Here is a 72,089-nt window from a genome sequence, read left to right as displayed (position 1 = left end):
ACAACCTCATTTCTCTATTCTGCGATTTCATTATTGGCTCATTGCTTAGCATGACTTGTTTGATCAAGTCTATGCCTTCATTTGCCTTGAAGTTGTGCTTAAAAGTTGTTTACCACTTACAGTTGATCTACTGTCAAAATGTGGAGTTCAGTAATTTTCCAAATTTTAGCTTGTTTCAGTTCTTGTTTTTCTTTCAAGTTTATTTCCTACCTCACTTATTATAATTGTCTAGACTTTAATTCTTTACATTAAGTTCATAATTCTCATATTAGTTAATGACATGATGCATTGAGTCCTTTCGGTTAGTTGTCGTTACTCCCTGAATTAAAGTAACGTTAATTTGAATAACTTTAACCCCTTCATTAGCATGATCCAAGTTCCCTGCATTACATATGGATTAGTTTATGTCTTTAAATTGATCACGAGTTGATAAAACAAGTAATAGTAAAAAGTGTTGCGGTTTTTTATTGTTCAAGATTCTTTGAGGCAACAACTAATTTGTTAAAAACTGGACTTGTTGGATTAAGTTGTAAAAAGGAATCAATAGATTTGTTCTTGTTGTTTTAAAAGCCATTGTCTTGTCATCTTGGTTTCTTCTTTGATATCCAATATATAACAGACTCCATGATTGTGTTATTGAACAAAAGAACCAATTTCCTTCTTGGTTAAAATTGATTGTGTAAATTTTTTTCGTATAATGCATGACTCAGATGTTTTGATAGGAATATTAGTTTATCTAGCCTTAATTCCTTGTTGTTTGACAACATGATGCCTATTCCATCTTTATATTAACTTTGTTTTTAGCTTAGCATCTCCACTGCCTAGTATGATATGTTACTGGCCCCCAGTTTGTCAAAATATGAAATCTATTTGGTGTTTATTTCTTCAGTCCTTAGTATGTATCGAAATTACTGCACAGCGTCGACTGAAACTTAAGTCACCCTTTCATTTTTGTAGTAGTTTTCTCGCAAATGTTTACTCTATATTTAAGTGAGGTTGTCTTTTATTTGTCGTGGTAGGAGGACTAAGTACTTAATCATGCTATTAGTACTCTAACTCGAGCACTGTATCAGGATTTAATATTATTTAATTTTGCTTAAATGCTGCTAGCTTTCATGTGACTTCATTGCCTTGATACATATCATTGAAATAATCGATCCAAGTGGTTTGCTCTCTTGCTCATTCATGTATATCACTACTTAAATATCTTGCCCTAAAAAGGTAAATGATTGTTGTCGGAGCATACTAATCAGCTGAATTAACCCTTAAGGGGTTAAAAATCTATTGTATGTGACTTGTGATTTGAAAATACTGATCATTAGCTAATGAAATGATAAGTGTTTCTTTAAGTCTTTTTTAGTAAGCATGATATTTTTTTATTATGTTTAGTTTCTGTTTTAGGTTATTTCATTAATTAGCTTTAGTGGTATGAAAATAAATTAATAGCCTTCAGACCTGATTTTCATTTCTTTATTTGGTATACTTTATATTTGTTTATCATTTTTGGTCATATGTTAATGTATTCTTTTCAATGCTTATCATCAATGTCACCCGAGTCCATTATGGACACCCTCACCTTGTGTCTTCTCATTTGGGCCAAAGGCCCATTATCATCAAGTCAACATCAGACTTTTCGAAAGGGGAGTATAAATACAGGTCTAAAAGCTGAAACACAGGTTCGAGGAGTTAATATACAACTGTATACGTGTGAGCCAATACCCCGAAATCGCAACAATAGTGAATTTAGACCCAGAGGGGCTCAAAATTCAACTTCTCTTTTAACTCTTAAGTTATTCATTTGTGATTATTTATTATTTATTTTTATTTAATTTTAATTTAGAATTATTAATTAACTTAGTTGAATTCCCCAAAAGATGAACCATTTTCTTTTTGTTGATTAATTTTAATGAATTTTATTGTATCGATTCTGTGTTCTTTATTTACTTGATCAAATACTTTTTTTTTCAAAATTTTCACTCGCCTTCAACTAATTAAGTTAGTTTCTTGCTTTAATTGGCCAAATTGGTTCAAATTATTATTTTAAAACGATTCAAACAAATGCTAATTAATGTAGTTTTGTTAACATTCTAATCACTTGTAATTAAGTCAAATGTTTCAATTAAGGTCCCCTTTTTCTTAAAAATTAAAAATGTTTCTCTGTTTGACTATTTTCTCAAAGTTAATCGAATTTTGTAAATTATTTTTATGTTAAATCATTTTCCTAAAAGATAGTCAAGTCGTTAGATAACCGTGTGTTAGCGAATACTTTTAGTGTTAATACCTTCTTAAAGTAGAAATGAGAACATTTTACCCATTTTCTCTAAAATTTAAAAGGTTTATCTGTTAAGACCTTTTTATATTAAGTTTTCTTAATTTCTTTAAAAAATTAAGTGACGACTCTTTTCTAAGTATTTTTCTTAAATTATTTTATACTTAGAACATTTCAAAAAGTGTTTTTCTAAGGATAGTAAAATCACGACATAACAATTATTATTATTATTAGTATTATTATTATTATTATTAATATTATTATTACTTAGAGGAATATGATTTTAAATTTAGAAGTAATTATAATTTTCTGATTGTATATTTGTACGTTAAAGTATTAGTATTGACCTTCTTTTTCTGTTAATGTTTTATGTAAACTTTCTTTTATGTTCGGTAGAGAATTTATTGCCTAAATATATATATAAAAAGATTTTTTAACAAGAAAAAAATAGAAATAATTAAAAGAGATCAATGAAATGCTTTTTGCTTTTCTTTGACAAATGACGTGATGTTAATGGGTTCTTTCCGCCTACATTTTATCATTTTTTTTCAGTCTTATTATATAAAAATAAAATAAATTACACTTTCGACACTAAAATTTACAAAGACTCGTATAGCTCTTTAAGCTATTTTCGTGAAGCTGAGTCACTTTCTGTAGAATTATATATAATTGTATGAACCAAAATATATATAATACTTGAGAAATAAATTGTATGAAGAGAAAAAAAAAAGAAAAAAAAAGAAAGAAGACAATCGCGTATAGAAGAATTGATTGAGACTTGAGATAAAGATTGACTAACCCAAACAAAAAAAAGACTGAAGAGATAGAAATAAAAGGAAAAAAGGTTAAAAGTAGAAAAAATAATGTACATAATAAAAGTCAATGAATAAACTAGGCAAACTTTGGCATTGCCACTTATTTCATTTTCTTTTGTGGTTTTGAGATATTTATTTTGATTCCATATTTTGTTATTCGAATAAAAAATATTGAAAATATAAATTAATTTACTTTTCTATCTTTTGAAAAAATTACAATAATTATTTATAAAATTTAATTAATATAGTTATGTATTAAATTTCATTAGATACATATAAAAAAGTGAAGATTTTGTTAAAGAAAATATTTATATTTTCCATTTCATTAATATATTTTGAAACTTTTTATTATAACTGAAAATTTTATAAAACAATTTTTATTGGTATTTTCCACCCCAATAATAAAAATAGAGGATTTGGGGAGAGAAGGGAAAACAATGGGGGCCTTCAGAGGAATTTGGAAGAAGTTTGAGGATGAGAGTATAAAAATGGGGAAAAGGCATCTCGTTTTCCCCTTTCAACATGAGACTCGAAGGAGAAATAAGTAGATAGATTCACAGAGCAACTTACTTACTGTAGAAGAAGAAAGAAGAAGAATCTGTAGCAGCAATACATCCAGCTTCCACAGCAGCAATACATTGCGTTGAGATCTTCATTACTTTCATCGGTAAACCTTTTCTTTTTCGTTCGTCTGCGTTATTATGCTAAGCCTGATTCAATAGTAGATAGATGTTTATCTCTGATTGTGTGCGTATGTGTAGGTTAGTTCTATTGCGTTTTTTTTTACTAGGTTAGGTGCCTATATAAATGTCTGATTTAGAGAATCCAGCTATTTGTGTGAGTTGAGTGGAACCTTAGGGCAGATTCTACAAGCAAGAGAAGATTGTTTAGGTGTTTACATCAACTGACTCAGTGGAGATGGTTAAGTAAATCAGCCTTCCTATGCTGATGTATCTTTCAACACTTCATCTCCTATGACTCCAACATCTTCCTCAAATTCTCTTGTGGTGAACTTCTATTGGACTAGCCGCTAGCTTAGTTCCAAATATGGAATCAACTCAACTTTTTACTTCCTTTGATATAGGATCCCTTTACTGGATCTCAACACCCCTATCTCCAACAAGATTTTGATGCAAACCACACTGTTTCATATGATCAATAGATCATCAACATATATCAAGATAGCTACAAAGTCTCCCTTTTTTTCTTTGACAACAATGAATAGTTATATAAACGCTGGGAGTATCCAGCATCAAGCACATATCATTAAGTTTGATATTCCATTGACTTGATACTTGTTTCAAACCATACAATGATTTCCCTAACTTGCCCACTTTGGTCTCCCTAGTCTTGTCTCATGAATCCCTAAGGTAATTCCATGTACACTTCATACAAGTCTGCTTGTAGGAAAGCATTGTACACATCCATTTGGTGCATGCCCACCCTTTTGATGTTGTAAGGTAATGCTAAATCTTATAGTTACCATTCTGGCACCTGGTGAGAATGTCTCATCATAGTCCAATCTTTCCTTTTGGTTGTATTCTTTCGCAACAAATCTAGCTTTAAACCTTTAACTTCCCCATTAGCCTTGAACTTTATTTTGTACATCCATTTTCAACCAATTGCATTTTATCCTTTGGGTAGATCCAAAACATCCCATGTCTTTTTATCTTCCAAAGCTTTGATCTCCAACTCCACTCCTTCAATCCACCTCTTATCTTTTAAAGCTGTTGTGAAGTTCTGTGAGTGTGAAGGTGTTGAGATTTTCCAGGAAATGCTTGTATTTTATGGAAAGTCTGTTGTATGGCAGTTAATCAGATAATGGATAGTGTTACTCCATGATTCTTCCTAGTGGTAACATAATCCTGCAACCATAAGTGTTCCTTAGCTCTTCTGTCAGATTTTTTCAATTGCTAGGACTGAGTGTCATGTCCAACAGGTTCATGCATTGGTTCAACTGGTTCTGCAAGTTTAGGTTTCATTGGTGCAACAACTTCAGGTTCAGTGGAAAGTGGTGCTCCTTCTGTTGTTATATTAGCCAACTCATCAACAGTGGAAACAGATCCAGGAACAGGGGCTACAACATCTTCTAGATCTTCTAGTAATGGTTCAACAACATCTTCTATTAATGGTTCAGGAGAATCTAGCATTCTCCCCCTATAATGAACCATATGAGGCTAGATCACTTGTGTATGAGAAGAAGCTTGAGCAAAGGGAACTAGATGCTCCTTTTTTTTTTTGGTGAAGTAATTAAATTGCATTGGAAAGGCATCAAGAAGATGCAAAGGTTACAACTAAAAATAAAGTTGCTTCAAACATGAAAACAACATGAAGCTAACTGTGCAAAAACCTGTAAAGCAGCCATAAAGATAAACCCCCTTACACCCTACTGTGCTAGAGTTAAGGAGCTAAAAAATCCAAAAAAATTTCCATACTGTTTTCAGGGGAGAGAAGGTGCCAATTATAAATACTAACTAAACACCTAGTCTTAATGGTGCTTATGGGAGTTGATATTCCATCAAAACATCTACAGTTTCTCTCTTTCCAAATGCGCCAAAAAATTACTGTTGGGATCATCCTCCAAGTACTTTTGATGGTGTTGTCAACTCTCCTACATATCCAGCTAGAATAAGCATCTTTGATGGAGAGGGGCATAACCCATTGGAGGCCAAACAATGAGAAGAAGAAATGTCATATGCCAACTGTTGTGGGGCAGTGCAAAAAAAGATGGTTGACACTTTCATTGTCTTGTTTACAGAAAAGACATCTGTTGATGACAGTGATGCCCTTTTTCCTAAGGTTGATGCTCCTTAAAGATGACATCTCCGTAAAAAGAAATGATTAGTGGATATATCAAGCAACTTATAACCTATGTTGCTTGGACTCTTCAAAAATGTCAAGGGGTGTGTGTCGGATTCGTCAAAAGTAGTGTATTATTGGAGAATCCGACACGGGTGCGGTATCGAGAGTGAAGAATCCACGCAACTTAGCTTATAACCTTTGTGAGTTTCTGAATATCCCATAAAAACTACTGGTGTTCCTATCCTGAAAACTTGTTCTCTCTCACCATCAGGGTGGCATAACACAAGCATCCAAAAGTCTTGCGTGAGCAACTACAGGTGGTCTTCTGTACAACATTTCATAGGGTGTCTTGCTATTTAAAATGATAGCAATTAGCCTATTGATTATATAAACAACAGTGGTAATACACTCTTTTATAACTTAGTTGCCATATGTGCTTGAAACTTCAGAGCTTTGTTTGTATCTATGCTTTCTCTCTATCACTCAATTTTTGCTGGGGAGATAACCACAACTACTTTTATTGTATGATTCAATAAGCATCAAACAGATGAGTGCATTGCTTATTAAGGACCTCCACTCCCATTGTCTGGTCTAATAATCTTCACTACTGTATCAAACTGTGTTCTCAACATAAAATGATAAAAATAAACTTCTGTAAGATTACAATAACATCACCTTCGTAACTGCAGCAAATGTATCCATGTATTTCTAGAACTGTCATCAACAAGTCTCAGAAACAATGCTTCCTATTATGAGTAGGAAATTGATATGGCTCCCAAACATCCATGTGCAAAAGATGTGATGGTTTATCACTTCTAGTAGTGCTCCTTGGAAATATCAGTGTGCTTTGCTTAGGTAAGAGGACAAATAGTTCAATCATTACTCATAGCCAAATCAACAGTTTTATGCTGAAAAAACTTTACATTTTTCATGGTACTAATAGAGGAATAGAATAATCTTCTATGCCCAAGACTTCCTTCCTCTGTAGCTTCCTGGACTGCTGTAGTCGACACATGCTTTAATATTCATTTTGTATGTGCACCTTCCATATTTACTTGATGGCTTGATGCATAGTATCATCCTCGTTTTGCATGTTCAGAACCTGCCTACACTAATCCTCAGTAGTGTTCTCTTGCAAAACTATCACTGTTGCTTTTTAATTCATGTATTTGTGCCAACTTTTCATTTTCAAAGGCACCAGCCACATTATGAGTTGCATATTGCTTTTTTGACTTGAAGTCTGCTTATCATCCCACAAGTTTGTAGCAGTTTTCTTTCAGGTGACCTGTTTCGTTACAGTAATCACAGTCGTGTATGGTTTCTTGCCATTATAAGTTGTCCTGTACCTGTTTCGACATCAACATTATCTCTTTTACTTCCTAATGCTGGGAAAGGACTGAATTTCTGACAATCATCCTCAATTATCATTGTATATGTTTGATTATGTGTCGGTTCAGCAGTTTTCATAAGAATCTGGCTCCTCGCTTGGTTGTAGGAGTTATTCAATCCACTGAGGAACTGAAGTAACCTCTGTCTGTGCAGATGCACCATATAATCCTTCGAGTTTGCATATCCACATCCTGGTGATGGCACTAATGCATCATATTTTGCTCAAAGTTCCTTAAAGTTGGTAAAATATGTCGCCACAGAATCAGTACACTGTAAAATCGTTGCAATTTCCCTATATAACTGAGAAATATGCACTCGATTAATCTTATCAATCATCTCCTTAATATCTTCCCACACTAGATTAGCATTTGATGCATAAACGATTCTACTAAGAAGGTACTTCGACACCGTACTGATGATCTAGGAGAGTTCAATCGCATTGCATGTCTCTCGGTCCCATGAAATTCTATTCTGAAAGAACTTTTCTTGCGAGTATTGGTTACAAACCCCAATTTTCTCTTAGCTTGAAGAGTAATTTGCATCGATTGTTGCCACATCCATAGTTTTCTTAACCTGTGAGTTGTGTCGGAATTAAAATCAAATCAGGAGTATCAGAAGGATGCGAGCTATTGCATAGGAGCAAGGGGTTTTACCCTGTGTGTACCCAAAAGGTAGCGGTTGCGGGTTTCCCTTGTCATAAAAAAAAAGGAGTATCAGAAGGATGCAAAAACACTGGGTGTGTGTGGTCAATTTTCTCATTCGCCATTGATAAATAAAACCAAACTTTTCACAACTACACAGCTAGCGCATGACTAGTTACTTCTGTTCTGCTACCATGTGACTTGAGTTCGAGCTCAAGTTCTGACTATGGAACCTTAGGTCAAACCCAAATGTGTGAGAGAAGACAAGCGAGAGAGAAGAAGATATTTTGGAAAAGTAAATTGTGATTATATCATCAATGAAGTGATTACAGTCTCTATATATACACAGCTCCTAAGCATGGCTTAATTAACTAATTCCTTTAAGTAATTGTAACTAGCTCTAGCAATCAATGACAGCTGGCTAACCAGAGTTCTAACCTCTTAACTACACCTAACTATGGTTTATGTACAGTTAACTATTTTAACAGGGTTGAGGCCAAGTAGTTGTTGTTGGTTTCACATGGGGTTTCCACGATATAGGCACTTAGTGAAGAGAGATTGATCAAAATGCCTAGAGAGGTAGCAAAGTGCCTGTTTGTCCTTTTTTTTTTTTTTTATAAAGGTAACATTTGCATAACTTAAAGCTGGTATCCAAAAATTTACATCATATCCTCCCTCCACACTTGTTTGTCTGGCATAAACAAAAGATAAAGAAAAGAAAAGAAGAAAAAAGAAAAGATAAAGAAAAGAAAAGAAGAAAAAAGAAAACTATCCCTAGATCCTCCTTCATCTTTATAAGGACCCTAGAATGTCTACAATAGCCACAGGGTCATCTATACACTCTGAACTACACCAATAGCAAAAAGCGATGATACTGTTCATTTTAATCTTGTGCAGAAGGCTGCTCTTGTTATCAAAACTCCTAGAATTCCTTTCTTTCCATATGGTCCTCCAAATAATTGCTGGGACAATTTTCCATCTACTCTTGTCTGTGCTGCCACTGCCCTCCATATTCCAGCTTTCTAGAGCCTGTCCTTTTGAGTATATTTTTTTTTTTTTGAAATGGGTAACTTGTTGAGTGTCTTTTTCTCCTAGAAGGAAAGTTTGACCTTTTGAGTGTCTTAAAATGCAGTTTGAGTTATCTTGGCTAGAATATTTGTTCGCTGATTTAATAGTGTTTCCGAATGCATACCTAAAGAGATGATATTGCTGAAAGCCTTATTGTCCTGCTATGTGTGGTTTTCAATTTTTAAATGACAACTCCTTTCACAATCTCTTCAATTGAGGTAGGGATTTGATTTTAAGGCTGTGATTGGTCCAAAGGGCGGGTCACAGGCAGATTTCTCGGTTACACAAAAAAGGCAGGGATTTGATTTATATCCTTGAACTTGGATGACTGGAGCTACTTGTTTGTAGGGATCTAGAGATGCCTTGACTGATACGTAATGTGCTCTTTCAAACAGTAGCAATGTTTTGCTTTGCCTACTGCTAAAGCCAGAGAAGATGCGCTTTCATTCTTACTCTCTAAATGAAATCGACGCTATTTGCTCCTAAGTTGAACAAATAGTGTAATACGATTCCTTAGAGATTGATCCAATATTTGTACCTGTCCACCAACATGTTTTGACCACTGCTAACATGAATTGAATAAAATACAGAAGCTAGAACTTCAAAACAACGTCCAATTCCAAAGCTGTTGAAATTTCTTCTGAATTACAGGCCCAAAGTCAGGCCTATACTTCTTTGTTCTCTACAAAACATCATAACTAAAGAAAATCATAGCTTCCTGTTACAAAGTTATCAAATGGTGTTTGTTCTCTATTTGAAGAAGGTGGGATATTATTATGTATTCTACTTTCTTCTTTCCCTTGTTATTGATTTTTTATAGTGAACTCTTTCCTTAAAACTATAGCATATTTATTATTAATTCTTGGTACATGTAGCTGCAACCAGATAGTCAGACTTCGATTTGTGGCAAACATAAATATTCGGATGAATTTTTGGATTCCCACATGTTGTACACATTTAATCCTCTTTCCCTGGATAATGAAGAGAAAAAGAAAAGAATTGCCCAAAGAAGATGGTAGTTCTTCCTTTTTTGAGTAAAGGTAACTGTGTATTCACAAAGTACTCATCATCTAGGATAATGAGGGAAGTCACTTACACCCAGAGGGCACCATTCCAGCTAAAAACAAAACTAGACCAAGTGGTTGTACAATTTCCCTATGAAATCAACAAAAAGTTCTATGTCCCCCACTCTACCTGTTTACACCAAAAATAAAGAAGACAAAGACTAATCATCTTGATATTCGTCTTCAAAACCTCTTGCATTTCTTTCCTTCAATAAGGTCCACCAGATTCATGCAAGTATCATTTCCCACCAGTCCTCCTTTGATTCTCTTCTTCCAATCCCTTTCCAACTGTTAAGCATTCCTCTGGTAGTTTTTGGAATTACCCGGTGCACTCTAAGCAAAAAGAAGAAGTGTTCCACAGATTTGCAGTTGTTTTGCAGTGAAGAAACAAATGACTATTTACTTCTGCATCCAATGTACACATAAAACACCTTGAGCAAATTTGTCTATCTCTTTTATGTAGCACTTCATGAGTTAGGAAAGCTTTCCTACATACTAACCATACAAAACAAGAGATATTTTTGGGGAATTTTGGTTTTCCACATAAGCTTCCAAGGCCATGTTGTGGACTGTGTAAGTGTGTATGGGTAGCATTTCTGTTCCAGTAGTATGACTTCACAGTGAACTTGCCCTTGTTGTGAAGCTTCCATATTGTTCTGTCAGCTACAACAGATAGTCCAGTGAAGTTGTTTAGTGTCAACAGAAGACTTGAAACTCTATCAATTTCCCAGTCATATAATGCTCTTCTGAATATTGAATTCCTGCCTTGTGGGCTCCATACCTGGGCTACTGTGGCTCTATTCTGTTGACTAAGGATGAACAAATCAGGATATAGAGTTTGTAAACATTCCTCTCCTATCCATAGCTCCCCCCAAAAATCTATCTTCAAACCATTACCCACCTTTAGTGCTGTGTTGCTATGAAACTGAGGCCAAAGTCTTCTGATGGTTTTCCAAACACTACAACCATAATTTCCCAGAACTTATTCAATATTCCAGTGGTTTTGGAGGCCATATTTCTTTGTGATGACACTTTTCCATAAAGGTGAATCCTCACAACAGAACCTCCATAGCCACTTTTGAAATAGACATGAATTTCTTCTAAGCTGATTGAAATAGGCATGAATTTCCTTTTTGCCATTCCATAGAAAAGTTCTTCTAAGCTGATTGATTTTCTTCACAACACTTTTGGGGATGGGAAATAAACTCATCATGTAGGAGTGAATGGAATCCAACACTGACTTACAAGTGTTAGTCTGCCTCCTAAAGACAAATATTGGCTTTTCCATCTTGCCAATCTTTTGTCACACCTCTCCAGAACTTCACTCCATGCCTCTTGTTCTTTGTTCTTAGCCTCCCGAAGAAGACCAAGCTCTTTTGCCAATTAACATGTAGACCAGATATGCCTTCAAAATGGTGAGAATTGCCCTGATGTGTCGGATTTGAGAAATGTCAACTTCACAAAAGAGGAGGCAGTCATCTACATATAGCATGTGGGTAGTCCCATTACATTCTCTCTAATGCCTTGAGTCTGAGCCTGGAAACCCCTCAGCCAACCATTTGTCTTTGACCTCCTGGTCATGTGGTTCAGCCCCTCCATGGTTAAGATGAGCAAAAAGGGTGAGAAGGGGTCCCTTTGCCTCAATCCTCTTTGGGACTGGAAAAATCCTTCAGTGTTGCCATTAATGATTAGAGAAAACTTCACACTAGATATACAAAACCTTATCCAGTTGATCCATTTCCTCCCAAATCTCTTATCTTGCAGTACTTTCAATAAAATATTCCAATTGCCATGATCGTAGGCTTTCTCACTGTCAAGCTTGCAAAGAATCCCTGGAACCTTTTGTTTCACCCTAGATCCACCTATTCATTTTCTAAGAGTGAGGCATCCATTATTTGTCTACCCTTCAGGAATGCCATCTGATGTTCATCTATCAGCTTCCCACAACAGACTTCAACCTTTCAGTGATGAGTTTGGAGATTATCTTGTAGACACCTCCAATCAAACTAATTGGTCTAAAATCTTTTAGCTCTTCTGCACCATCCTTCTTTGGTATTAATACTATGAATGTAGCATTAAAGGATTTTTTTCAAACATCTCCTTGTGATGGAAATTTTGAATAGTGCCCATCAGGTCATCCTTTATAATTCCCCAACAGACTTTAAAGAAACTCATTGTGAAACCATTAGGGCCAGGAGCTTTATGTGTCTATCTGTTTGTAATACGTGTGATGGCAGTTTTTCCTTGGAATATATGTCTATCTGTTTCGTGTTCTTTTGCAAATTTAATGTGAGCATTCGTTCTTTGCAATACATTCTCCATTTGTTCCATATCCTGATATCCTATTTAATCACCTGCTGCAGAAGCACACGTGTTTTTCCTAGTACTGTGTAACTTTTATTCCATGATTGGGGTGTGCTATTTTCAGTTAGTGACATGAAGGTGCAGTATTAATTGGCAATGGGCCTTATCCATTGGGTATTATGTTAGAAAACTGGCTGCTGTTGATTGGTTTATAACATAGAACTTTTCAGATTTCTGGTTAAACTTTGCCTCGTGATATAATGGGATTTGTTTCCAGATTGATTTTCTATCATAAAGTTAGCTTCTTTTTCCATCTGACAGATTATATGTTTACCTTCTTTTTTCTGGTGGGTTAGAATAGGTTGCTTGTAAATTATCTGCATTGATTTAAATTGGTAATTTTGGGTTCTTATGTATGACAAGCGTTCCCTTTCTTTCTTCATTCTTTAGCAGGATCTATTGTGCTTTGCTATGGCAAATTCCAAGGGACCGTCTAGCATGAGAAATATGATGTACAATGGAAAGAGCTCTTTACTGCCTCCTAAAAGTCCATTTCCTAGCATATCTCCTTCGTATGTAGATTATGTCCCTAGTTCTGCTTTCACCCAAAAGGACAATTCAAAACCCAGAGATGGTTCACACCATCAGCGTACGTCTTCTGAAAGCTGTCTTATAGAGGAGCAACCATCTTGGTTAGATGATCTTCTTAACGAGCCGGAAACTCCTGTACGCAGAGGTGGCCATCGACGTTCATCTAGTGACTCCTTTACATATTTTGATGCTGCTAACATTGCAAACTTAGATTACATAGCTCAAGATGATAACAAATTCAGAAATTTAACTCATGTCCCTTCCTGGGGATCCCAAGACTTTGATTATTACCAAAATGCTCGGCATGCCACATTTCATGTTGATCAAAATTCCTCAAACCGACAAAAAAGTAGGGCAAGGGATGCATCTCCAAATGCAATACCACATCCCCGTGGCCTTTCCCCTTTTAGAGAAAATGTCAAGACTCACAGCTTGGGACCATCATGTCCTCCACAAGAAGGAGAGAGGCCCAAATCTGCAGGAAGTGACCAGCAGGATTTAGTTGAATCTGTCCCTCCTGATCCAAAGGGATCTGGTGAAAGAAAGGATTCTTCTCACAGCAAGAGTTCTGCATCTGAAACTGACACGAAACGTGCAAAGCAGTAAGTGTAACTAGCTCAGCAATTCTAAAGGAAATAGTTGTGTATGTATATTTTCAGTATGTTGAAATTTGCAAGAAATCAGAGTTCCTATAGCAGCAGTAATTAAGAGAATTCTTAGTTTCTGTTTATAGTATGGTTCTTTGTTTCTGTTTTTATGGGTTGTCTATCATTCTGCTTTGTTTTCATTGCATGCCATACTATCAGTTTACTGGATGTTTCGGTTAGTTGGAGGCTTATAACCAGGATAGCTGAGATCCATAAATAGGATTCTAACTTTCATTAAGAACTAATTTTAGCATTTTTTTTTTTTTTTTTTGGAAATTGATTTAGCATGTTGTTTTCTTCTGAATCTCTTAATAAGCGCAGTGATAATAAGTCTTGTGATTCTGAGTCTGTACCTTCTAAAACTTTGAAGATATTATACACTGAACAGGATTTGGCCTACAGCCAAAGTAGTAGGGTAGTCTATGCTCTTTGAATTTTTATTCAAGGGATGCCTGTGGTATTCCAGTCTTATCAATCCATAGATGTTGACAAAAATAGGTGGATTTAATATTTAACAACAAATCTGTTTATTTTTATGCTACAATTTATATATATATATATATATATTTCAGGAACATTTCTTCATCCCTCCACCTAAACTTACTTGACTGTGTTCTTTTTCTTTCCTCCTGAAGTTCCTGGATCCTTTTCCTAAAAGTAATATTTCCTATCTTCATCAATTCAATTTAATGCAAAGATATTGTTGAGAATATAATTAAATAATAAAAGTGTGCACTCTCTAACAGCTTAAGCTTTTAGATGAGATGGTCACACACTTCAGTTAGGCCTAATTTAAATTAGGTGTGAGTTATGCCTAAGACATAATTTAACATATATTAATTCATTATTTTTGACAAAAGATAAGTATATTAAATGTGCAGCACTAAGGAAAAGGAAGTGCTGGAATATGTTCAAGTGAGCAAAAAAACAAAAGAAAATCCTTTTCTAATCTTGTAGGGATTCTAAGAGATATAGTATTGACTCCGCCTCATTGACAAGTTCCTCTTTACACCAAAAAGAAATCAAAAGTGTACAATTAAACTTGACCTGTTGGATTGGATTTTATTTGCCTTCACAGCATCTAGTACTGCTTTCCTTACATGTGGTCTGCAGATATACTAGCTGGAATATAATCCACCAAAATGACTTCTTTTTCCTGTTGCCCCTGTTCCCGCACTGAAGTAATCGAACAGAAGTTCTCGGCATCAGCCATTTAAGGTTTTTGATGTTCAGATAGATTTGTCGTAGTTTGCAGTTACTTTACAATGTAAAAGAAGATGATGCATCTAGTACAGAAAATGTTACCCCTTCTTTGGAGATTGTCTTGTGTCTAACATGCCTCCTTTGCCACCAACCAAGAGAAACAATTCACTTTGAGTGGGGCTTTTGTTTTGCAAAGCTGTGCAATGCAAAGACACTAATTTATACTCCCTCTGTTTCAAATTGTTTATCCTATTTTGACTTGATGAGTTTAAGAAAGTAAAGGAGGCTTTTGAATTTAAAGATATGTCAGATGTACAACAAATGCCCTGTAATCTTGTAGTCTTAAACAAGCCATGTGGATAGTTGGAATTAAAGAGTTGCTTGAAAAGGAAAGAGACATTCTTTTTGAAGTGGACTAAAAAGGAAAGTAGGACAAAAATTGAAATGAGGGAGAATCATTTTTGCCGTTATGTGCATTATACTTAAGAAATTACCCCGCTATTGATGCACGTTAATTATTATTTAGTATACCTCTCTTGGTAGCTTTAATGTATCAAATTACACAAGACATTTTCTTAATCTTCACACCAATCAAATGACCATTCATCATCTAATTAGATTGGTTGGGGGAGGGGGAGCATTTTGATATTTAGGTGTGGAAGAATATGATTGATCTACAATTTATATGGGATTTGCCAACTGATTCACTTATCTGCTATTTGTGTTATTTAGTTGCACATTGTTCAGATGTTATTTAACATATTATGAAGTTTTCTAAAGAGAAGGTGCCATGTAATGCAGACAGTTTGCCCAACGGTCACGAGTTCGGAAGCTTCAATACATATCTGAACTGGAAAGAAATGTTCAAGTTCTGCAGGCATGTGAAGCTTTAAGTAATATACTCTGATAAATCGATGGATGATAGATGTTGTATTTTGTTAGAAATGCTGATCTGATAATTTATTCCAGGCTGAAGGTTGTGAAGTGTCTGCGGAGCTTGAATTCCTTAACCAGCAGAATCTTATTCTCAGCATGGAGAATAAAGCCCTAAAGCAGCGGTTAGAAAATTTAGCTCAAGAACAGCTGATAAAGTATTGTAAGTTTCTTCGCTACCTGTTATACTTTATTGTTGTATCTGTTATTTCCTGTGCTTGGACTGGTGTTATAAAGTAGAATGACATATATAATGAGTCGTAGCGTAAATAATCGAAAATCAGGGTTGACTTGGATTCATATGAGCTGGGAAAGTGGGTTTTGTTTTCCTAAAACTGGATGCACATTGTAGGAATGGGGATACCTCGTGGTAATTCCAGAAACCACCATTTTCTTGTGGAAAACTGATGTCCTGGAAATCTACAACTCCAATGAATTTATGATTTTGTTTTAGCTTATTTAGAGCTGTATATGCAGTAGCATGCTTTATTCTTACTGTCTATCACTTCTTCTTTTTTCTGAAAACACAAACATCTGCTTATTATGAAGGTTGTTTTAACTGTGGAAAATAATGTTGGAAATAATAACTAATAAAAAAATAGAAGAGTTATTGGAGTTCATTCAACCCAAACTATTGTGCTTCTGGGAGAGGACCAAAGTTGTTATCTGCTTTTCCAATTGATAACGGAACTAGGTCAAAGTTGAGAAAAAAAATAAAAATATAAAATCCACTGCAAAATTATCATTGGTTTTTAGATGCTGTTCTGAGGTTAGAGGGGGGGGGGGGGTCCCTTTTATGTGCTTTAGGCCTCCAACATTAGAACATTTACCTTTGGAAAGGAAGTAAGCAACAAAAAGAAAAGTGGCTAATAACTAATAAATAATGGGGTTATATATAATTTAATAGATTACTGTTGGATCTCTGCTTAAAGGACATCGCAAAATCTACCTTTACTAAAGGCATTTGAGTAATTAAACTTGAACTTTTTGAGAGACTAATTTTTTCCTTGATCATGGCTGAAGAACTTTCGTAGTTTAAGTATGTACTTCAAATAGGAAAAAACTTGTGTTTTTGGGATAGTGGTGAGTAAAAAGCTACCAATGTTTTTTTATTTTGGTGAAAGCTACTACTGATAATGTCGTAGGAAGTTCATTTTATTATCTTCTTGGGAAACTGAAGTGTGTGAATATTGTGCATAGTGGAGCATGAAGTCCTAGAAAAAGAAAGAGGAAGACTACGAGCATTATATCAGCAACAGAAATTGCCACAGTCGCAGCAATCATCTTCGAGCCATCGGCGCACCAGTAGTAGGGATCTTGATCAACAATTTGCAGACCTGTGTTTGAAACAGAAAGAGGGCATGTGACTGTAGGTAGGAGCTGATTTTATTGTGCATGACATGATCAGAAAAAACTCTTGTCAACTGCTTAGCCTCTTACAGTAAGTAGCTTGTGCCGGCTTTGTTAGTGATGTTTTTATGTGTGCCTGGTGGTCAATGCTTGGGAATAACATTTGGTGGCAGTTGACTCACCTGAGGTGATAAATCCGTCTGTTGTAAAATTTCCCAGCCATTTGTTCCATCATCTTTACCTTGTTGGGGTAGATTTTCATGAACATTGAATTGTAAGCATCATATGGAGCTTATTATTTCCTTTCTTCTTTTATGCTATGAAAGCATTCTGTTTTCCCACTTGTTAATGGTACACGCCAAAATCAAAATAAACAAGAAATTCAAGTTTGAAGTAATTATTAGAGCCATGCATACATTTATTACCTGGGAAAAGGGACTGAGAGAGTAATATCTTTGAACTCATTAGATCTTCTGGATGGGGAATTCTCTGATAGGTTATATCAACAATTACATAAGTAGACACTTTTGTATAAATAATTACATATATATGGCCCCGTATTAAGTCAATATCAATTATGGCATATTTTTTTATTTTTTTTTTATGACAAGGGAAACCCGCAGCCGCTACTCTTTGGGTGCACACAGGGTAAAACCCACGCTCCTATGCAATAGCTCGCAAATCACATAGGAGAGATAACCCGCACTAGGCAAGCCTGGTGCGACGAGCTCGACCTAGAAGGCAAACCCCTTGCTTTCGCTGGCAAGGGGTTTCGAACTTGAGACCTCCAACATGGAAGTCCCAAGCTCAAACCACTGGGCCACCCCGAAGGGTAAATTATGGCATATTTAATAATTACTTTCATAGACATTTGGCATTTTTTGAATGAATAGACTGTATATAATATGCTAGTGATTAAGGTACTACAAACTAGGGGTGTACATGTCTGGGTTGGTTCGGGTTTTTCAAATATCAAACCAAACCATTTGTGTCGGATTTTTAAAACTATAAATCAAACCAAACCAATAAAACTCGGGTTTTTCAACCTTGGGTTTTTTCGGGTTTTTTGGGATTTTTGGGTTTTTTCGGATTTTTCCGGTAAAGTATTCGTACAAGCATATAATTTACTTGTACTTCATATATTTTTTTAGTCCTACCAAAATACAACTATCTAAGGTGTTTCTTAAGAAAATAACACAAAATATGATATGAGTAATGATACTAAAATAGCCAACAACAATAATAATAATAATAATAATAATAATAATGTAATCGCATAAAACAAATATTGCAAAATGCAAATTAACAAGTCATAATGAAAATGATTATAATTTAAAAGTATTAAATCATGCTAATATAAGTTTAATAAGTATTAGTTACATGACTAGATATTAAAGGAAATTAAAATTAGATTATGTATTTGAATTGTCTTATCTAATGTAAAACCAAAGAACGATATTCAATATTATTGTCATTCTTAGTGTTGAATTGATTTTCTTTTTGCATTAGTATTAATTTGATTTTGATTTAAGCTTTATTATAATTACCAACATCTGTGAACTATAATCTTTATTGAACCATTCAAAATTCTAAGTTTCAAACTTGAAATAATATATTAAAAGATAGAAACTATGAAAAAGTATAAGAAATATTTTAAAATTATATCAAAGTAAATATTTTTATGTATAAAATAAAATTTTAAAATTATATATATAATGTCAGGTTGATTTGGTTTCGGGTTGGTTGTTTTTAGTTAAAACCAAACCAACCCAAATATAGTCGGGTTTTTTTCTTTAATACCAAACCAAGTCAAACCAACCACTACTCGGGTTTTTTTTCTCGGTTTAACTCGGTTTGCGGTTTAGTTTGGTTTGGTTTTCGGTTCGGTTTTGTACACCCCTACAGTACAAACTCTTTTTTCATAAGAATTTCGAAACATCAAGAATATCAATATTAACCATTCTACAAATTCAATAGAGTGGTTGTTAAATGGGAGATTATGTTTTTTTCCCTTAGACTGAAGATTCCCCATATAAACCACATCTAAATTTCTAACATAAAAGAAGAAATTGCAATTTTGGTTCAATATATATTTTATACAATCAAGTAAATTATACCCAACATATACTTTATAAATTCAAATAGTTATACTGAATCATATTGTTATGTTGCAATTAGAGGATTATATAATATATAGACTTGGTATTGAGAACTGCTCCATTTTCTTTTTGTCAAAAGTGTGGTGTCATATGCTCCATGTTAAGAATTTGCTTCTATATTCTGATGTCAGCCGTCTTTTCTGCTTCACCAATCACCAGTGGAAACTTTGGATCCAAACACAGCTTGTAAGTAACAACTTTTGGTGTATATATATCATGTCTAAATGGAACCATGTCATACCATTTGAATTAGCTTTAAGAAATTCAATAAGTTTGATTCTGAATTCCGGAGTTGATCTAGTAATCCAACCAATGACAATTAGTATCACTTGCTCGACCTCGAAATTCAGTCTCCAAAAACTCTAACTCCAAGCTTGGTTGATGGTTCAAGTCCAAAGAATCTTCGTCTTTGTAACGATTTTTTGTAGGTGACTAATATTCTTGTAAATAGGAAGATTTCATGGTAAAACCTCCAAAGAACAATCTCAAGTACTTAGTAGATATGAAGTATTTTATACAACTATTAAATTTCAGTATTCTGGATGTTATTGATCCGTGGTATATTATTCTATAATATGTTGTAATTACTATATGCTGTCATTCAATTTTGTAGGTATCATCTTGTATGCGTAGATGATCAATGATCATGGAATTTTAAGCCTTCCCGCCTTAATAATTCAAATATATTAAAGGTGAGAATTTTATTATGTTCACACATGTGGAAATGAATCAACATTTTATATACAACGACATGCTAATTCAAAGTTTGTTGGAGGCTTGATGACGAGTAATATTAACGATTCTAAAATAATTTATACTCCAGGTGATACACAATGCGACATTAGAAACAAATATGGTGTTGAGTTGAACGGCATGAAGGAATGGAGGGCAAAAGAAAAAACACTAAAGATATTGTAATGACCTGGTCGGTCATTTTTTATTTTTCTGTGGAAATTACCGTTTTTCCCCATCCGATGTTGACCCCGAGTTGTTTTTTATTGAGTTTGAAAAGTTGATTTTAAACTTTGAGTTAAAAGTTGGAAATTTAGCAAGTTTTGAGTTTGAAAGGCTAAGTTATTGAGAAAGTGGTTTTCAATGTCTTTTGGAGTTTCCAGTGTCGGAATGAGATTCCGTCGATTCCATCAGTCCCAAAATGTGAAATCTAATACGTGGGAGTTGTTGGTTTCTGATTTCGAGTCTTTTTGAAGATTTGAGGTCCTAAGTTGTGAAATTGTGGAAATTTAGCCTTTGGGTTGACTTTGGTCAACATTCGGGGTAGAGATTCTCGGATCGGAATTCCGAGAGTTATGTTGGATTCGGGGGATGATTTTAGGCCTAGTCGAGGCCTTGGTTAATTTTTTGAGAGGTCCTGAGTATGTTTTAGCCTTTCTAGGTGTGAGTTAATTTCTTGTGGTTTTCATGGATGTCAGGTCAAGGAGACCTCATATTCATATTTCGACAGTTCCATTGAGTCCGGAACGTTGAGTACAATTGAATTGCATATGTGGTTTGTGTGTACGAGATTCCGAACGAATCTTGAGGGTCCTTTTGATGTTTTGAGAGTTGACTGTATTTTGCTGGTGTCTGTAGGTCTCGCTTTTGCAAAGACTGGTCGCTTAAGCGAGCTTCACAAAAGCGAGAGCCTCTTCGCTTAAGCGAGGTTCGCAAAAGTGAAGGAGGCTTCGCTTAAGCGAGACCCGCGTTTTTAGCAAGGTTCGCTTATGCGAACCTCGGGTCGCTTTTGCGACATCAGAGTGGAGTTTTGCTGCCATTTTCGGGGTTTAAGCCCCATTTTCACCATTTTTGAAGTTGGAAACCCTTAGTGGTGGATTTTGAAAGGATTTTCAGTTTTAGATCAGTTAGGTAAGTACTCTTGATCCTAAAGCTTCATTTTCTTTTGATTAATTATGAGTTTCAACATCAAAATATGAGGTTTTGATTGGTAAATGATGAGGTTTTTCAAGAACCCAAGTTCTTAGGTAAAATGGATTTTGTGAACTAATTCCAAGTCCTATTTCGAAATGATTTCCCCTTATGAATTTCTAAAGCCTTGAGAAATGTTTTCAAGTATTATTTTTTGGATTCAAACCTTAATTTTTGGAATTGGGTATTGTGTTGATTGACCCACCTTTCAAGGGAATGGTTGTGGGTGTTGTTGTGTCCGGAAAGTGATTGTATATACTTGCTTTGTATAGATTGTGTAGTTTCGAAAGTGGAAGACTCGACTCGACTATTGGAGTGATTGTTGATTGATTTAAGACAAGTGGCTTCCTAAACCTTGTATTCTAGTTTGAATTCACATGCTTCCTTTGTTGATTGCGTATTGGGAGTAATGGGAACGAGGTGAAGTGTTTCAATTGTCCACTTGCTATATCTAAATGAATAAAAAGGGGTTGAAATGAAAAAGACTATGTGTTGAACATGATGATATGAATTGGCTTACTGTAACCCTTATTGATTGATTGATGTCTTGAAAGCATGAACGTGGACTTGTATTGTGCAAATTGTTGCCTCTTCTATGTGGTGTGTTATTGTTTGTGTGCTTTGATCATTGAACATAGTGATGAGACTTGTGACGAGTGTTATTATGCCCAGGTATTTACCAGCGAGTGTTATTATACATAGGTCTTTTTACTGGCGAGTGTATCATGCCGAGGTCTTTACTGGAGAGTGTTATTATGCCGAGAGACATACCGGCAAGTGTATTATGTCGAGATCTTTACCGACAAGTGTTATTATGTCGAGGTCTTTACCGACAAGTGTATTATGCTGAGATCTTTACTAGTGAGTGTTATTATGTCAAGATCTTTATCGTTGAATGTTGTTATGCCGAGGTCTTTACCGACGAGTGTTATTATGCCAAGGTCTTTGTCGGCGAGTGTTAAAAGCCGATGGGAAGTGATCCCGGCAAGTGATAAACTTTTTGACTTGATACACTTGATGCTTATGCGTACCTTACTTGTGAATTGTAATTTATGTGCTTGTTATGTGTGACTGAGCTACTTGTCATATGAAGAAGAAATCTTGCATCATGCATGGCAAATGGCTATGACACAAAAATTTGAAGCTCTATATGCAAATAATACTTGGGAATTGGTACCCCTGCCCAAGGGTAAGAATGTCATTGGTTGTAAGTGGATACATAAAATCAAGCATAAGGTAGATGGTAGTGTGGAAAGGTTTAAGGCAAGGCTGGTAGTTAAAGGGTACACTCAACAGGTTGGTATAGACTACAATGAAACCTTCTCTCCTGTAGTAAAGATGACTACTGTTAAGAGTTCAACTACATTGGCTGTTAAAAAGGGTTGGGTCTGTATCATTTAGATGTCAACAATGCCTTCCTTCATGGTGATTTGAATGAGGAAGTGTATATGACATTACCATCGGGCCTTGCAGTGGATTACCAGAACATAGTGTGAAAATTGAAGAAGTAATTATATGGTTTAAAGCAAGCTAGTAGGCAATGGTATGAAAATTTGGCATGCAGTCTTTGTTCTAGAGGGAACATGCATTCAGATAGTGACCATTCATTTTCATTTAAAAAAAAAAAAAGGGAAGCTCTTTGGTCTTTGTTGCCATATATGTTGATGATGCGATTCTGACTGGGACTGATCTGGATGAGATCAACTCTCTAAAGTCCTTTTTGAATGATCAGTTCAACATAAAGGATTTAGGTAGACTTCATTCCTTCCCCGGATTAGAGATATTATACAAGCGTGATGGGGTTCTCATCTCACAATGAAAGTTCACCACTGATCTCTTAAAGGAATTTGATTCTTTGAACTGCGAAGTTGTTGCATCACCACTTGACTACACTGAAAAATTAAAGGCCTCTAATGGAAAGTTACTATATGATCCTGATCCTACTCATTACAGAAAGTTAATAGGCAAACTTAACTTTCTAACAAACACTAGGATGGATATAGCCTACGGTGTGCAACACCTAAGTCAGTTCATGCAAACACCTAGAGAACCACACTTGAAGGCAACTTATCATGTTCTTAGATACCTGAAACAAGATCCTACAATGGGCATATTCATTTCAAATAAACATGATCTTACTGTCAAGGCATATTGTGACTCAGATTGTGGTGCTTGTTCTGATTCAAGGAAGTCAGTCAGTGGCTATCTAGTCTGCATGGGTAATAGCCCTATCAGCTGGAAGTCCAAGAAATAGGCTACAATATATTTATCCTCTGCAGAAGCAGAACATAGAGATGTGAGACAGGTAGTGGTGGAACTGGTTTGGTTTGAAAGATTGATAAATGAGTTGCCTGTGCAATGTTTCTTGCCTATACAAGTTTTCTGTGACAGCCAAGCTACAGTACATTGCCAAAAACCCAGTATTTCATGAAAGAACCAAACACATAGAAATAGACTGCCATTTTGTTAGAGATAAACCCCAACAAGGCTTGATCACTCTCCACCACATCTCTCCTGATTCACAATTGGCAGACATCTTCACAAAGGTCCTTATTGGAGTTAAACATGCTACATTATTGAACAAGTTGTTTGAAAATTCACTTACCTCCAACTTGAGGAGGGGTGTTGAGAATGTAAGTCATTTATAGCACATTTTAGTTAACACAGTCTGTTAAAAGTTAGTTAGTCAGAGTTAGTTAGAAAGTTTGTTAGTTTGTTAGCTAGCTTAATGTGTGTATATAATGATCAATTGTAATGTTCAGTTCTGTAACACTCCATAAATTTTTTGAGCTAAGACTCGAATCATCCTTCATTGTGAGTAGGATTTTACCAAGGAATTTAAAATTTTCTTAAGTGTTAAAGGTCGCTAGATGTAGCAACTTGAGTACCAAAAAGAACTACACAGAATTCATTAAAGTTATTTGTAAGTTCTTTAAGGTTTGGGTCAACTTCAAATGATCACAACTTTCAATACAGGATGAGTTAGGTGGCCCATAAGATATCAAATGAAAGGGCTTTGGATAATATTTCCAACGTCATCGAGTTTGCTAAGTTTCGAGTTGGGATGAGTGAGATATGCCATTTTGAAGTCAGCATGTCCAGCTAAAGAAAGTTACCCGAATTTGTGAGGGGTATTTTGGTCTTTTCCTCACCCCTTCAACTTAAAACGTTTTTAGTAATAATTCAGGGGTCTAAACTGATTAGAATCAGTTTTATTCATACCCAATACACTTAGGGTTTTAGAAGAGAGTCCAAGAAGAGAAAAGAGGAAAGGTTCTAGGCGTTCGTCGAGATTCTTGAGTTTTTTGCGGATTTTTGCCAAAGGTTTGATCCGTAAAAGGTATGTAAGTTTTCATATTGTTGGATTCGCTCACCCACACGCCAATCATGTTTTACATTATCGAATTCATCCCTGGAGATTGAGAAATTAAGTTCTTGATGAGTTTCTTGAAGAGTTGTTATTGGTTCTTGAATCTTGATGTTTGGTTGAGTTCTTGAGGTGAAGATTTTGTTAAGAGGTTGAGTAAATTGATAGTTCTTGAGTGAGTTTCGTTAAAATTGTTCTGGGTTATAGGAATTCGAGAGTTTATACCTTAGCATTTCAGTGGGTATGAGTTGAATCGGATTTGAGAGAAGAAGAAAAGATCGGGTAGATTTGGCACCCAAGTCCGCATCGCAGACTTGCTCCCCCAAAGTGAAATTTCTCTCTCAGTGTCGCGCAGAGAACGCGTACTCCACTGTTTCAAAAATTATTTTTCGACCAAATATTATAATTCATCTCCGCTACACGGACTTGCTCCCAGACGATGTTTTTCGACCATTTCTCATAATTAACTATCTAAAACTCATTTAATCATCACGATATCCTTCGTATCACAAATCATAAATATTGAATTCATAATTAAAATTCAATTTAGAGTTAAAAATCAAGTCTTGAGAGTTCTTTCGAGTATTTTGAGAAAGTCCCTTTCGAGTTCTTTTAAGAAGTTTTCTGCAATTTCTAATAACTTGTATCAAGACTCGAGTAAGTGGGTATGAGAATGAGGAGAATGTGTTCATGATTCTACATTATCATCGAGATCCTTCATATCAAGAATCATAACTCTTGAATTCAAAATTCAAATCCAAGAAGGAGTTAAGAGTTGAGTTCAAGAAAGTCTTTAAGTTAAATTGTGAATCCTCTATCGATTTGAGCTATGTTTTGAGGAAATAAGTATGAGAATGAGAAGAATAGTACACATGAGTTCTATATTTTTATCTAGACCCTTGAGTCGAGTCATTCATGCCCATAAACTCCGCATGAAATCCATAAGTTGCGTATCTTTGAGAGGAGTAGTATTTCCAAGTTCTAAGTTCTTGAGCATTAAGTTTGTAATCCTTTTGAGATTATATTTTTACATATGGGACTACTACATGTTAACCATGAAGTCCTTGAGTTGAGTTTTTCATGACCATAATTTCGCATAAACCCTATGAGTTGAGCATTTTTGAGATGAGTAGTATCATGAAGCCCTTGAGTTGAGTTGTTCATGCCCACAATTCCACATGAGCCTTCTGGCTCAAGCATTCTTGAAATGAGTAGTATCATTGAAGTTCTTGAGTTTTGGAGGTGTTGAGTTTCGAGTACTGAGTTCTACATATGGTTACTGAAAACCTTGAATTGAGTCGTTCACGTCCATAATTCGGTATGAACCCTACCCTATATTGAGAAGTCTTTTACAAATTTTTCTAAACTTATTTTAAGACTTGAGTATGAGGATGAGTAAAGCTGAGTTCATTTTTAAAAATGAATATATAGGAACTAAGTATTCCCAAGAGTAAATGTTTTCACATTTTAAAAGAAGAGGAACTGAGATTTACAAATGAGTTAAAGAGGAGTTTTGAGCACTATCTCTTTTTAGAGAAATCTTTTGAGTAATAATCTCAGAGTTGAGGAAGAGGAAATGTTTTCTTTAAAACATAATGAGCTAAGTTATATTTTGGGAGTAGTATTGAGCACCAATATGGGGGCGAGTTCTACCAACTCACAGCCCCCATAAACCATGTAGCCAACGTGGGTAGAAAGGGTCATAATTTTTAGATGATTCCTTATTGCTTTTAAGCATAGACTAGTGGATCCACTTAGTTGAGGAGTTTTATACCCCCGACAAAGTATATGAAAGTTCTGGCAGCGTGGATGGGACAATTTATCGTCACATAGCTCATAGTGATGGCTGTTGGTTAGAGAATCTCCCAAACAAAGTTTATTTTGTATTTTTACATACAAACTGAGTTACTATTGTATTTTAAATACATTGAGTTGTTATCTACTGTTTTAAAATGCTTTATATAAATTATACTTTTATCGTCGTTTTATATTGCATTAAGTTGAGTATCCAAAGTTGAGTATTTTGAGTTTAGTAACTTATTATTGAGTTGAGCCCTATTTTCTCTGAGTTGAGTTGAACTATGTTTCTTTAAGTTGAGTTGAGTGAGTTGAGAAGAGGTAGGTATGTTTATTTTCCATCAGTTGAAGCTTATGTTTATGCTTTAGAATTTCCCTTACATACTCGTACATTCCATGTACTACGCCATTTGGCCTGCATCTTTTATGATGCAGATACGTGTATTAAGGGTCATCAACAGAAGTTTCGTTGATACCACTTGCAGTTTGTATTAACTATGGTGAGCCTCCTTGCTTTCGGATGATTCCATTTACTTTCAGTTTTGTCAGGATGTCGTGGGTCTTGTCCTGACTTCTATCTTTGTCATTTAGAGGCTTCATAAATAGACAATAGAGTTTGAGAAGTCTATTTCATTTATTTTTTTAAATGTTTTAAAGACTTGAGTTGCCTATTTTTTGCTAGTTAAATATTTTATTATATTTAGAGTTAATCACTTGAGTTAAAGCTTTGTATTTGAGTTTCAATGAATTTTATTCAGTTTTACGCTTTTGTATGCTTGAGTTAGTCTTCCGCTTGTAGTCAGCTAGGATGAGGGTTTGATTGGGAACTAGCAACGGTTCTCGAGTGTCGGCCATGTCTAAGGTGTAGACTCGGGTCGTGACGTACATGGTATCAGAGCACAAAGTTCAAGTGTCTTGGGGTGTCATCAAGCCGTGTCAAGTAGGATCTTATTTATGGTTGTGAGGGCCCACTTCTGTAAATGAGAGACTACAGACATTTAAGAAAAGTTTCCCTTCTTTCATACTCTTAATCGTGCACTAGAGCTATGTCATACAGATTTATTCGTACTTGTGCATTTCTTAGATTCATTCGACTACCCCTTATACTAGAGGTGGTTGAAAAGAAAAGTCATTTCTTTATCGATGAGTTGTTCTTATAAAGAGTTTTGAGAAAGTCAAGAGACCTCAGAGGTGCTTGAGAGAAGCCCGTGAGTGAGCTTTAGAGTTCAGTTTCAAAGGAATGCACTCATATTCATATGAATTGTGCATTTGAGCTAAAAACGAGTTGTACTCTCTTTTCTAAGCCTTGTTTCAGCTGAGATCCTTATGAGGAAGTGTGTTGTATAGCTTGGGTAATATTTTCACCCTAAAAGGTAGTATGCGTTACGAGATCATGAGCAGTAGTAGTGAAAGTGCCCAGAGTTAAAGGAAAGTATGTAGAGGTTCAGTAATCTAAGGAAATGAGATAGTGATGGGGCAGATTATGTTATTGAAATCATGCACCTAGTCAGTTATAAGTGATGAGTACCTTTATGAGTAGAATAAGGAATAATAAGGTTGTAGAGAGTTCTTGATAGAATGAAGATGAATAGTTACTAGTCAAGATGAGTTAGAGTCTATTGTTAACCAATATAGAGTTGATGTCTATGTGTCATCGTGATTAGAGGAGACTAAATATATTTGTGGAATCATATAGCAGAGTGTTCATGAGGTGATAGACCCAAGCTAGGCTTATGAACTTTCAAGGGGGGGACCCCATGTTATTCAGAGGATGATAGAGCTATTTAAGAGATAATGCGCAGTAAGTGAGTAAGTAGTACTTAAGTTTTGAAGTGGAATGTGACGGTAATTTGTGAGTATCAAGATTGAGAGGTAAGGATTGACTACTTGTTATAAGGTCCTAGTGGACGAGTGTTTCTAAATTTGTGCATATTAGTGGTGAGTTAGTATAGTAGGTGAGCAATCATATTAATATTCGGGTTTCGTAATAAACATTAAGCTTAAATTTGAGATGAGTGTCGTGATCAAAAGAATGGCAACATAAGGGTGATGATGTTAGTCATGAGATTTGATCAAGAAGACTTAACATAGAGCAGGTGAGAAATTGAGATGTTGGCTGCAATAAATATGAGTGGTACAAGTGAGAGACCCTAACCTTTAGATAAGGGCAGTGAAGTGTGGCTAAGTCATAACAGTAACAAGAGAATTAAGAGGTGTACCGAGATGGTATGTAATCATAAGAGGTTAAGAGAAACACCTTAGAAAGAGATCTTAGTACCTTCTTATGAAGAGTTCGGTAGTCATGAGATAAACTTCTCCCGAATGTTAGAGTAAAAGAGGATGTAGACCAGTTTAGAGATGATGGAATAGGTCCATAGCTTCCAACAGTCATCTTTAGACCTAAGGGGGGAAATAACAAGATGATAAATCAAGTCAAGTGTTTGAGATTAATATAGTAATGAGTTCCAAAGAGTATGAGTGATATCTTTTCAGAGGTCCTTTTAGTAATAGAGTGATTTGAGAAAGAGAAGGTTAGTGATCTTATCGTGATAATGATGATGTGATAATTCTGTCTAAGGATATAAATGAGGTTGAAGAGAAGGATGAGGTTTTACTATGAGAAATAGCTAAATGAGAGCCCTTAGTTGGTTCCGAGTAGTAATGCGGGAAATTCTAGTTGGCATGGTAGAGATGATGAGAGTAACCCCGTTCCATACCCAGTCCAGCCGTCATTCGAGGAAGAATGATCCCAATGGGGAGATATTGTAACACCCCATAAATTTTTTGAGCTAAGACTCGAACCATCCTTCGTTGTGAGTAGGATTTTGCCGAGGAATTTAAAATTTTCTTAAGTATTAAAGGTCACTAGATGTAGCACCTTGAGTTCCAAAAAGAACTAATGAGAATTCATTCAAGTTATTCGTAAGTTCTTTAAGTTTTGGGTCAACTTCAAATGACCATAACTTTCAGTACAGGATGAGTTAGGTGGCCCATAAGATATCAAGTAAAGGTATTTGGATTATATTTCTAATGCCACCGAGTTTGCTAACTTTCGAGTTCGGATAAGTGAGATATGCCCTTTTGAAGTCAGCCTAACCAGTTAAGGAAAGTTACCCGAATTTGTGAGGGGTATTTTGGTTTTTTCCTTACCCCTTCAACTTAAAAATGTTTCTAGTAGTAATTCAGGGGTCTAAACTGATTACAATCAGTTTCATTCATCCCCAATACACTTAGGATTTTAGAAGAGAGTCCAAGAAGAGAAAAGAGGAGAAAATAGGAAAAGTTCAAGGCGTTCATTGAGATTCTTGAGTTTTTTTGCTGATTTTCACCAAGGGTTTGATCCCTAAGAGGTATTTAAGTTTTCATGATGTTGGATTGGTTCACCCACAAGCCAATAATGTTTTACATTATCGAATTCATCCCTAGAGATTGAGAAATTAATTTATTGATGAGTCTCTTGAAGAGTTGTTATTGGTTCTTGAATCTTGATGTTTGGTTGAGTTCTTGAGGCGAAGATTTTGTTAAAAGGTTGAGTAAATTGATAGTTCTTGAGTGAGTTTCACTAAAATTGTTCTGGGTTATAGGAATTCGAGAGTTTTTCCTTAGCATTTCAGTGGGTATGAGTTGAATCGGATTTGGGAGAAGAAGAAGAGATCGGGCAGGTTGGCGCCCAAGTCCGCATCGCGGACTTTCTCCCCAGAGTGAAATTTCTCTCTCCACGACGCGAAGAGAATGCGGACTCCATTATTTCAAAAATTATTTCGCGACCAAATATTATAATTCATCTCCACATCGCGAACTTGCTCCCCAAGCAGTATTTTTCGACCGTTTTTCACGATTAACTATCTAAAACTCATTTAATCATCACGATATCCTTCATATCACAAATCATAACTCTTGAATTCATAATTCAAATTCAAGGTAGAGTTAAGAGTCGAGTCTTGAGAGTTCTTTCGAGTATTTTGAGAAAGTCCCTTTTGAGTTCTTTTGAGGAGACTTCTACAATTTCTAATAATTTGTATCAAGACTCGAGTAAGTGAGCATGAGAATGAGGAGAATGTGTTCATGAGTCTACATTATCATCGAGATCCTTCATATCATGAATCATAATTCTTGAATTCATAATTCAAATTCCAGAAAGAGTTAAGAGATGAGTTCAAGAAAGTATTTAAGTTAAATTGTGAATCCTTTGTGATCAACTATCGATTTAAGCTAAGTTTTGAGAAAGTAAGTATGAGAATGAGAAGAGTCGTACACATGAGTTCTATATTGTTAACTATACTCTTAGTCGAGTCGTTCATGCCCATAAATTTTGCATGAACTCTATAAGTTGAGTATCTCTGAGAGGAGTAGTATCTCCAGGTTCTAAGTTCTTGAGAGTTGAGTTTGTAATCCTTTTGAAGTTATATTTCTACTTATGGGACTACTACATGTTAACCATGAAGCCCTTGAGTTGAGTTGTTCATGCCCATAATTCCGCATGAACCGTATGAGTTGAGCATTCTTGAGATGAGTAGTATCATAAAGCCCTTGAGTTGAGTTGTTCATGCCCATAATTCCGCATGAAACCTCTGAGTCTAGCATTCTTGAAATGAGTAGTATCATTGAAGTTCTTGAGTTCTGGAGTTTTTTAGTTCCGAGTATTGAGTTCTACGTATGGTTACTAAAAACCTTGAATTGAGTCGTTCACGTCCATAATTAGGCATGAACCCTATATTGAGAAGTCTTTTATAATTTTTTCTAAACTTGTTTTAAGACTTGAGTATGAGGATGGTTAAAGTTGAGTTCATTTTTAAAAATGAATATATGGGAACTATGTATTTCCAAGAGTAAATATTTTCACATTTTAAAAGAGGAGGAAACTAAGATTTCCAAATGAGTTATGAGGAATTTTGAGCACTATCTCTTTCTAGAGAAATATTTTGATTAATAATCTCAAAGTTGAGGAAGAGGAAATGTTTTCTTTAAAACATAATGAGCTAAGTTATATTTTGGAAGTAGTTTTGAGCATTGATATGGGGGAGATTTCTAACAACTCACCGCCCTCTTAAACCATGTAGCCAACGTGGGTAGAAAGGGTCATATTTTTTAGATGATTACGTATTGCTTTTAAGCATAGACTAGTGGATCCACTTCGTTAAGGAGTTCTATACCCCGACAAGGTATATGACAGTTCTGGCAGCGTGGACGAGACGTTGTATCATCACATAATTCATAGGGATGATTCTCGGTTTGAGAATCTCCCAAACAGAGTTTATTTTGTATTTTTACATACAAACTGAGTTACTATTGTATTTTAAATACATTGAGTTGTTATCTACTGTTTTAAAATGCTTTATATAAATTGTACTTTTATCGTCGTTTTATATTGCATTGAGTTGAGTATTCTAAGTTGAGTATCATATTATTGAGTTGAGCCCTATTTTCTCTGAGTTGAGAAGCGGTAAGTATGTTTCTTTTCCATCAGTACAAGCTTATGTTTATGCTTTAGAATCCCCCCTACATGCTCATACATTCCATGTACTGACGCCATTTGTTCTGCATCTTTTATGATACAGATACAGGTATTCAGGGTCATCAACAGAAGCTTCGTTGATACCACTTGCAGTTCGAGTTAGCTATGGTGAGCCTCCTTGCTGCCGGAGGATTCCATTTAGTTTCAGTTTTGTCAGGATGTCATGGGACTTGTCCCAACTTCCATATTTGTCATTTAGAGGCTTCATAGATAGACAATAGAGTTTAAGAAGTTTATTTCATTTATTTTGTTAATTATTTTAAAGACTTGAGTTGCCTATTTTTGGCTAGTTGAAAATTCTATTATATTCAGAGTTTATCATTTGAGTTAAAACTTTGTATTTGAGTTTTAATTAACTTTATTTAGTTTTAAGTTTTTATATGCTTGCGTTAGTCTTCCGCTTGTAGTCAGCCAGGATGAGAGTTCGCTTGGGGACTAGCAATGGTTCTCGAGTGCCGGCCACGTCTAGAATGTAGACTCAGATCGTGACATTTTGAATTTTCACATTCAATGAAATACATTTTTCATGCAACTCTTCTAGAATCTTATTCTCTCATGTGAGCTCAAGGTCCACCAGTGGAGGAACTCGACTGCTCAACAGCATAGTGTGCTGCTTTCATCAAACGCACGAGTAGGGCTAGAAAGTTCTTCGTTTTTCAACAGAAAATCCCCTATAAACGGACTATACCATACATGTCAAACCACCCAGAAACATGCCAACTGCCCTGCTAGGCCACTACAACTAAATAACAACGCATCGGGTCTCACACGTTTGTCGATTACACAAGCTCATAATAGAAATCGAAGCTTAAATGGCAAAAAATTGTCAAGAATTCCAAAAGGGCATCAATTTTTTTTTTAACCAAAAGGGCAAAAATCACTCTTGATGAAGCAATTTTCTTCTGAAAAATATTGACGTCGTTACTCCGTTAAAGAAATAAAAATCGCTGACCTACCAGTGATTTTGTCAAAAAAAAATTTCTTTTTTTAAAGAACATCGCTGCTCCTGCAGTGTTTTTCACGAATTTATTTTTAAAGCAATTTTATTTTATAAATTTAAAAAAATGATTTTTTTAAAGCGCTGCCTAAGTAGTGATTTTCTCAATTTTTTAAAAAATGGGACAAGGCAAAAGTACCCCTAGACTATGACTGAAATCTCAGAGACACGCCTAAACTTAACTAGGGTCTTATTACCCCCCTTAAACTAATTTAAAATGAAATAAATACACCACAAACGCTGACATGGCATAGAGAGTGTGCACACTCTCTTGAAGGCAAGTGATGAGTGCACAAATTGGACACATGTCATTTTTTGATTGATAACTTTATAATTAGTTAGTACACATATTTATTGATAATAAAACTTAGGGATAAGGGTCTGAAAAGCACCCAACTTTGGCCGAAATTGTTGTTACGATACCAAACTTTAATGAAGACCTATTACCCCCTAGACTATTTAATACCGTATTTTAAACATATATATTTGCCCACGTGGACATAAAAAATAATGCATAATTATAAATAGTAATGTGTCCACGTGGGCACATATATACCTTTAAAATACACTATTAAATAATTTAGGGGGTAAAAAATACACTATTAAATAGTTCTGGGGGGGTAAAAGGTCCTCCATAAAGTTTGGTATCGTAACAACAATTTCGACCAAAGTTGGGATATTTTTCAGACCCTTATCCCTAAAACTTATATATATTTAATTATTTTTATTTCTTTCTTTGTAAAATATTTATTTTAATTTCTTTTCACTTTTAACTTTTTTTATTTAATTTATTATCTTTTCACTTTAAATTATTTTTAAAAAATTATGTTTATTTTTTTAAAAAAATAATTTAAAAGTGTCCTTTAATTTTAATATTTTATTTGATTTTCTTCACTTATTTTGATATCCGTTCAAAATTCACTTATTTTAAATACAAGACATTTGAAATCAAATCAAAATGAAAGACAAAGAAAATAAAATCAATAGAAAAATAAAAGAGAAAAACAATGAATGTAGGTAAAAAAAAGTTTTGATACAACGTAATAAATGTGTATTAACTTAATTTAAAGACAAGATAAAAAAATAAGAATACTTTTTACAAAAAAAATTAAGATTATTTTTAATTAAAAATAATATTTACACACATGGTAGGAGAGTGTGTACAAACACAACCAACTTGGGTGATTGAAGGTGCCACATCAGCACAAAAGGTGCACAAAAATACGAAAAAAATGAGTTTAGGGAGGTAATAGGATCTAGGTAGCGAAATTCCCCCTCTAATTTTTTTTGAAAATATCGCTTCTGACACAACAATTTCATAAGCAAAAATTATCTTATATGTTCATGATTATTATTTGGATTGGAGAGCATCGGATTATAATATGGGAGAGCCTAGCAATGCTTCCATGCACTTGAATAATTTGAATCCGAGTGATTATTTTTTTCTACTGGAGTCAACTGATAGGTAAATAAAGTGATATTTTCTTATTTATTAAATTAAAAAAATATTTCAATATACAATATATTTCTTTTACTATATTTTATAGGTGTGACCAACTTCACGATGCAGTGAATTATTGTACACAAATTGTGAACAACAATGTTATGGGTGATGAACGAGTTGGTGAGTTGCATAGTGATGAACCTTTGGAGCATGAATTAACAGACAATGATGAAATGTCTGATGATGATGATGTGGATAGTACCTAATGCACCCGTTGAAGATCAAAGTGTTAATCATCATTCTACCGTGATTCCATACTTAGATCACACTGAAGAAAGTGCATAAGATTTTATCTATACAAGAGATGATAGTTCTATCTGAACTGCACTTTGGAATCCAAACAATCTTAAATATATTCAGTCATGTTCGATTGTTCCAAACTAAATTTTTTGTAGTATTTTATTTATTTATTTTATATTGATTAATCTAATTTGTATATGCAACTAGGTATGCTATTTATGAATAAGAAACAAATGAAATCTGTCGTAAGAGCATATAGTCTTGCAATAAAAAAAAAATTCTTTGTGATCAATCCAAGAATAAAAGTTGGAGAGTTATTTGCAAGTGTCATGAGTTGGGGTGTAATTGGATGATTCGCTTTAGAGTGGGAGGATTGTAATCAGGAGCAAAGCTCAATCATGTTCCTTAGGAGGCCGCATTCATTGACTCCATTGAAATACGAGTGACTTTCTCTGCATATTGTCTCATTTCATTAGATTGATTTTCATCATTTTCTTTCATTCGAGCTCGATGATACTGCATTTCATGACTCCTAGCCTAAAATAAATAAATAAATTTATTAATAACAAAAAAATTGTTAAAGATCGATATAATAATTTAAAATTTTCATAATATAAATACTAATGCCTCATGTCTTTCTGCCATGTGTTGATACCCTCTTTGTACAACATGTTGATTTTCAATGAACATGCGGGAGTGCCTCATGTACCAATGAAAGTAATCTGCTTGATCACTTACAAATGGAGGTCAAAATATACAATTTTGACGTTGTTCCCATAAATATTGTGTGTAGTTAAATGCATCTATATCCTCTTGTTTTATTTTGGATCATTTATCACGCTTAAAATGATGTTGGAAAATTGGATACACGGTCCAAAAATATGTTGTAAATAACCAATTGTCTCACAACACGATCAACCATGTGCCATTCACGATAAATTCCACAAATGAGTGGCACATGTGCCATCCAGACAGATTGTCCTAACCGACACCACTCAGGCAATTCATTAATAACATCTTCTGAATAAGGTTGCCAAATAAACTATAAAAAAAATGTAAGTAAGATAATTATTAAATATTTTGACAAAAAACTAAAAACAAAAATATACATTAATTAAAACAATCTTACGAAATATCTTTTTTTTTACTATTATGTCATATAATTTTTATTTTGAGGACCTACCAAAAATTTATGTATTTGTTATTATATTCACATGATTTTCTTGGATAGTGGGATATAAATATGAATAGTTAAAAATTTAAATAAAATGGGATACTAATATGAATAGTTAAAACTACTAATAATATTTAAATACCTAATCATCAGTTAGGTATCTAGTACATCCCTAATCACATCGATTACTGTTTGTGCCTCATTTTGATGATTTCTATGTCGAGTCCATTTACGTGCAAGCGCAGTTGGAGCTTCAAGTTGATTGGTCCTTAGAGGGAACAATAATAGTTGTAGGGGAATAATACGTTCTCATGCCCAAATCTACAATAAATAAAATTTAACATTTTTTTTAGAATATAATTAAATTTAAAAGTGCATATTACTAACATATAAAAATGTATATCTGCATTAAAGAGAGAAATCCACAAACTTCATTTGATTGTTTCATTGATACACGACATAAGCAGTTATACAAATATGATAATGCAGCTGCTCCCCATGCTTGTGTTGACATTACGTTAAAATTTTTCATGTCAATCAAAAGGTCCAAATTAAACTTATTATTAGATTTATCTGGAAATATTGACCCACCATATTACCCATAATAAATATAATTTGAACCTTTGTTGCACCTCAGTTGAATCATCAGTAATATCATGTAAACCCTTAATATGCTCAATTAATTTATATGTTAACAGTCTACTAACACCAGAAAAATAATCGTTATCTAGTAACCATTATGTTAATTCAAACATCATTTCTTGTCTACCCAAAACTCCTAAAGTATCAGTGCCCTTTAAAATTGTAGGACTACCATCTATCATCATTCCGAACAAAATTTCTACATCTTGTAAAGTTATGGTAGCCTTCCCAGTTCGCATGTGAAAGGTATGTGTTTCTAGACGCCACCTTTCAATTAAAACAGAAATTAATCCGGAGTCATACAACACACATCCTACATCAAGAATTCTTTTAAACCTATAATTTTCAAAATACTGACTAATGTGAGGATGTAATAGATGATATTTTATATGTTGCTGAAATTCAACAGAACTGCGACGCGTATATAAGCAAGTTTTCTCTTCTTTTAAGCTACCATTCCAAATTCCTTCAGAACGATGATCAACTTGAATTTTTAATATATCATACTCTACTAGACCATAATGTATGTACATATTTGACGGATGCATATCTATATACAAAATATAAAAATAAGTGTTAATGTTAATATAATTATTTAAAGACGAATATGTTCATAATACCATATAAAAGTTAAAAATTAATTCTTGAAATTAAAAATAAAATAAATCAAAACTTACCTCATAGATGAAAGACTTTTGAAAAAATTCGAAAAAAGTTTGTCCTTTTGGTTAAAAAAAATAAATTGATGTGCCCTTTGAAAATCTTTGACAATTTTGTTGCTCTTTAGGCTTCGGACTCCTGAAACTTACCTTAACGCAAACAATTCTTTATAGTTTGTCTTCTTAGCTAACTCATGCACATATGATGTTCTCACCATATGACTATCTATTGTATTTTTGTATCAGGATTTTATATCCGAATCATAAATTATATCAAATTAATCTATTATAAATACATTAACTTTAGAGTTATACATCCTAGTCCTAAACCAATGGACTTGAAGATAGATACCATCTGGTGCTTTCATAGTAATAGACATGTGTGAGTACCATTTTTCAAAACAGCCTAAGCACCAAGGGGTATTTTCGGATGAAGGAATTAGTTGGACTATCTCCATTTAAAATTTAAATTAAATTTATTATTTGTTTAGTTAGAGGTATTAGCTAAAACGATTTTAAAATCAAAGACTATAATCTGAATAACTTATCCCATAATGAATAAGTTATGCAGATTATATAATCCTGATTTTAGTCCAAAAATTGTAATGCTCCCTCCGTTTAAAAAAGAAAGAGCTAATTTTCTTTTTAGCGTGTTTGACAAAGAATGACTCCATTTTATTTTATTTTGGCAACATTTCAATTTTAGCTTTCTCTATGGCATGTTTAAAGCCACAAGATTAAATAATGTTTTGGTATATTTCACACAACTTTAATTTAGGATCACAAGATTGTAAAGTCATTATTTTTTTTTAAACTATGTGTTAAGTCCAATTATATTATTCTTTTTTTAAACGGAGGGAGTTACTTGACTTCAAACGTACAGTCATCTGACTAGCCCCTACCAATGCACATTTCATGATTTAGGCGGTTTCTAATCCTAACAATGTACAGCCAAATCCATGTGAGTTTTACTCTGTTTTATATAGTGCAATTGGATTTAAAATACGGGTAATAGGTGGGTTAGGCTTTGAAAATAATGTGTAAATATAAGTTTATTTGAAATGTATTTTACTAGGCAAAAATATGAGTTTTAGATTCTGCGATTTATGGATTATGAAATTTAGTTTTGTGATTTCAGTCATTAGTAAGTATCACGTGACAAATTTACCCATAAATAATTCACTGTAGGGGAATGAACAGGGCAAACTAGATCACTATGCATAATTTGAGGCAAGAACATGATCTTTGCAATATTAAAAGTATCATTAGCTAGAACAATAAACTCCATCCAACTTATATACCACTCCCCCAACAAGCAGACAATGTCGACAATAACTTGTAAATACTCAACAGTAGTTTCAAAAAATGTATGCATCTCCATGATGTTGGCACAAGGAATAAATAACCCAGATGCGGATGAATGTTGAAGGCAGCATCAGCCCAAGATGCACACATGTGGTTGAAACATTTGGTATACATGTGTCTATAACACACATTCAAATATACAGTCATAAAGTTATTAGGGCAGTTAGAACTTCGCATCCATTGACTTAAAATTCTGCTTCGTCTCTGACATAGTCTCTCGTGAGACTTATCATCTGCGCGTCTCATTTTGAGAAAGATGGTCCCTGAGGTCCTTCAGAGCATCCACAACTTCTGCACCGAGGTTGTGCTTTAACAATTTACCTTGCATAGAAGTAGATCTGTGAAGAAAATTGACACATCAAGAAACTATTAGCATTGTCAGATGGCGGTGAAATTATGTAAGTGTGAAAGACAACATGGATAGGATCTGTTAATCATACTATAGCCTATCATTAATAGTTTTGCCAATTGATTCAACAGCTGGAAAGGAAAGAAGTGTCCTGAATGGATGAGCTATATATAGTTGATGAGTTGAAATGTCCACAATGCAAATGATAACTACTTTTTCAGGGAGGGGAAAAGAGCAATAACAACAAAAACAAAGCAACAGCACACACAATCATACAAAATATGTATTGTCAAACTTCTTCTTCAACAATTTCTACTTACTTATCTTCAGTAAAACTAAAAACAAAGAAAACAGTTCACGAGATAACTGCCATTAGTTTAGCTTACAAGCAGTTTATGAGGTACGTACTGTTATTGGTGCTGGGTTATACTTGTTTGTCTAGTAGCATAACATAGCATTTTCTTTTTCATATTAGAAGAAAAGAGAACAGACTAGAAAGTAACATTTTACTTCATCAAAAAGTAAAAAAAAAAAACTTCATCAACATGCTAGATTTTACATTCTCACCCGCTCAGCTGAGGACAAGGGGCTCGAGCAGGTCAATTACTAAATGACTCTTAACTACATGCTGTAAGAAAGATGAAGGATTCCGCAATGTCCCTCTTCAAACCTCAACTAGAATATATTAGAGCAAAGCTAATCACAAGAAATGCCTTCAATTCAACTTTAAACAAGTTCAAAAGTAATTATTAAAAACTCTCTTTCAGAAAGTCTACTACTTTATATGCCTTACGAGAAACAACTGCAAGGTAAATAAAAGAACAAAACACTGCAAACTAGCATTTAATTGTGTTAAAATAATTTTTCTTGAAAGGTCAAGAAGAATATGGAAAAGTTGAGTCGCTTAAAGCTACCATAAATGCATTCAGATGAATATTTTTCCAACCCGAGGAGCTGAGTAATCTCCAGATTAGACAAGAAACGAAAAAAATTCAAACTACGCGATATACCTATGTTCCCGCAGCATTCTCTCAACCTCCTTGTGTGAAGCTTTAATCTACATTATCTCAAAGGATCAGAGAATTTACATCAGAATTAGGGAGCAGATTATTCGTAGCAGTAGCTGTTACTATTTAGTGCAAACACTTTAGAAGAACATTCAAGCACCTAATCTTCATATCCACAAGCATACAGGTGTTGGACATTTTTAACTAAAACAAAGTCAGATAAGGTGCCAATGTCAACAGCACGGATCACATTCTTAAGTCTCTAATCCAAATGTGAGTTAGAGTCAAAATAAAACTATTCTACTGAGTACAAGTATTGTACAAAAACAATTTTACCAGTAGTTCTATGCAATACATAAGGGGGAAAGACCATATAGCTTTAGACTTTACAGAAGAATATTGCTTACGCTCTTATACTATAGTTACTCTCATCTAAGCCCTTGAACTTCCTTTTTGGACTCAACATACCCCTTCTCTTAGATTGTTAAGTTACACCTACTAAGTTGAGGAGCAACTCCCATATTTTTCCATTAGAAAGAAAGTGGAGAAGGAAAACAAGAATAAGAGGACTGAGAATAAATGAAGAAAAGTTTAAGAAAACTATATTTTCTTCAGTTCAGGTAACAAGTACGGTGTAGAAACTTCTCATCTCACTAAATGAAATAAAAGTCACAGGAAAACAAAAAATATATACTTTTATTTTCTTTGTTCTTCTTTATGCAGAAGAAAGAATTTATTTTAACTCTCAACCTCGCGTTCCTTTGTTCTGTTTTAAGACATGAAGCAGCAGAGAAAATTGAGAGATGACAAAGGTTAATGCCAAGCACCATGAAGAATCTGATATTTGCTCATTACCTCAGAGATTAAGGCCTTGCAGCTCCAAACAAAAGCCCCCTGGTAGAACCGCCAAAGTTTTAATAAGGAAATTAGTCTCTACCCAAAGGATGTATGCTAGAGAATGGATGGTGAAGAAAAGAGGTTGCCGACTGTGGCTGAAATAGCTACTTATTGTACTTTTTTTTTGAAACAGATAGCTAATCATTTTACCTTCATAGAAGGTTAGAGTACCAGAAAAAAATTGATATGTGTGAGTGCTATCAGAAATATATAATCAGATTCAGACCACAGGGGAAAGTTGTCGGTGCACTTCAATTAGTACATGGATCAGGAAATCACAAGCATAAGAAATTCACTTGAATTAAGTGCAACAACTCAACCTTCATTTTAAGGTTTTAACCCCCNCCCCCCCCCCCCCTCCTCCTTTTAGCATTGGAAACTTTGATCAAGTCAATATGACCATTTGGACTTGATTGAATTCGATTGGGAAGTGTTGGTAACAAATCCAATGTTCCCCATAAATCCATTATCAATAGTATCTTTCTTCTACATTTTGCTTATTTCTTTCCATTATCATTTTCTTTAGAGTTTCCTACTTAGAATCCTATCACATATCAAGGTAGAAGTACATACTGCTCCATAGGCTGCATGCTGCTGATTATGATCAGATGTGACAACCCATACTTTTGGACACCCATCCTGCCTTAAAGCGACCACCTTTCAATGTCATGGACAACAAATCTATCAGTCCAGCCATAGAAAGATCAGCAAAATATTACACATAAAGGTATGTGCATCAAGCAAACTAGTTTCTATAATTCAGTGTAAGGCCCAGTATTGCATCTAATGGTGGTGCAACAATTCACATAAAACTGGAGAGATAACTTTCAACTCAAACCATACCAAGTACAATTACCCTTCAACCACTCGTGGACCAAACTCTAATGTCAGCAATAGACTAGGAAATTCTTGGGACATATAAAATGATTTCATGTGAATACCATGCAATAATTTGGTTAAGGAATAAGGTAGACATGGTTTATGGTAAAAGAAATTTAAAGGATGAGCACAGATGTGAACCCATCTTTGATCCAATAAATGCACAATCTGTACTGAAAAATCTGCACTGTATTATGAGACATGGATAAAAAGGTAAGAACAGATGAACATCAACCCTTATTAAATGAAAGCAATCATTCAAATTTTCAGTTTTAACTTCTAATGTAAATGGGCATTAATTTTGCAATTGTTCTTGCAGGAAAAAAAAACTACCATCCAAAAAGGCTATCGAGATAACATACTTCTAGTACTAAGTACTAACACGTAAAGTTATTTACCCAGCAACTTGAAAATAAAAATGATAAATCTTCTCTAGAATTGAGCTTCATCACATTCTCACCTCCTTCTCAATCCATGCATCAGCACATGTTTCACTTGAATAAACTATATCAACGCTGCAAAATGAAGAAGTGAGTCATGGAACTCCACTACTAAACAGTCTAGTCTAGACTGCATTCAAGAGTTCACCAGGACAAGTAGATTGAATCAAGAACTAAGAAATTGAGAAGTAGATGTATAAATAAACTGTCATTAGAAAACTGACCATTAGATGTTTGGTTTCTGAATCAGATATCAATGAACATGATAAATATGATAATGAAATCAGATTTCTTCTTTAGTCACCTGAACATCTCAAAAGTGGGAAAATATAGAGACTGAAAATAAATACAATAAAAAATCCTTGAAAGTATGCTCAATTCCAGATTCATAATTCCTTTTCATATTATGAAGAATGAATAAAACAAGTAAATATGAAAATAAACATGATATCACATCAGGGCCCAAAAATGTTTCACAAGCATGGGTCACTGACTTGCTATTATTAACAATCAATAGCATATAGCATTAGAATGCAACAGCATATCCACATATTAACTATTTAAAGGAGGACAAGAATTTGACTTCATATGAAACTACAGTAATGACAGACAAGCAGAAAAATAATAGCAAATTCCGAGAGCCTGTCTGTCAGACAGAAACATATCCACAGAAGGTAACTACGGGGTTGTTTTTCATTGTCTAATGGAATTACCCCTCAAAGTCTTCCTTGTGTGTAGCCATTCCAGACATCATAGCATCAAATACAACCACCACTTTCACCTCTGCAATATACTGAAATGAGATGGCAACATTTACCAATTGACAAGTAATAAGACATGAATAAAGTATACAAAGAGCAACTAGTTTTGACAATATGGGCTCATTTCAATGTGCGAGAAGCCAATAATCTGATGAAAAACAGAAGAAAACTACTACAGCTAGCAGAATAATATTACAATTGCTAAAAATAAAGTCTTCTAAACAAAAAGAGTAGCAGAATCTGAATCAGATAAACTACCTCAGAAAATAAAAGTATCAGAAGGAATTCACTACAAGGATAGTTATGAGCCTTTCAAGTGATTATTGAGATGCACATATAAAAAGGGCAGCCCAGTGCATAAAGCATACCGCATTCATGCAGGATAGTGGAAGGGCCTCACCCCAAGGAAGTGCGATGTAGGCAGCCTACCCTAACACAAGTATCAGTGGCATATTCCACGGATCAAATTCATGACATGTAGGTCACACGAAGACAACTTTATTCATTTGATTCTAGAGCTAGGCAAGACCACATGTGCTCTAGCAAGCTTTTATGCAACATAGGAACAGGCTCATTGAAGGATAAAAAGATCCAAACCTCTTAGCAAACTGAATGATACAAGTTCATCAATGAGTTTTTGACGAGCAATGTCAAGGCTTCCATTCATAAAATGCTTCTTCAACTTTGGCCAATATCCACACACATTATATCCATCAACAAGCAAGACGGGAACAGCAGTATCCAATACCTGATTTGTACTACAGAAATTTTTAAAAAAAGCAAGTAGTTTGTCAATTCACCTACTATGATGTTTACTAAACAAGAAAATTCATTCTAGACAAGACCTGGAAAAAAATTACTAGTATAGTGCCAATGTAGGATCCCGGTAGATCTCTTCATCGTCTGGCAGTTCTTCCTTCTCCACCTTCTTCTTACGATAACTAGTAGCAGGCTTTGGAGTACTGGATTTTCTCTTTTGGAACTCCTAAAGGATTTTTCTACTATATGAATTGCTGAAAATAATATACCAGATCTAGTAACAGGTTCCATTGATATTAATTCAAGACTGACCTTCCATAATTTTAGGAACTGCAAATTCTGCTTCAAGTTTGATGTAATCCTTGGAGGAGGTGTATCAGTATCCTATTCGAAGTCGAATAAGTAAAGTTTATCAGATTTAAATTATTCAGCAGGACATTCAAATTACAGGATGATCTTGCCAGTTCTAGGTGGAGTTATCAAAATATTTCAAAAGTTGTAAAAAGTAAGCAAATATAGTTTTAAAAACTAGGAAAGATTGGCATACTAGCACACATTTCCAGTCGATGGATAAATACATGGTTTGGTATCCCATGACATCCCAAAAACTGTTTGTGTCCAATTTAAGAATTTCTCAGTTATACTTTTGAATGATTCCCAAACAACTTTTCAGTTTGACCAGTTCCAGCCCTTAATGCAAATTACTCCCAAAATCAACTTCCAGCACTTGCATGTCTAGTGGCCATACAAATGATATATATCCAGTTGTGAGCAACATAGAGATACAGCAGCAAAATTATTTCATTTAAAAACAATAGATAAGCAGAAGAGCATTCCAATCACCAAAGCAAATGGACTTCCTATATGTCTGACAAAGCGAGCTAGTGTTTCTTCATAACTTCTATCCTTTCTGATAACTCGCCCTATGGATAACATAAAGATATGTGATTGCTAATAAGCAAGCCAATTAGAGTACTTCAAAAATCAAAATGTAATCTCTGTCTTTAGGTAGAAAAATGATGCCAACGATATCATCAACAAAAAGTACTATTCCCTCTATTTCTATTTATGTGTATTACTTTCATTTTTAGTTTGTTTATAAAAAGGGACACTTATTTATATTAGTAACTCTTTAATTCAATATCCTCCATAGTATGCTTAAGACCACAAGATTCAAAAGGCATACATTATACACATCTTTAGTTTAAGACCACAAGATTCAAAAGTTTTCCTTATTTCCCATCAAACTAAAACACATAAAATAAACGAGGAAGTGCTTATTTTCAAACTGCTGAATATCACAATGAGCGTTTAGGGTCCTTCTATAGTGAGACTTGCTGGGCCATGATCAAAGCAAAATTATGTTTCATATCCTATTACTCATGTTTTATCTATTTTTCCTAGATAATTCTTAAGTCCAGTTAAACAATCTCCCCTCTAGTTTTTCATAGAAGTGTTTTTTTACATCATAGTGCAAGCAACCTCTTACATTCCTTTAAAAAAGGTATAACTGACTGGACAACCCAAATCACTAGTAGATTTTATTTTCTTTTCCTTAATTAAACGAAATCTCTTTAAATTTTACAGCTAATGATTCTTTAAATTAAATTTAGAATTCTGAAATATGATACTACTAAATTTTGATAGTGGAGGTTAATGACCCTAATATATATTTAAGACTACTTGAACGTGGATAGCTTTTCTCCCACCAAGCAACCACCTTTGCAACAGATTAGAAGCATAAACATTTCAACTACTTAAGATAGGCTACAAGAACCCCATTTCTTTTTTCTTCTTTTTTTTCTCCTTAAATACTTGCTTATCATTTCTTGAAGTCCTATTAACTTTTATATCTCTCATTTCACTATTTTCGAAAAGCAAAATGAAATTGGCTACTTATCATTCTAGAACAAACCCGATGCAGCATCACAATCTACTTCTCTGCAGGGGTATATGTAGTTTAAGAAGTTATGGGTTCATCGAAACCCAATAGTTTTAGCTCAAACTATGTATTATGTGTTAAATGATTCACTATTTTGAACACACTAAATCAAAAGGGCTTGGTCTAACTGAACCCCTAGATTTTGAATTGGAAGACAGTGATCACCATAATACATGGTGAACATCCGTCAACTGATGATTTATCTTTTTCTACGTATCAACATAAAGAAAGCATGTATAAAAATGTAAATAAATTTACTAGTGTAAGATAAGGATATGATTAAGAAGAGATAGTTGGCAAGGAGAGAGTACCATAGAAGAGGGTGTATGGGAATTGTTGGTCTTCTTAGCAACAATTGTGGGTTTGATGTAGCCGTTACATGTAGCACAGCCGATGTATGTGAATTCAAAGGCTGATAATGCTTGTGAGAAAGATATACCTTTCATGGATGTACCACTACTTCATCATTCAGCATTTTCTTCAATACCCACCACAATTTCCAATTCTACTAACACTTACCGATGTTTGGAGTTGGGAAAAGGATACAAGACTTGTATAACAGACCTGTGTATCTGATACCTTCAACCTGGACCTCTCCTTCAATTTAACGTACTTTACATCATTCGAGTCGTGGACTCAACATAGCCTCTCGTTTCGTTTTCACAATCCAAATGGGTCCATATCTTTGTTACAAAATCCTCTTCAATGCTTACTCTTATTACATTAACTAGTGAATAGGGTTAATTACGTATAGAGCTATTAATATGGGTTGACCCATTTCATTCGGACTAATTCATACAAGTTTTGAAATTTGACGGATCAGGTCAGGCTAGTTTATTTTTTTTGTTGACTAGAAAATGATCGGTCCAGCTCACAAGTTCGTGGGCTATGGGTTTGCCGGACCAGTCCTCTTTTCTTAAAAATATATTTTTTTTATAATTTTTAAATTAAATTATAATTTAAAAATATTATCATAAATATCGGCAAGACAATATTATATGGTGTTAGTGTTCTACTTGTTAATCAAATACATAAATAAAATTATTTTTATAATATTTATTAAGTTTGATTTTAAGTAAAAACATAAATAACTAAATAGAAATATTAACCTAATTGTTTTCCAATGATCATAATAAAACACAAAAACTATGACAATATTTCATAGGTTATGGTATGTAGTGATTTCCTAGAAATTTTAGGAAATTTTTATTTTATGTAGTACATATTTTATAAACATAATTTGTATTTAAATTGTAATATTTCAAACTTTAAGTAGATTTTGAGTTTAGACTCTTGTTATTATTAATACTCTATTTTATTTTTTAATTAATTTTTATTTGGCCCACGGGCCGACCCTATCCATATTTCTCAAGCCCCATAAATCGATAGACTTATTCAGACCGGGCTAAACAAACCCTTTTCTTAAATGGGCTCCAAAAATTGTAGCTCAACCCTATCAAATCAAGGGTTAGGCCAAGTCGACTCAACGAGCCTAGCCCATATTGACGGCTCTAATTACATCTACCAAAAAAAGGGTTACTTATAGGGAAAAATTACTAAAGTACACAACATTAGTTTACATATTATCATTATTTCCCTACGCTTTCAACAAAATACAAAATTCCCTTCTTTTCCCCAAATCAAATTTGCCGGATACATTATTCTTTAAGAACCAAAACCCACGTTTCCCATTCCTAAAATCTCGCCCTCAATCTCTCCCCATTACAAAATCAGTCATCAAATTCAAATCAATTTGAATTTCAAAACAATTCATATCTCTATTCAACCGTCTGCAAAGTTCAAAATAGGTTGTCTCATCTTCTTCATTTCGATTTCATTTTTTTTTCATGTTTTCATCGTTTTGGCTCTTGCATTATGGATCTAACACCTAACAACTTTCTAATACTTGATTTAGAAGATCCTAACTGGGCAGAATTGAGATCTAAAAGGTTGCATGACCCGACAATTATGGCAAATCAAAGTTCTAAGAAGATAAAATCAAAAAAGGATGTACATGCATCTTATAAAGCAAAGGATGCAAAAATCCCAAAGAAAAGAGGTAGAAAAGTTACCCTTCCCATTTTTTGACCAACACTACCCATGGTATGTATTTTTTTTTTTTTATCATATATCGTGTTTAAAATTTCATGTATCCCCCCTATTTTTATTTTGTTTTCGTTTAATCTGATTCATTAATGATAAAGAAATTTTTATTGTGTATCTTGTTTGAAATCTTCAATTGTTTCCCTGATACAATAATTTTTGCATATATTGTTGTTACTTGTTAATGTATCAAAAGAGTAAATTTCAACTAATAAGATTGAATGACATTATGATTTTTTTTTTATCAAATGTTGGTATTGAGTATGACTTACTCATTGGTAATCTTGTTAAAAATCTACATAAATCATTTTTTTGGTTAAAGTTTTGTGAAGAGAACTGTATCTAAGATATAGGTGTTCAAATCACAGTATGACACGTAGGTTGTTTCTTGTATAGTGTATCATAACCATAGATGATTGAGCAAATGATACTTAAATAACATATAATGGATATGAAATTTTACATTTTGTATCATATTCAAATATACGTCACTGTATATACAAAATAATTGATTTTGTGTAGCACTTATGTTTTGTTATTATTTAGTATTAAATAAAGTGAAACATTATATTTTTCTGAAATAGTATGGCATTTCCATTTGTAGGTCTGCATGTATCATTTACTTTTTTTAATGATTGATAAACCTCATTTATGGAATTGCAAAATATGAAATATGTAATTAAACATATTCCAAAGCACTCTCTAAAGTTTTGTCCTACTTACAACTCAAATTTTAATGAAGATTTAGTGTTGTCAATAAAGAATGAGGTATGGAATTGTTCAAGGATATTATATTTGCTCCATACCTAAATATCCCCAAATGCAACTATCAAGGACATATTACCAAGTGTTTATATATGAGAGATTGAGCAGGACAATCTAGACAAAACAATTCATATTCGTCATGCCAAAGAAAATGTCTTGCAATTTAGTATCAGAGAGTTTGCTATTATTACTGGTCTGAAATGTAAAGGAAATATCAAGAATTTTATATATTCAGATTCAAAAACTAGTAGGCTGGTTCAAAGATATTTTCATAGTCCAACTTATAATGTAAATAAAGGACGTATGGTAGATCGTTTTATTATGGGCGGTTGGGTCAGCACTGATGATGCCCTTCAAATGACTATCTTGTATTTCATTCATACATTTGTATTCTCGCAACTTGGTGATGCAAGAATCCTTATTGAAGATTTCTTAATGGTAGAAGATTGCAGCTATCGACAGTTTCCGTGGGGACAACTTGCCTTCACAAAGTTAATGAAATCATTTAGAAAAGAGTAAAAACTCGACAAACGAATGTATTGCTTGAATGGATTCCCACACGCACTTAATATCTGGGTATATGAATGTGCGTCTGTAATACATAACAAGATAGATGTTAAAGAAGGAAATTGTATACCAAGGATATGCAATTGGAAAGTTGTGGCTGCAAAGCCCAAATTTGAGATGTTTATGGAAATCATCTTTATTGAGGTAATTAGTACATAACAACATTTTACTTCCTTTTTTTTAGTTTGTGATACATTATTATTTTGGTTCTCATGATATTTTACTATTTGGTTTTATAGAATGATTGTTCTAACATTCAGCCAACTCCCGAGGAAATCAGATCACTTGATTTACCAGATAGCAGTCATGTACCTCCAACTCAACAAGATTCATCAAATGTTAATCATGAGGAGGTGCAACCAGAGGAGGTTCCTGGTTTTGAAGACTTCTCATCAAAACCTCCGGAGCAACTGTTTAGGAGATCAACACGAGTTGTTGGCACATGATCTACCTTACCCCCAAGAGAAGAAAGGTTGCACATCTACCTAAATCTAATGTGCCCAAAGCCACACAACCAGATGAGTAACCAAATCAGCCATTTCAAACTCCGATTTCACAACTGCCACAAGCCGATAATGTATCTGGTGTTTCTCATTATACAATTTTTCAAAGAACAAATTTGAACAGTGCAGGACTTGAGGAACTGAAGGATTACATGAAATGTTATGTAAGTAAACACAATCATATGATTTAAACATTTGTTTGTTTATTGTTAATTCCACTTAATATGCTTAATTGGAATCTAGGTTGACAACAAAATTGGAGCTCTTGAGGCGTTAATAAAAGAAAATCATTTTGAGTTGATGAAAACAGTTGGCGTGAAAGATAACAAAAGTGAAAAGGTAGCATTTTTATTTTTTTGCTTCCCTTTTCAGTTTTGTGTTATACTGATGGTTTGGATCATGAAGCATATTGGAGGCATTTCAACGCCACATATAGTGGATGATTACGTAGAGAAAGGTAATGTTGATCCACAACCCACTTCCGATCAATTCTTTCAACAACCCATTTCACCCATACACATGGATTTTGCAACTGTTTATCATGATATTGATGTACCTGCTGTGGAGGTTGAAAAAACAACATGGTACTGAAGAAAAGGTTTCAAAAGTACGTATATGATACTTACATTAATATCACATGCACTTATCGTGTGTATAAATCCCTTAAAATTTTTTAATAATGTATCATGTATAATGGCTGATACTTTAATAATGAAACAAATGTTGCTATTTTGTATATTAGTGATTGTACTTGAAACATTAATAGTGTATTTGATACTATATTTTATTTTTGAATCAAAACATTAATATTCTACCATTACCAGATACTTAAATTTATTTTTCCTTATAAACAAATTTATAAACACAGAAGGATGATACATCCATTAAGGAACATGCAATGGAAGAGTCCACTGAGGTTCTACCCATAACACACCATAGTGATCTTCCGAAAAATGAAATTCTTCATGATAAGGAAGTGGTAAGTAAAGAGTTTTTGAATTATTATACATTAATTATATTTGAAAAAAAAATCATAATAGTATATGATATTCTCTTTATTAGGAGGATGCAAGAGTTGAAGCCAACGAATCAGACACAAAAGTATTGAGCGGTAACGAAGATGTTGCTGGTACAATTCAACAAGACTTCGAAAAATATGCTTCAAATCCAATAATTGTTGATACATCGGTATGGTTCTAATTTGTTTACTGGAAAATTAATGTTAACATTTTCTTATGTAAATTGTAATTTTTGTTATATTTCCCTGACATCATGTAGGATTCTACCACATCGGCCTCTATTTCATCCGGAACTGAAATAATCATAGATGTACTTGTATATGGACTTCCAAACCAACTAATTAATGCCAAACCACTGAGTGTAATCATTCCACTCCAGATAACCGGTAGTGATGATTTTCTATCTAACAACCAACTACCTACCCAACTGCCAGTCAAAGAGCCTGCACACAATCTTGATAAAAAGACTCAAGCTTCATGTAACAGAATGCCTTCAAAGATTATGCAGTCTCCTTATTTGACTTCTTTTGGATCAAGTGATAAGGGCAAGAAGAAAATATAAGATGACATCCGCCCATACACTCCATTTGTATAACACCTCAGAAACTAGTAGACTAAACTAGAGCTTTATGTGAGGGTTCTAGAGCTTGATGTGAGGGTTAAAGTCATAGATTTGACTTCCCGTACTTAGAATGAAGGGTTAAGGGTTAGAACGTCAAGGTACGACTCCCCAAGGACCAACCAAGATTCCTTGAAGAGGACCCTAGCAAACCACCCCTAAATCTGCCCAAAACAGTGCACCCACGATTGGGGACCCACGCCCCGTAGGGGGTTCACACCCCGTGGGTGAGGGGAGTAGTGGGTCAGGGTTCCAGTACCTCCACCTACGGATGACCAGCATGCCTCGTGGGTCCACCCATGGCCCGTGGGCTTGGTCTCGTGGGTGAGGCAGTCTTTGCCTTAAGTCGGTTTAAGTTGGGGGTTAATGAAACTTTCTAGAATTAATTAGGGGTTAAGTGGTATAATTTTATTAGTAATTAGACCACCTATATAAAGCTATTAGACCCATAAATACATTGATCCTAGTCATTATTTCAATTCACTGAAAGAACCCAATTCCCTCCAAGAAATTCTTTTACTAGAAAACTCAAGAAGAAGAAGAGAACCAAGCTAGGTCAAATTCCTCCATTGTTGCAAGCTTTGTGAGGGATTTATAATCAAGGTATGATAGCTTATTCATCCATGGATTCTTCCATCCATGGAGCCCCCTAGATTTCCCTAATTTGTAAAGATGAACCCCAATTCTAGCTAGACTTTCTTCCTATATTGTGGGTTAAGTTGAGTATGAATCCAATTGAGTGGATATTACTTGTTTATTATTTATTTAGTATTGAATCATGTTATTATGATGATAATAACTGATGAAATTTAAGTTATGTGGGTTTATGCCATGAAAGGTGAAATTGAGGATTTATAGATGATCTTCTAGAATTGATGTTATGAGTAGTAATTGTTCAAGAATAAAATCAAGTAGACATGAATTTAATTAGATTATAGTACATATGATGGATCGTGACTAGTAATGATAGAGATTGAGCCTTTACGATGAGATATGGTTAGAATTGCTTAAGAATGAAGCTTATGACTAGAATACCTTGAAATCTAGGTATGTATGATGATTGTAAGAAGTAAAGCTTTGAGAGTAAGGCTTGTATTCATGAATGTTGATCACTAGGGTTTTGAGAGTAAAACCAATGTGATGAACTATGTATGTCAAATGCCCTAAGAGTGAAACTTATATGATAATGGTAGACTATTAGATAGAATGGTTGTGGTAGGACTTTACCCACCTAATCTACCTCATGGATGTTTGAATGCATAAAGGGATAAAATCACATGAGTTAGGATGATATCCATGTCTAGTGCTTGAACCTTAAGTGTGATGATTGAAAGTAAGTCTTGAACCTCCATGAGGTGAATTATGAGATTATTCTTATTGTAATTGAACTATTTGAATCATGTTATCATCCATGTCTAATGTAGTCATTCTAGATGTGTTGATTTGATATGAGCCTTGACCTTTGAAGGGGCATTTATATGATATTATGCATGAATTATAAAGTTTAGTACATGCTTTAAGAACACTTTGAGAGTAAAGTGAATATGCTCATGATCTAGTTGTTGTGTTGTTGAAAGGTTACACTCATATACACACTTATGCATGAATATGATATGATGTGAAAGGTTTTTCACATGTAGTGATTCTAAGGTTGGAAGACTAGTCTCACCTATTGAATCTATGAGCTTTAGTATGAGTTATGTTGGATTGAGTGTCAAGACATTCTTCCATAAATATGATTTTAAGTCAAGACTTAATATGAACTCAATGGGAATTATGCTTCGCACTGAGTGGATAGTGAGATGAGATGGAAGACCTCACGTTAGTAGAGTCTAGGTTTCTAGGAGAAATCTCTTGGGATGGAAGCCCTCACGTTAGTAGAGACAGGGTTTTCTAATAGCAATCCCCTTATCCCATAAACTATGTGCCCTCATAGGTCTTTACCTAGTGGATCCACCTAAGCTAAGAGTATGGTTATACCTTAGGCAAGTAGGACAACTCCTTTTTGGTGTGGGGTAGACACCGAATTCCATGTTAGCTCACATGGTCTATGTTGGTTAAGGCTAATTCCTACAATAAGAATATTAATTATGAACTATGGTAACTTAAGATGCCCTTCCAATACATGTGTGACTAAAGGTGAATGTTCCCTTGTCTATGAGAAATGAGCTAAGGATGAGATCAAAGAGGTAATAAAGGTAAATGAGGACCTAAAGTGACTTGATTAGCATGGGTGGGATTATGAGGTATTATCCATATATTGCACAAGCTTTCCTTGATGTGGCTCATGAAGTGTTCCTCTTATGTCATGATAAACTAGCTGATTTGATTATGTCTATTACTATGTTATTATCTCTTACGGTTATAGCCTATGTCTTATGACGATGTCTCTTATGCTTATGACTATGTTATTGTCTCTTATGCTTATAGTTTATGTTTCTTGAAGTATCTCTTATGATTATGGCATACGGTTTAGGGTGACTAACCCTTATGTCATGGTCTTATGATGTTATTCTAGCTATCATATTTAGTACTTTGTACTAATGCATACTCTTGCCTACATTCTTATCAAATGTAGGGTTCGACGATTCTGAGTCCCATTCTTGAGGATAGATTTCTAAAAGTGCAAGGAGTTGAAGACTTAGTGAGTCCTCATAGAATCGAGGATTGATCACCTTTCCTTTATGTCTTTCTTTTATGTTTTAGACTATTGTATGGGTTGTTTCCCAAGAGTTATTCAAAGTTGTATTAAATGGTTTGAGACAATGTTAAAGACTTTCGCTTTCCTTTTATAAAGACTTTGATTGTATGGAAAATGTTTTAAAATTTCCGCACTTTTCTATTATCTTATGTTATGATATGCTAAGTGGCTTAGATTGAGTCCTTCGGGGTTCTATGTACCAGTTACATCTAAGATGTACCCTTGGATCATTACAATTTGAAGATTGTCGCATCGCATATCAACTCTCGTCTGTTTTAATGCAAGAGTTCTTCCAGTGGATACAAAAGGGACTCCTCAAATCACATGCAAATAAGTAAGTTTTTTTATTAATGTATCTTTATACTATTATTTTGTATTAAATTATTTTTATTTTGACTATAATCATTCTCATAGGAAACCATCATAGGATAAATATAGAGGCAAATATGTTCTATTTGGTTTTGACCATATGGATTTTGTTGTCGCATTTCCTATGGACAAGAACTGGTTTTATATTATGTCACTGCCAATGAAATGCTGGACTGATCAGGTACAATATGCATTCCATTTTTGTATATGATACACAATCAACATGTGTCATTTAAAATAGATGTCAGATTACTAATTGAGTTTGCTATTTCTTCCGTGTATCATAATATACTTTATATCATATTATGCTGATTTATATATTATGTTTCTTTTTTTCTTTATTTTACAGCACATATGTGTAATTTTTTTACTATCTACGCAAGAAGTCAAAACTAAGAAGCATGGATCAGTACAGATACACTACGGTCAACTGTTTGTGCAAGTCATACATCAACATTGTTTACAATAGGTATTATTGCAGTCCTGCAGATGATACTCTTAGTACACATGATCACATTTTCCGTGGTGTTACTGTATCTGTTTATGAAAGGTCTATCAAAGACATCATCAATGGATTTTCGATCCCTGTTGCTTTACCATGGCATCTAGTAGATGAGGTTTATATTTTGGTTAACTGTGCTGGAGATTTTCATTGGGTGTTGGCTGTTTTAAAGAAAAGGGTAATACGAGTGTACGACTCATCTATGGGATCAAGAGAAAAAGTTCATTCTGGTAAGATAAAGTAGTTGTCTATCATCCTTCCAAACTACCTTCATGATAGTGGATTCTTTGATAAAACGGAGAGAACTGATTGGGCAACACTGGATGCTTACAAAGACAAGGAAACTGGTGAACTGTTGGGTCCACAACATTCGTTTGAGGTGGAATTTGCTCAAGACATTATGTAACAACAAAGCAATATCTTGTTAGTATTGTAAAGGAATTTCTCTACTTACACTTTTAATTCATTTTTTTAATGTATCTTATTCTTGGTCGCAGTGACTGCGGAATGTATGCAACTGCTTTTGTTGAATTCTTAAGCGATGAAATCAACATTCCATCTACTCGTTTTCGAAGTGACTACCTTCGCAAAAGATATGCAACACTGTTATGGAAGTATGGTATGGACAAGGCCGAGGCGGGATATGTTAGCGATAATGATGATCCTACAAGGCCGAAGAATGACTACACTTCACCAGCACAAGATGGACTAATTAATGTAGAATAGTAATGTTTTATTGTTTTGAAGATACATTAATTAGTATTTTGGAATATTCCTTCCCGTTTTAACATAACATTTCTAAGTAATTTATAATTATAAATTTCAAGACTGTTTTTGTCCAAAATTCTGTATTTCACTTTTAATTTTGTTTTCAATATATATAGTAACTTGTTACAAATTGTATCTTATAAGTATGGTACACACCAATACTGCTGATACAATATCACCTGCAGATACAACTATCCTAAAAATTATTATGTATATGATACAAAATTGATTCTCAAATAACAAATTTTTATGTATCCCAACAACTGATACTATTTATTTTACACTTGGTACAAAACAATTAATTTTTAATTTATTTAGTATGATTTAACAAGTTGTCTATTGTAACCTCGATATAAATCACAACAACTGATACTATATTATTACCAGATATAGAATATCATGAAAATTATTATGTATATGATACACAATTGATTCTCACATAACAAATTTGTATGTAGCCCAACACATGATACTATATATTTTACACTTGGTACAAAGCAGTTAATTTTCAATATATTTAGTATCTTTTAACAGGTTGTCTCTTATAACATTATTGTAAATCACAACAACTGATACTATTTTATTAGCAAATACGAAATATCCAGAAAATTATTATGTATATGATACACAATTGATTATCAAAATAACCAATTTGTATGTAGCACAACACCTGATACTATATATTTTACACTTGGTACGAAACAATTAATTTTCAATATATTTAGTATCTTTTAACAGGTTGTCTCTTATAACATCGATGTAAACCACAACAACTGATACTATTTTATTAGCATATACAAAATATCCAGAAATCTTATTAACAGATTCAAAATATCCAGAAAATTATTAGACATGAAGCATAAAAGTACTCCTAAAAAGTAATCATCAAGAATCTTTTGGGAAGAAAGTACATATTCTTCTATTGTGATCTTCTTGTCCACAACGTTCACAACATTTCGTGTTTGTGGTTAGCTTTTCATCTGGATTTTTTCCTCTTTTCACTTGGTATATTAGGAGTTTTTTTTGTATCTTGGTGGCAAGACGAGTTCTTCCAAAATACATTCCTGAGCTGTCCAATTACTTTTGTCTAGCATTGGTTCCATTGAAACTGTATATGTGTTTGTTAATGCATCATGTTTATAGTAATCAGAGCAGTATGTGTGTACATCTGTAATATTTCTCTTCTTGAAAACAACCATTACGTGTGCACAAGGTATCTCGTTATGTTGAAATCTACCACATGAACAAGTTTTTCTCTCAAGACAAACAATGTATCTTATCCCACCTTCGTACACTGAAAAAATAAATTCAGAAGATGGAACAACCTGCAATTGTTTACAAATTAGAGACACATTACACGATTTTTCATTTGGTATACACAACAATATAATGAGAAGTAAAGCTAGATACATAATACTTGTAATACAAATATGTACCTTCATTTTCGCACATTTGGACGCGTTTATAATCAATATTTTTTCAAATCTCCTCCCAAATGTTCCCTTTGTATAAGATGCTATTTCTCAATTTTTGCAATTCCAAGAACTAAATAGAATTCTAGCTTCTTCCAAAAAGTCTATAATAGGTAATTGTCGTGCATCACCAAGGCAACCATTGATACATTCCTCTATGTTCGAACTCATCATTATCCCCATGTTCATTGCTGCATGAGATCTAGACCACCTTTCATACCCAGCATCTTGAAGATACTTCTTAACTCTTCTATCTACTTTTTCAAATTTAGCCATTAATTTTCAAAATGATCTCTTTGATAAGCCTTTGCCATTGAATAAAACAGATCACTTAGTATGGATTTGCTTCTTCTAAGTTTGTACAAACAATTTTCCAAAGGTGCCATATGCATACAAAATGAGGAACATTTGGATAAACAATACTTACACTATTCAGTATGCTTTCATTTCTATCAGATACAACACACATTTTTTCTTTCTCACCAAATACATTTTTAAACTGTTGAAAGAACCATGTCCATGAACAATTATTTTCCATGTCTACAATTCCATAAGCTAACGACAATATGCAACCTTAACATAGAAACACGCAACATTATAATTCTTTATACATATTTGTTATAGAATGTTAAAATTACTATTTTAAAATATTAAATTCATAAACAACATGACATACCTGCCTTATCAAGTGTCCTTGCCGATAAAAATGTCCCTCGGTAAGTTCCGCTAAGATGTAAACCATCAACAATAACAACAGGCCTACAAAACATAAACCCTCTCATCATTGGACTTAATAATATGAATAGATACATAAACTCATTTTTTTCCGACTTGTGCATCCGTATATATGAATTTGGATGTCACACCTCGAGCCTACACCCTGGGCGGGACTGGCGCTCGAGAACCATTGTTGGCCCCAAGCGGACCCTTTGACTGGCTTAACTCATAGCGGAAGAATTAAAGCATTAATACAAGGATCCAAATGCACTTTAACAATAACTGCCTCAAATAAACTTAGAACGTTTAAGGATAAACATTAAAATTAGCCCAAGTGGCAACTCAAGTCTTTTAGCAAAACATCTGAAATACAAGACTAAAGAACTCATATCTAACTATCTATGAAGCCTCTAAATACTAAGAGGGATGTCGGGACAAGACCCCCGATCATCCTAACAACTGACTTACAAAGAAATAAAAAGGGAATCCTCCGGAAGTAGGGAGGCTCACCAACTAACTCTGACTGCTCAACTGGGTCAATGAAGTGCTGGATGCTGATCATGGTTATCTGTATTTGATTCATAAAATGATGCAGGCCAACTAGCATCAGTACATTGAATGTACGAGCATGCGAGGGGAAAACTAAACAGGACATAAGCTTGAAAGGAATCTGAAAGGAACACTTACCTTAACTTTACTCAACTCATGGGTACTCAACTCAAATGTAAAGTAAAACAACAATAAAGGTGCAGTTTATAGAAAACATTTAAAACAGTAGATGACAACTCAATGTATTAGAGGAATACAATAACAACTTAGTTTATGTATAAAGTAATATAATACTGTGGGAGTTTCTCTAACCGACAACCATCACTATGTGCTAAAGTGATGATACAACATCTCGCCCACGCCGCCAGAACTGTCCTATACCTTGCCATGATATAGAATGCCTCAACTAAGTGGATCCACTAGTCTATGAGAAAAGCACCAAGGTGTCATCTAAAAAGTATGACCCTTTCTACCCACGAAGGCTACATGGTTTATGGAGACTTGAGTTATTATGAACTCATCCCCATATCGGTGCTCAATACTACTCCCAAAATATACTCAGCTCATATGTTTTAAAAACAAAACTCTTTATGTGATTTGAGTTAATTACTCAAAAACTAGCTTAAAACCTCCCTTGGAAATCAGTGTTTCCCTTCTTGTTCAAATGTGAATACATTTCAACTCTTGGGAAAACTTAGTTCCTGTATAATCTTTTGAAGAAATGAAGTTTACTCTTACTCTTTACTCAACTCAAAACTCAAGCCTTAAAAGAAAGTTAAAACATTTGTAAAAGATTTTTGGAAGACTCTATGAACTTCTCTTGACTTGACTCTTAACTTTCCTTTAATTGAATTATGGATTCAAGGCACATGATCTCATGTTTATGAATGATTTCATGATGTTTAGACGTACCTTAGAGTGCAGAACTCCACTAGAAAACTTAGGTACGTATCTAGGGAACTCAAATGGAAAGACGTGGGAAAAGGTGAAAGGCCTGGCGTCCCTGGCGCTTTGAGTGGCGCGGGGCGCCAGCCTTGAATCTTCAAACACGAGCTTGGGGCGCTCTGGCTTGCGCGGCGCCCCAGAAGCCAAATTTCAGAGAACTTTGTGGGGCGCTCTGAGTGGTGCGGCACTCCACCCCTTTTCCCAGATTTTTTGACAAATTTTTATGCTCGTTTTTCCATTCTAAACCCTCTAAATTTAATTGTTTTTTTTCAAACACTTAGATTTGACTATATCACCAATATATGTAAGAATCTACTCAAAATCACACCTAATTTCATGAATCAAACTCAAGAAACTTCTTAACAATTCCAACAACAAGAACCCACAAGAACTTAAACAAATTTCATCAAGAACTCATAATCTTTTCTTTCAAGAAACACAATTACGCTGAATTGAATCATGATTGGAGCGTGGGTGAACCAAACCAATGCTATATGATCTCACATACCTAGTAGGGATCACCCCTTGACGAAATCCATGATCTTAGCTTCGAGAATTTGACGATTCTTTGTTTCTTCTCCTCTCTTTTTCTCTTCTCTCAAAACCCTAACTTAATTTCAAAAGCGTAAACTGAATCCAATCAGTTTAGACCCCAACTTAATTACCAAAAATGAAATTAATTAGCTGGGTATGAAAAAGACCAAAATACCCTTCTAAAATCCGGTTTTGACTTTCCTTATCTAGTCAGCCCAACTTCAAATGGACGCATCTCCCTCATACAAACTTGGAATTGAGCAAACTCGGTGGCGTTGGAAAAATAATTCAAAGATCTTTACTACGGTATCTTGTAGTACACCTAACTCATCCTAAGATAAGAGTTATGGTCATTTGAATTTGACCTAAAACTCAAACTTAACATAACTTAATCAATTTTCCAGATTTTTCATTCTTTTAAAAAATGACTATTCTAATTCTAGCTCTTTCTAGTTCTTTCAAATAGCGAGGTGTTACAATATTGCCCCCTTGGGAACATCCGTCCTCGGATGAGATTACTCTTAGTAGGCTAACGGTGTAACATCTAACATTCAGCTCAACCACCCAACAAGCAAATTTAACACATCAAGTATATAAATTAAACAGTACTAAGAAGAGAATTAGTACCTTGGTCTGGAATTTCTCCGGGATCAAAGAGATGTGGATATCTCTTCTTCATATCCTCCTTAGTTTTCCAAGTAGCTTCCTCAACAACCTGGTTTCTCCAAAGAACCTTGACTGATGCTACTTCCTTGGTACTCAACTTGCGAACCTGATGGTTTAGAATCTGAACACGGATCTCCTCATAAGACAAACTATCCTTGATACCAATATCTTCAGTAGGTATGATAAGTGAAGGATCTCCAATGCACTTCTTCAACATGGAAACATGAAATACCGGATGAACCGCTGCCAACTCTTGGGGTAGCACTAACTTATAAGCTACATTACCAACTCTTTTGGGTATTTTGTAAGGGCCAATATACTGGGGACTAAGCTTCCCCTTCTTACCAAATCTCATAACACCCTTCATGGGTGAAACCTTCAAGTATACGCAATCATCTACTTCAAACTCTAACTCCCTTCTCCCAACATCAGTGTAGGATTTCTGACGACCCTACGTTGTTTTCAATCTCTCTTGAATGACTTTTGCTTTCTCCATAGCCTGATGAACTAAGTCTTGTCCTATCAACCCTGCTTCACCAACCTTAAACCATCCAATTGGAGATCTATACGTTCTCCCATAAAGAGCTTCATACAGAGCCATCTAGATGCTAGAGTGGTAACTATTGTCATAAGCGAACTCAATGAGGGGTAGGTGATCATCCCAATTACCTTTGAAATCAATCACGCAGGCCCTCAACATATCTTCTAAAGTCTGAATAGTGCACTATGCTTGACCATATGTTTGAGGATGAAAAGCAGTACTTAAGTTCATCTTTGAACCCAAGCCATTCTGAAAAGATTTCCAGAACTGTGCAGTAAATTGCGCACCTCTGTTGAAATAATCAAAACTAGTACCCCATGAACTCTAACTACCACTTAAAGATATAACTTGGCATAGTCCTCTGCTGTATGGTAGTCTTACCGACAAAAAGTGGGTTGACTTTGTCATTCTATCAACAATCACCCAAGTAAAATCATGTTCCATGCGAGACCGTGGTAACCCAGTAATGAAATCGATATTGATCATCTCCCACTTCCATTCTGGAAGTTCTATATTCTGAGCCATACCACCGGGCTTTTCGTGCTCTACTTTAACTTATTGGCAATTCAGACAATTAGCAACAAACTCTGCAATGCCCTTCTTCATACTACTCCACCAATAAACTTTTCTCAAATCGAGATACATCTTTGTGGAACCCAGATGGATAGAATATATGGAGCTATGAGCTTCCTCCACGATCCTCTCTTGGAGTTCATCCTCCCTTGATACACACATTCTACCTTGATACCTCAATACGCCATCTCCCCTTTGTTCAAAAGCCAATAATTTTTGCTTATGAACATTTGCCTTTAATTCAAGAAAAATAGGATCTTTCTATTGCTTCTCTTTTACTTCTGACACTAATGATGATTCATCCCCATTCATCACCACTACTCCTCCTTCTGTGTAATCCATTAGTCGAACTCTTAATCGTGCAAGTCTGTGCACATCTTTTGCTAACACTACACTATTTTAGGCCTAAGCCCACACTAAATCTGGGCAACATTTATAAAGTGTTGCCTAAAATATTTTTGGGTACATTTTTGAAGTGTAGTTATAGTTTTTTGCTTTTAGCCACAATAATATTGGCAACACTTCTAAAGCGTGCTCTTTAGTGGCATAGGCAACACCTTTTAAGCATTGCCATATAATGATATAATTGGCAGCACCTATTTACACATATGACTACACTTTTAAAGTGTGCTATTTATGTAAATCTAAAACAACACTTAACAATTGTGACCTTGTAGTTTCCCTAAATATTTTACTGAAATATTATTTTCCCTCCAACATACTTAACTCTCCCTCCAATTTCTAATTATCCAAAAAACAAAAAAAAACTTCTACAAAAATAAAAACACAATTCAACTCTAAAAAATAAAAACACTTTCACTACTAGTATATCTAACCTAAAGAGCTCTGTCACTTTGCCCAAATCGCCGTCTAAGAAATGAAACCCTAAAACCTGCCCTCTTCTTCTCATTTCGACCAAAAGAAATCAACATGGTCACTCAACAAAGCTCCTTGTCGCTCCTTTACCTCAGATATGTGGTGATTTTCCTAATCGCTCTTCGCCTTCATCCGAAAAACTTGAGAGATCGTTTAAAGAAAACTAGCATCATTTGGAAAAGTTTGAATATATACCAGAGCGGATTCAAGATGTGGAAGCAAACGTAGATTTAGTCACATTGATCATATAGGCCAGCCTTCTTCTTGTTCATCAGTCTCGCCACGTCGATGGTATTAAAAAAATTATAATTTATATGACTATCTCTTCATTTTATGCATTTTTAAATGTTTGATGCAATTTTAGGTTTAAATTACCTTCATTGTTTATGAATTTCAATTTCGATATATTACATATAGTATAAACTCGGTGTGCATTTAAATTGGTCAGGCATTCTGGAGTGGTGCTTTAGATTGGGTTTTGAAATGTTTGTGCTTGATTTTGTTGGCTTTTAGATTATTTGTGCCTAGTATAAGTAATAAATAGCGAACTTTGTTTATTGGCTATCTTTATGCCTATTGATTACAATTTTATAATAGATTGTAGTCTATTAATCAACCACTCATGCATGCCAAATTGCTTTTCAAGGATCATAAGTCTGGGAGAAAATGAGGATCGGATCGTTCCTTTTGCTAGAAAGGATGTTTCAGCAGGGAATGAGTTAACCTTTGATTATAGATTTGAACCTCATCAGAATGATGAGGCTAAAGTCCCTTGTCAGTGTGGAGCTCCCAACTGTAGCAAATTCATGAATTAGAATAGCATAGGTAGATAGATTATTGACTATTCCTCATCCTAACTGTTAGAGGATTGTGGGGATATTTTGTTCTTCTCCCACCCTCCAATTTACTTTTAATTTGATTCTTTTGTTTATGCTTAACATGCAAATATCTATATAACTTCATTAACATGTAAGAATAGTGAAAGTTTTTCGTCTTCTTTAATCTGATGAAGATATTATAATGTAGCATGTTAATTATTGTGTTTTTCATCGTTTCCTCGTGCTAACATGTTCCACACATAGATATATATCTCAAAAACAATATTGTACAAACAGATTTAACTTCTTGCAAGAACATTGGAGGTCATAAATGTTTTATGTCCTCATATAAACTACGATATACAGTGGTACAATAGCAAATTGACGAAAATATTTTACATAGAGATGATGAGATTATATTGACGATGATTCATGGACATAGAAGGAGCAACACCTCTAGTACTTGTATCATCCATTGACGTAATGAATCCTAAGCAACCTAGTACCCCTAATTTCTTGTATGGAAAAAATGTTTTCCTCTTCATCTCTTCGGAAAATGGCCTATTCAACGTGTAATGCAACTCATGAGCCTAAATCTCCCTCCTCCTTCTCATAAAGGAGGTTGATACTGATGATGATGCAACACTGCTAGAAGTTGATTTGAAGCTTGAAGTCTTCGCATCCTCCTCCTGCTCGCGCGTTTCTTCAAAAACTTGTTTAATTGATCTTTACTGCTCGCTCTACCCTCAGAACCACTTCTGAATAGGAATAAATCTTCCAGTTTCCATTTTATGTACCAGAGTGATATCGATGATGAAACAGAACACAAAGAGTATGGGCTAGTCTTTGTGGACCCCTGATTGCTTTCGTGATCAAATACCAGATCAGGAACAATTACATTGTTTTACAATCTTGAAGCCTAGTTCTTCTTTCATTTTTCTCTATTTCCATTTTTCGCTGATTATACAATTACAATGTTTTTACATACAAATAAACTAACTTAAAATGAGTTTTGATGCTACTGCTTTCATGAACAAGATTTGTGACTGCATCAGCTGCCCATTGAATGACACCATTGACTGCTCGAGAGTTCTAAGCATCTTTTTCCCTCTTCAGCAGATTTGCAAGATGAGGCAAAGCTCCAACATCAACAATCAGTTGTTGGTGCTCCAGCTGTAAGACATAAAATTTAAAATATAAAGAAAAAGAGTAAATATCTACTACTCTGATAGATGCAAGAATTAAGAACTATCTATGGTATTTATATTTCACATTTACATTTCCTCTATTATTTATATTTCTGATTCACAACAGTTTTCTCTGTCTTGAATAGATCAATGATTTGCATAGATCACCTGACTAGTCTGTTGATCAATTAAATCTCTGCTCTTTCTTAGTTTTAGGAAGGAGAAGATTTTGTATGGCTCAACCAATGGAGGTATGAATTCTTAAAACTTTACTAGTATTTTCTTAGATAAAAATATTCATCATGTGTAATATAGGTGGATCAGAAACTAATTTACCTTTCTCTATGCCCTGTGTATTTATTATCTTTAGGAATTTTACCTTGTTATCTATAGTTTAGGCATCTACTTACTCAATTTGATAATAATTTTTTATTGCCTCAGGTTGACCTGGAACCATCAGATGGACCTTTGTTGGAAATGAACGGTTTAGATGAATTCAAATCTTTCTTACGTCACATTCTAGATCATAAATTCTAGTAATATTTCAGATTGTATTGATGTGCTTTATTTCTTTTTGCATCTAACACTGGTTTCCATATGCTGTAATTAATATTTTGTTTTTTGGGCTATGAACTTGTTGCTATTGGGGTAATAAATAGTGAACTTTCTTTATTATATATCTTTATGCCATTTGATTATAGTTTCCAAATAGATTGTAGTCTATTATGGTATGATAAACTTCTAGGAGATTGGTTTTTCATTGGAATTTCATTTTCTACTAGCTCATAACAAAGGTATGGATGATATAATGTCCATTTTCATACAGTTATATCGTGGTTTTACTTTTGTAGTTCTGTATTTTTCATATGTATAATAAAACTACTTCTTTTGGTTCTAATTTTGCAGCTAAATATAACAGCTAGTATTGTAAGCAACTTCCCAAATCCTAGAGACAGAAATAATGTTGTTTCATCTCAAAATCATACGGATTCTTCAATCAAAATTCAGAATGATACAGAGCAATTGAAGATATATCTTTCTTTCTATTTTCCATTGGAAAGAGTTTGTATGCACAGTAAGTGACATTGTTTGATGTTTGAGATTATGCACATTTTTCATGTGATAGTCATCCTTGTTCTGATCAGATTTGGGTCCCTTCAAACCCAAATCTGTAGCTTAATGCTTGCTTTAGAATTGAATATGCAATACAATTTCCTGTTTCTACCATGTTGAGTACCAACTCTTGTAGACCAACAATTCCTTATATACTTCGACTAATTCCAAGGAATACTATCATTTGCTACCAGTAACATATACCATGTAACTCTTCTTACCAATGATAGAACAGATGAGAAAGAAATTATCCAGTGTTTTTATCTCTGTTGATATTTGAACTTGAGACCTCATGATTCTTGATCCACTTCATTGATCACTTTGATCACACTCTTGGGTACCATTGTATGTTAATTTTTTTCACACAATAAATAAAGTATGTAAGGCCCAATCATATAATTAAAGCATAATTCAAACTCTGGTTGAATTTTAAACTCTTTGTCCACTTGGACTATAATTTTATGGGACAACAGCTCTTGCAAAGTTTAGATGTTGGACTATAACCTTCCAAATGACTTGTTCTAAAGTTCTATTAATGAAGTATTTGGGCTTTAGCCTGAGAAAACAAGAGTTGGGTCATCACATTTATTAAAGCATACATTCAAGGCAGAATACAAAATCCCTTCCTTAAAATCGTCAAGTAAGTTTCATTTAGACATTTGAATTGTGTCATTGAAAATAACTAAAATGTTGGACAATTCTTGATGATGCAGTAAGTTTAATTGGACAAATTTGCAAAATGAGACTATGCATATGCGATATGTTGTGTAAGGTGTTACTAATACAAATGATTATTTTGTGGCAGGGATGAGCTTAGTTACTGTAATGGTGAACTAAATTCAAACATTTGAACCAATTACTGATGAAAATGCAGACATCAATAGCTTACTCATACTGATTATTTATAGAGATATACACTTCCACTGAGTGCAGTCACTAGAGAATCCTTTTTTGATAACCGAGAAATCTCCAAGGGCTAGTGACACACGGGATCTCGGTAGATAATAAGCCAACTCCTCTACCCTCCTCCACTTAAATACCGTGCTTTTGTTCTGTGGCAGTGTTTGAACCCGTGACGTGCGACTAACCTACACATCAGACGTTGTAGTCTAACCACTATGCCAAAGCGCTTGGGGCTGCATAAATAGAGGTTTTTTTATGCTATTTTTTATCTTTTTATGTTACTTAGAGTGCAGGAGGCACTCCAAAAACCTGAAATGGCTTGCTAGAAGTTCTGAAGGTCGTCCATGAAGCCGGCCTGATATTTGAAAATAGGTTTTGACCTCAGGTTCTTTTTTCTGCTGTCATATATTTTAGCCATAATATGGACTAGCTTTCTGATGAGTATCGCATTTTGTTAAGAAAATGAATGTTCTGTGGAACTGAGTTAAAAAAAAATATGTCTGGTTTACCTCTATTTAATCTACATCTACTGGTTTAGGAGTTTTAGTAGGTCTACGAAAAGTTTCTTGTTGGTCTGTTATCCTCTGGTTCCATCTTTTTGTTCACTCTCCATTATAGTATACACTGCACGTTGTGCATAGCATTGCTCTTAAATAGTTCTCACTTCTCATTGTTGCTTACTGCCACTCATGTGCAGGGTGTTGCCATTACACAATAGAACTCATTTCTTGACAACACTTTTAGAATTGAGTGTTGATTAGCCAGATTCCCTATTTTTGATTGGGTGGGCGGAAGAACCTCTAAAATGTCTGCCTTTGGTTTACTTGCAGCTGCACTTCACCTTTGACACTCCTAATAGAAGTTCAATTATGAATAAGATCTCCTTTCATTCACTAATTCAGATTGTTGATAGAATTTCATTTGTGAATAAGATTTCCTGGTGTTTATGTTTATACTATTTTTTTCCATTCACAGGTAAATCAAGGGATCAGTGTTTATGGAAACAAATGGAGCACAGATCAACATGCGTAAGTTTAAATTGTACCTTTCACTCAGCACTAAAGAAAAAATAAACAAGAAAATGAAAATACAGAGGCAGGTGTCCTTTCATTTGAAGCTCGTCTAAGTATTTGCTAACTGGTCATCGTTTCACCATAAATTTGGTTTCCTCTTTTTCTTGTTTCCAGCTATATTCAACAACTACGAGAAGGTGTGCACAATTTCTTTGCAACATTTATGGATTTTGTTGTAGTTACTTACTGTGACATCTTATTAGCATATGAAATACATGCTTTAATAGGAACTAAGAGTCCTATTTTTCATAACATGCAGTACCACTACATTGGGAAGGGGTTGGGAAGTATTGTTAAAAATGACTGGTATTGAGCATATTAAATACATGATTTATTTCACTAACTTCTAATTTTATTTTGAATGTGCAGGAAAACGCCGGTAATTGAATTTGAATAGTGGCCAGAAGTAAACTCTATCTATTGTATTGAACGATGAAGAGTGTTTGTACTATTGTCATATTTATTTGAATGCATTAGATTTTGTGGAATTTATTGATAGTAGAGATCTTTAAGCAATCACTTTCTAAGTATTGGTTGTACAAGACATGATTTTCGAAGCTTGTTCGAAATATATAGCTTTGATTTATTTATTAGCTAATTTTTCGCTTTAGATCACTTATATTTTTAATTATGTGATTATTGAATATATGCAAATAAAAATTATTCTTAAAAATGAAAAATTGTGGCTATAAAAATTTTACACAACATTGCCACACTTTATAAGTGTTGTTCTAGATGAGATATAAAAGGCAACACTTTTTAAATGTGACCAATAACAAAGAAAAGGCCACACTTTTAAGTGTAGTATAATCAAACAAAAGGTGTTGCTAATGAGTTACTACAAAGCATGCCCTTTATACCTCTTTGGCCACACTTTTTAAGTGTAGCTGCTATGGCGACATTTCAAAAGCGTTGCCTAATGTCAAAGGTTACGCTCGTTTTGGCCACCCCCTAAAAAGCGTTGCTTAAAGTCCAAAAGTGTTGCCTTTTATCAAAGGCCACACTTTTTGCTAGTTTAGGCTACACTTTATTGGGGTGGCCGTAGGCCTAAAATGATGTAGTGTAACTCTTTCTTATCTTTCTCAATATGGGTGGTACTACCCACAGACAATCTGCTCAAGGCATCAACAACAACAACATTAGCCTTACCTGGGTGATAAATGATACTCTTGTCATAATCCTTGAGTAACTCTAACCACCTTCTCTATCTGAGATTAAGCTCTTTCTGAATAAACACGTACTTAAGACTCTTGTGATCGGTTAATACATCTGCATGAACACCATAAAGATAGTGACACCATATTTTCAAAGCAAATACTACTGCAGCCAACTCTAAGTCATGGGTTGGGTAATTCTTCTCGTGAACTTTCAACTGTCTGGAGGCACAAGCTATAACTTTACCATTCTGCAGTAACACACAACCAGAACCAACTCTAGATGCATCACAATATACCACAAAGCCTTGCGTACCTTCTGGTAAGGTCAATACTGGGGTTGTAGACAACATCTTTTTAATTCCTGAAAGCTTTTCTGACAAGCTTAAGACCATTGAAACTTCACTGTTTTCTGAGTCAACTTGGTGAAATGGGATGAAATAGATGAGAAACCCTCTACGAACCTTCTATAATATCCAGCCAACCACAAGAAACTCCTAATATCATTTGGAGATGTGGGTCTAGGCCAATTCTGCACTGCCTCTATTTTCAGAGTGTCAACTCTAATCCCATCACCGTAAATAATGTAGCTTAAGAATACCACAGACTCAAGACAAAACTCACACTTAGAGAACTTGACATACAACTCTCTATCCTTTAGAGTTTGAAGAACTATTCTGAGATGGCTAGTATGATCTTCCTCATTCCTCGAATAGATTAGAATGTCATCAATGAACGTGATAACAAACATATCTAAATAAGGCTTGAATACTTTATTCATAAGGTCCATGAATGCTACAGACGCATTGGTTAAACCGAACGACATGAGCAAAAACTCATAATGACCATAACGGGTCCTGAAAGCTATCTTTGGAATATCACATTCCCTTACCCTCAACTAATGGTAGCCTGATCTGAGGTCTATTTTAGAGAAACAGGTGGTACGTTGAAGCTGATCGAAAAGATCATCAATTCTCAGAAGAGGATATTCTTGATGGTAACCTTGTTCAACTGGCGGTAGTCTATACACATTCTAAGGGAACCATTTTTCTTTCACACAAATAAGACTGGAGCGCCCCAAGGTGAGACACTTGGTCAAATAAAACCCTTATCAAGGAAATCTTTCAACTGTTCTTTTAGCTTTTTCAACTCTGTTGAAGCCATTCAATATGGCGGAATAGATATTGGACGAGTGTCAGGAAGAATATCTATATCGCAGTCTATCTCTCTCTTAGGAGGGACTCCGGGTAGATCATCACGGAAAATTTCTAGAAACTCACTCACAATTGGAACTGACTCAATAAGAGGTATCTCAACACTAGAGTCATTAACTCGGACTAAGTGATACACACAACCCTTGGAAACTAACTTTCTTTCCTAAGGTACGAAATACAATGACCCTTAGGCACTACTGAACTACTACTCCACTCTATAACTGGCTTATTAGGAAACTGGAACTTGACAACTCGAGTTCTATAATCAATGGAGGCATAACAGGTATGAAGCCAGTCCATACCCAGAATGACATCAAAATCTACCATGTCTAACTCAACTAAATCAGCCATGGTGCTCTTGTGATTGATGGAAATGGTACAATCACGATAGACTCGCTCAGCTAGAATAGACTCCCCAATAAGTGTAGAAACACAAAAGAGCTCACAAAGTTTCTCTGGAAGAACATGAAATTTCATTGCAACATAAAGAGTCACAAAAGATAAACTCGCTCCTTGGTTTAGCAAAGAATAAACATTAAGAGTAAAAACTTTGATCATACCAATGACAACATATGGAGAATTCTCTTGCTCTTGATGACTCGTGATAGCATATAGGCAGTTTGCTCTTCCGCCTACCCCTAAAGTAGCTCCTCTAGAAATAGCTCTTTCTGGTAGAGCAACTAATGAAGATTGGGCTCTATTGCCCTGATTCCCATTACCTGTCGGTTCTTAGGGCACTATTTCATTAAGTGACCCTCTTGTCCACACTTGAAACAACCAGTGGAGCCATCACGACACTTACCTGGGTGGTTCCTACCACACTTAGCACATGCAGGAGCCCAACTACCTCCTTGTGCCATACTACCCTGAGACTGCGCTGGTCTAGCTCTAAATTTTTGCGAATTCTGACCATTATACTCACCTTTGTTTTTAGGTGCAGGTGCACTAGCAAATGATGGAGCAGGTCCCTTTTACTTTTGTTGAAAAGAAGAACGGTTCACATTACTCCTTTGCTACTCAGACTCATTCCCTATCTTAGTTTTCTTGTTTCTAAACTCTTCCGTATCCCCCAACTTCTTTTCCTCAACCTGTTACACATAAACATCAACCTTGCTATGTCCATGTCCCCTATTAGCATAGCTACCTTGCCCTTTTTTTTGATAAATGGGACAACCCCGCAATAAATAGACTCATCCTGCTCCTCATATCCGCAACCATCTCCGGAGTATATCGGGAAAGTTGGGTGAATTTCTAACTATACTCATGAACACTTAGTAAATCCTTCTTAAGGGTAAGGAATTCTCACACATTGGCTTTTCTCAGTTCACGGGGAAAGAAACGCCCCAAGAAAGCACTCTTGAACACAAACCAACTCAAAATCGGTGCATCATCAGCCCTACCCTTCTTCCACTGGTCAAACCAAATCCTAGCAACACTCTTCAGTTGATAGGCAACTAGTTCCACTGGCTCAGCATCGGCAACATGCATAACCTCAAATACCTTTTGCAGTTCCTTGACTAAATTTTTCGGATCCTCAGTAGTGCTTGAACCTGTGAAGCTTGGAGGATTCCTTCTCAAGAACTCACGGATCTTTGAAGTATCAGCCTCTTCCTGTCAAGCCCCTCTTTGTTGCCCAACTTGGTTGGTCACATCTTGACTTAGCATTCAAATTGCTTTCCGAAATTCAACATTGGTGACCTCTCCTTGGGGTTGCACTTCAAGTGCATTAGGTACCCCTTGTTCCTTGACATTATGCCTAGCAGAATGACATCTGACAGCTCTTCGTGGATACATGATCTGAAAGACATGCGCAAGTACGAGTTAGAATTAAACTTCATAGAGATTAATTCTATTGCACGACATGAGTATGAAATAAGTGAAAGAATTTCCTAAATGTTGCAGCCTCCTTATTATAGATGTGGCGCGTTTCACACCAATAACTAGAACTCCACAAAAATGACTTCATAGACTCCCTAGGACTCTTTAACTCTGTGCTTTGATACCAAGTTTGTCATGTCCCGAGCCTACACCCTGGGTGGGACTGACACTCGAGAACCATTGCTGGCCCCAAGTGGACCCTTGGCCTGGATTAACTCATAGCGGAAGACTTAAAACATTAATACAAGGATTCAAATGTACTTTAAAGCAATTGTCTCAAATAAACTTAGAACATTTAAGGATAAACATTCAAATTAGCCAAAGTGACAACTCAAGTCTTTTAGCAAAAACATCTGAAATACAAGACTAAAGAACTCATATCTAACTGTCTATGAAGCCACTAAATACTAAGAGGGATGTCGGGACAAGACCCCCGATCATCCTAACAACTGACTAACAAAGAAATAAAAAGGGAATCCTTCGGAAGCAAGGAGGCTCACCAACTAAC

At 34.6% G+C, this 72,089-nt stretch overlaps 2 protein-coding genes, 1 long non-coding RNA gene and 3 pseudogenes across 7 annotated transcripts; 3 read left to right on the top strand and 3 right to left on the bottom strand.

Moving 5' to 3' along the window:
- Positions 1-3,595: 3,595 nt before the first annotated feature.
- LOC125865068 (uncharacterized protein At4g06598-like) lies at positions 3,596-17,425 on the top strand. Of its 3 annotated transcripts, none has more exons than XM_049545239.1 (5): positions 3,596-3,751; positions 12,806-13,545; positions 15,595-15,670; positions 15,763-15,884; positions 16,927-17,052. In XM_049545239.1, exons 2-5 carry the CDS (start codon positions 12,824-12,826, stop codon positions 16,934-16,936), a joined length of 930 nt encoding a protein of 309 aa, XP_049401196.1. In that variant the 5' UTR covers positions 3,596-3,751; positions 12,806-12,823; the 3' UTR covers positions 16,937-17,052. The 3 variants fall into 3 exon arrangements, with proteins under 3 accessions (XP_049401196.1, XP_049401194.1, XP_049401195.1); XM_049545237.1 differs by having other exon boundaries at positions 3,597-3,751; positions 15,763-15,889; positions 16,927-17,425; XM_049545238.1 differs by having other exon boundaries at positions 3,598-3,751; positions 12,803-13,545; positions 15,763-15,889; positions 16,927-17,425.
- A 17,480-nt stretch (positions 17,426-34,905) lies between these two features.
- On the bottom strand, positions 34,906-35,545 carry LOC125863792 (uncharacterized; annotated as a pseudogene).
- Positions 35,546-35,905: 360 nt separating this feature from the next.
- Positions 35,906-36,633, bottom strand: LOC125863791 (protein MAIN-LIKE 2-like; annotated as a pseudogene).
- Positions 36,634-38,385: 1,752 nt separating this feature from the next.
- LOC125865073 (uncharacterized) lies at positions 38,386-46,030 on the bottom strand. Of its 3 annotated transcripts, XM_049545245.1 has the most exons (10): positions 45,764-46,026; positions 43,823-43,894; positions 43,612-43,736; positions 43,349-43,509; positions 42,704-42,773; positions 42,011-42,065; positions 41,245-41,328; positions 40,630-40,668; positions 39,778-39,824; positions 38,386-38,756 (listed from the first exon to the last, which is right to left on the bottom strand). In XM_049545245.1, the coding sequence occupies exons 1-10, from the start codon at positions 45,896-45,898 to the stop codon at positions 38,648-38,650; spliced, it is 897 nt and encodes a 298-aa protein (XP_049401202.1). In that variant the 5' UTR covers positions 45,899-46,026; the 3' UTR covers positions 38,386-38,647. The 3 variants fall into 3 exon arrangements, with proteins under 3 accessions (XP_049401202.1, XP_049401203.1, XP_049401204.1); XM_049545246.1 differs by lacking the exon at positions 40,630-40,668 and having other exon boundaries at positions 45,764-46,030; XM_049545247.1 differs by lacking the exon at positions 41,245-41,328 and having other exon boundaries at positions 45,764-46,030.
- Positions 46,031-47,420: 1,390 nt separating this feature from the next.
- LOC125863790 (uncharacterized) lies at positions 47,421-55,326 on the top strand (annotated as a pseudogene).
- A 6,916-nt stretch (positions 55,327-62,242) lies between these two features.
- On the top strand, positions 62,243-67,837 carry LOC125865081 (uncharacterized). The gene is made up of 3 exons (XR_007446310.1): positions 62,243-67,290; positions 67,450-67,472; positions 67,705-67,837. It is a non-coding gene; the product is annotated as an uncharacterized LOC125865081 (long non-coding RNA).
- The last annotated feature ends 4,252 nt before the right edge of the window (positions 67,838-72,089 follow it).

This window comes from Solanum stenotomum, chromosome 5 (assembly GCF_019186545.1).
Source record: "Solanum stenotomum isolate F172 chromosome 5, ASM1918654v1, whole genome shotgun sequence".
Taxonomy (NCBI): Eukaryota; Viridiplantae; Streptophyta; class Magnoliopsida; order Solanales; family Solanaceae; genus Solanum; species Solanum stenotomum.
This window is presented reverse-complemented; position numbering and strand designations above follow the sequence as displayed.

What these genes read in the sequence shown, in the direction of transcription:
- LOC125865068 (XM_049545237.1), top strand. Translation starts at nt 12,824, where the DNA reads ATGGCAAATTCCAAGGGACCGTCTAGCATGAGAAATATGATGTACAAT. An exon ending in GACACGAAACGTGCAAAGCA is followed by an intron (nt 13,546 to 15,594) that starts GTAAGTGTAACT and finishes CATGTAATGCAG; the next exon opens with ACAGTTTGCCCAACGGTCAC. An exon ending in AGAACAGCTGATAAAGTATT is followed by an intron (nt 15,890 to 16,926) that starts GTAAGTTTCTTC and finishes TATTGTGCATAG; the next exon opens with TGGAGCATGAAGTCCTAGAA.
- LOC125865073 (XM_049545245.1), bottom strand. Translation starts at nt 45,898, where the DNA reads ATGAAAGGTATATCTTTCTCACAAGCATTATCAGCCTTTGAATTCACA. An exon ending in CACAAGGAAGACTTTGAGGG is followed by an intron (nt 42,066 to 42,703) that starts GTAATTCCATTA and finishes TTCATTTTGCAG; the next exon opens with CGTTGATATAGTTTATTCAA. An exon ending in GCAAGGCCTTAATCTCTGAG is followed by an intron (nt 39,825 to 40,629) that starts GTAATGAGCAAA and finishes GAGATAATGTAG; the next exon opens with ATTAAAGCTTCACACAAGGA.